The 72,089-nt window shown below is 41.9% G+C and overlaps 3 protein-coding genes across 3 annotated transcripts in view; 1 reads left to right on the top strand and 2 right to left on the bottom strand.

Moving 5' to 3' along the window:
* Positions 1–2,908: 2,908 nt before the first annotated feature.
* Positions 2,909–12,292, bottom strand: LOC123999967 (autism susceptibility gene 2 protein homolog). The gene is made up of 12 exons (XM_046306026.1): positions 12,095–12,292; positions 11,733–11,962; positions 10,819–10,869; positions 10,503–10,598; positions 10,326–10,379; positions 10,208–10,237; positions 10,037–10,108; positions 9,714–9,852; positions 5,523–5,594; positions 4,903–4,986; positions 4,578–4,809; positions 2,909–4,399 (listed from the first exon to the last, which is right to left on the bottom strand). The coding sequence occupies exons 1-12, from the start codon at positions 12,162–12,164 to the stop codon at positions 3,376–3,378; spliced, it is 2,154 nt and encodes a 717-aa protein (XP_046161982.1). The 5' UTR covers positions 12,165–12,292; the 3' UTR covers positions 2,909–3,375.
* Positions 12,293–12,772: 480 nt separating this feature from the next.
* On the bottom strand, positions 12,773–33,086 carry LOC123999968 (fibrosin-1-like protein). The gene is made up of 7 exons (XM_046306027.1): positions 31,872–33,086; positions 19,047–19,253; positions 16,846–16,938; positions 16,691–16,717; positions 15,612–15,641; positions 14,415–14,463; positions 12,773–13,141 (listed from the first exon to the last, which is right to left on the bottom strand). The coding sequence occupies exons 1-7, from the start codon at positions 32,220–32,222 to the stop codon at positions 13,029–13,031; spliced, it is 870 nt and encodes a 289-aa protein (XP_046161983.1). The 5' UTR covers positions 32,223–33,086; the 3' UTR covers positions 12,773–13,028.
* Positions 33,087–54,222: 21,136 nt separating this feature from the next.
* Positions 54,223–72,089, top strand: part of LOC124000800 (polypeptide N-acetylgalactosaminyltransferase 9-like) — a 21,344-nt gene continuing 3,477 nt past the window's right edge. The window contains exons 1-6 of the mRNA XM_046307419.1: positions 54,223–55,019; positions 66,912–67,101; positions 67,201–67,367; positions 67,941–68,115; positions 69,469–69,666; positions 70,220–70,337. Of these exons, the coding sequence (XP_046163375.1) occupies positions 54,779–55,019; positions 66,912–67,101; positions 67,201–67,367; positions 67,941–68,115; positions 69,469–69,666; positions 70,220–70,337 (1,089 nt within the window). The 5' untranslated portion in view covers positions 54,223–54,778. The remainder of the gene's footprint in view (positions 55,020–66,911; positions 67,102–67,200; positions 67,368–67,940; positions 68,116–69,468; positions 69,667–70,219; positions 70,338–72,089) is intronic.

Raw genomic sequence — 72,089 nt, forward strand, 5'->3', positions numbered from 1 at the left:
AACAAGGAATATGTTATTTCCTCAAATATCCAGGGTAGCCTAGAGGTTAGAGCATTGGACTAGTAACCGAAAGGTTGCAAGTTCAAATCCCCGAGCTGACAAGGTACAAAATCTGTCGTTCTGCCCCTGAACAGGCAGTTAACCCACTGTTCCTAGGCCGTCATTGAAAATAAGAATTTGTTCTTAACTGACTTGCCTAGTAAAATAAAAAATAAATCACATTGTAGGATTTTTTATGAATTTATTTGCAAATTATTGTGGAAAATAAGTATTTAGTCAATAACAAAAGTTTATCTCAATACTTTGTTATATACCCTTTGTTGGCAATGACAGAGGTCAAACGTTTTCTGTAATTCCTCACAAGGTTTATACACACTGTTGCTGGCATTTTGGCCCATTCCTCCATGCAGATCTCCTCTAGAGCAGTGATGTTTTTGGGCTGTTGCTGGGCAACACAGACTTTCAACTCCCTCCAAAGATTTTCTATGGGTGTTATGGTTTTCTTCCGTCGAATGAGAGTAGGACCAAAATGCAGCGTGGTGAGTTCGATACATCTTTAATAGTCGAAAAAACACAAACAATACAAAACAACAAACGGAACGTGAAAACCTATACAGCCTATCTGGTGAACACTAACACAGAGACAGGAACAATCACCCACGAAATACTCAAAGAATATGGCTGCCTAAATATGGTTCCCAATCAGAGACAACGATAATCACCTGACTCTGATTGAGAACCGCCTCAGGCAGCCATAGACTATGCTAGACACCCCACAAAAACCCCATGACAAAAACGCACCACAATAACCCATGTCACACCCTGGCCTGACCAAATAAATGAAGACAAACACACATTACTTCGACCCGGGGTCGTGACAATGGGGTTGAGATCTGGAGACTGGCTAGGCCACTCCAGGACCTTGAAATGCTTCTTACGAAGCCACTCCTTCGTTGCCCGGGCGGTGTGTTTGGGATCATTGTCATGCTGAAAGACCCAGCCACGTTTCATCTTCAATGCCCTTGCTGATGGAAGGAGGTTTTCACTCAAAATCTCACAATACATGGCCCCATTCATTATTTCCTTTACACAGATCAGTCATCCTGGTCCCTTTGCAGAAAAACAGTGCCAAAGCAGGATGTTTCCACCCCCATGCTATTTTGGTTTCATCTGACCATATGACATTCTCCCAATCTTCTTCTGGATCATCCAAATGCTCTCTAGCAAACTTCAGACGGGCCTGGACATGTACTGGCTTAAGCAGGGGGACACGTCTGGCACTGCAGGATTTGAGTCCCTGGCAGCGTAGTGCATTACTGATGGTAGGCTTTGTTACTTTGGTCCCAGCTCTCTGCAATTCATTCACTAGGTTCTGGGATTTTTCCTGGGATTTTTGCTCACCGTTCTTGTGATCATTTTGACCCCACGGGGTGAGATCTTGCGTGGAGCCCCAGATCGAGGGAGAGTATCAGTGGTCTTGTATGTCTTCCATTTCCTAATAATTGCTCCCACAGTTGATTTCTTAAAACCAAGCTGCTTACCTATTGCAGATTCAGTCTTCCCATCCTGGTGCAGGTCTACAATTTTGTTTCTGGTGTCCTTTGATGCCATCTCTGCGCTAGGGCTGTCACTGACCCGTCTATCTCAGCTCTTTGGTCTTGGCCATAGTGGAGTTTGGAGTGTGACTGTTTGAGGTTGTGGACAGGTGTCTTTTATACTGATAACAAGTTCAAACAGGTGCCATTAATACAGGTAACGAGTGGAGGACAGAGGAGCCTCTTAAAGAAGAAGTTACAGGTCTGTGAGAGCCAGAACTCTTGCTTGTTTGTAGGTGACCAAATACTTATTTTCCACCATAATTTGCAAATAAATTCATTACAAATCCTACAATGTGATTTTCTGGATTCCTTTCCCTCATTTTGTATGTCATAGTTGAAGTGTACCTATGATGAAAATTACAGGCCTCTCATCTTTTTAAGTGGGAGAACTTGCACAATCGGTGGCTGACTAAATACTTTTTTGCCCCACTGTATATGATTCAACATGGAAAGTTTTGAAAACTTCTACATAAAACATGCTATCAAGAACGACATTTATGGTAGGTGTTGACGGAGTTATTTATATACATTATTGCCAATTTATTTGTAAATTTTATGAAGGTATTGAAGTTAAGGTTGTCAAAGATCCCAAAATATGAAAATTGACAGATGGAAGCAAAATCACAATTTTTGTCTGTGGTGCCTGGCCTTAATTAAAACTACAGATTTTCAAGTTTCAAGCCTGGAGATTGAGATGGCCGTCTACTTGTGCCAAGTTTCAGCCTCCTGGCAGAGGCAACCATGTTTTTGGCTAAAATGTCCTGGTACTGGGTAAAGTTTATGATGCAGTTGACCTTAACAACGACCCCAGGACAGTGGAAGCAAAAATGCCCCATAAAATCAAAGATCCACCACTATGTTTTGCAGTAGGTATGGGGTTCTTTTGTGTTCATGCATTCTCATTTCGGCTCCACTGGAGTGCCTGGCCAAAGAGCTCTATTTTCATGCTGTCCAACAAATGTAAATGCCCGGAGTTTGCTAAACGGCATTGGCACTTGGATTGGAACCCGTGCTTTGGTCAGATGACATGAAAATGGAGCAGTTTGGCCAGGCACACCATTGGTGGGTTTGGTGTAGAAATTAGAATGCATAAGCAGAAAAGAACTCCATACCTACATATCAATTTATATTTATTTTATACAGTCATTTTTGCTCATCTTTATCAAGGGTGTCAATAAATTCGGACCCCAATGTACATTCAAGCTCATGCTATGATAAATTATACTATAATACTAAAAAATAGAACAATTATGATAATTTAAGGAGTACAGCAAATGCAAGTGAAAATAAGACAATGAATTGCCAAGTAATTCCATTTTTGTTTAAATAGACATTCTTTATAGAAACAAATGACAGGTTATGTGAATATTTCCACAAAGTGAAAGTCATTTTCAGGTAAGAAACAAAGTTACATTAACCTAAAAACTATCAATCAAGAGGAGAACATATTTTGTCAGTTTTACCTATTGATAAATAATGTGTAATACATGTGTATTAAACAAAGGTAATGCATTAATTACACAAATGTACAAATTCATAAAATCTATTTCTGTACACAGAGAGGGAATATAAATCTTACAAAATACTCATATATTACTATCAAATAACATTATCAAGCAATAGTTACTCAACTTATTCAACCGTTTCTATGCAGACTCACTACTTAAACTTGTTATTTATTAACATATAATCTACAATATACTATTTTTACATAAAGTCGTCAAGTTGAGTGTGTACTGTATAGAGTCTTGTCTCTTATATCTGAGAGACTTCCATGCTACTGTGCCTCCACCTCTTTAGGATTGTAGGATGGGGTTGGGTCCCCAGAGGGTGGGGCACTGGTGGGTGTGGTCTTTCGAGGAGTGGAAGGTATGCCAGGGGATGTGGTGGAGGTGGGCACCAGAGGAGGTGGGGCACTGAGAGTAGCAGTAGGAGGAGTCCTGTTCAGATGGCCACTGTGTGGAGCTGAGGGGCTGAGCCTGGGGTACATCACCCCACCCAGGGAGGACGTAAAGGAGGGTGTGTGTGCTAGGTGGCCCTCCATGGGAGACCCCTGGAGCTGGTGCAACCTGGCCCTCTCCTCTGCCTGTCGGTGACTGTCCTGTAGGTGCGGCTGTGGGTGGGGGTGTTGCTCCCGCTGTCTGTGGCCTTTCTCAGGGTCATAGGTCGTATGTACCTGCTGGCTCTGCAGGTACAGACCTCTGTAGGGGTCTCGTAGTGGATCCCAGGGGCCCGAGAGGTGAAGGGGCACACAGTGGTCTCGACCTGTGGCTAGTGAACCGACCCCCATGAAGGGCTGGACACGGGCACGCTCCATTGCACTGAGGCTGCTCACTGGGTGCATGGGGCTCATGGAGAGTGGTAGAGAGTGAGGTAGATGGCTGCTCTGAAGCATGCCTGCGACAGGGAAGTGGCTGTGCCTTGATGAGGGGTGTGGAGCCTGAGAGTGGCCTGGTGGGAGTAAGAGGGTCATTTCTAGTGGCCCAGCCATAACCTCTGGCTCATCTCTGTGTTCCTGCTTTATGTTTAAAGGTCCCTTCAGGGTTTGTGTGCTCTCACTGGATTGGTGATTCTTCACTGTGTTATAAGGGTTTGAGGATCCCCTATCCTGCACCTCCAGCGCTGGAGAGGAGCTCTGCTTCACCTGGACTCTCCCCAGCGAGGTGCCGTCCCTCTCAGCCTGACGACGACCCTGATCTGGGCTACTCCTCTTCCTTTCTGGGCTGCTGCTTCTAATCAGATTACTAATCTGAAAGCCTGAGGATGTGTGGGTGGATTGATGGCTTCTTTCCAGAGAATTTCTATGGAGAGGACAGAGGTGCGGAGGTTAACAGCTGGGAAATATGATATCTAGCCTCTATGTGGTTGGAAAAATAGGCAATTCTTTGAATGTTAGATGCTGTTTCAAAATATAAAATCACAACTTTGAAGGCCTTTCAGGTTGGGAAATGCCATCTCTGCGCTAGGGCTGTCACACACCCGTCTCTCTCTGACTCCTCCTTGGTAGCAGAGTGATCCCTTTTCTTAGCTTCCCTTTCCCTCTCAATGCTCTGGACTGTGAGCTTGCGGGCCACATCAGCAGGCCTGGACTGTGCTGGAGGCGTGGGGAAGGAGGGGGGCATTCGTTGCAGGCGGTTCCAGGCTTCCTGAGGGTGGCTGACAAAACCTGGCAACCCATGGCCCTGCCTGTCACCAAACGGGCTGCCTGGGCCTAAAAGATTTATGTAATTTCAATAAAATCAATCAGTTCACCAATTGAGTTGAAACAGTAGGTTGCATTAACTATCTGAGAGCGAAAACCTACCAAGAGATGGGGCACCCAGGCCGCCAAATGCATTAGTTGCCAGTTGTCCAAGGTTTCCATAGTGACTAGCTCGATCAAATGGATCTGAGGAGCATCACAAGAGGAGCACCTCTTAATGGCTGTTGTCTTGTACTTCATACATCATTATTTATTTTTAATTTGATTTATTTTACACCCTTTTCTCCCCAATTCCGTGGTATCCAATTGTTTAGTAGCTACTATCTTGTCTCATCGCTACAACTCCCGTACGGGCTCGGGAGAGACGAAGGTTGAAGGTCATGCGTCCTCCGATACACAACCCAACCAAGCCGCAATGATTCTTAACACAGCACGCATCCAACCCGGAAGCCAGCCGCACCAATGTGTCGGAGGAAACACCGTGCACCTGTCAACCTCGGTTGGCGTGCACTGCGCCCGGCCCGCCACAGGAGTTGCTGGTGCGCGATGAGACAAGGATATCCCTACCGGCCAAGCCCTCCCTAACCCCGACAACGCTAGGCCAATTGTGCGTCGCCTCCATGGACCTCCCGGTCGCAGCCGGTTATGACAGAGCCTGGGCGCGAACCCAGAGTCTCTGCGTTCATTATTTTGACGCTGCACCAGCAGCCTATGGCTCTTACCAGTAAGGTGGCTAGCATGTTGATAGTGGCCGTGATGAGTGGGGGCATTGAATGGTGATGCAGACAAATGACCTGTAGAGGGAGAAGGTACACTAGTGAGCGAATCAACCACACTAACATGGGCATACAGGGACATAAAGGAGCTAAGGAACCAATAAAAGCTGTTGTTCCCATGACCGTAACAATATCACCATAATTGTACAATATCATAACCGTACAATATAACCATAACTGTACAATACCATCATAACCGTACAATATAACCATAACTGTACAATACCATCATAACCGTACAATATAACCATAACTGTACAATACCATCATAACCATACAATAAAACCATAACTGTACAATATAACCATAACTGTACAATACCATCATAACCGTACAATATAACCATAACTGTACAATATAACCATAACTGTACAATACCATCATAACCGTACAATATAACCATAACTGTACAATACCATCATAACCGTACAATATAACCATAACCGTACAATATAACCATAACTGTACAATACCATCATAACCGTACAATATAACCATAACCGTACAATATAACCATAACTGTACAATACCATCATAACCGTACAATATAACCATAACTGTACAATATAACCATAACTGTACAATACCATCATAACCGTACAATATAACCATAACTGTACAATACCATCATAACCGTACAATATAACCATAACCGTACAATATAACCATAACTGTACAATACCATCATAACCGTACAATATAACCATAACCGTACAATATAACCATAACTGTACAATACCATCATAACCGTACAATATAACCATAACTGTACAATATAACCATAACTGTACAATACCATCATAACCGTACAATATAACCATAACTGTACAATACCATCATAACCGTACAATATAACCATAACTGTACAATACCATCATAACCGTACAATATCACCATAACTGTACAATACCATCATAACCGTACAATATAACCATAACTGTACAATATAACCATAACTGTACAATATAACCATAACTGTACAATACCATCATAACCGTACAATATAACCATAACTGTACAATATCATCATAACCGTACAATACCATCATAACTGTACAATACCATCATAACCGTACAATATCACCATAACTGTACAATATAACCATAACTGTACAATACCATCATAACCGTACAATATAACCATAACTGTACAATACCATCATAACCGTACAATATAACCATAACATACAATACACCATAACTATAACCGTACAATATCACCATAACTGTACAATACCATCATAACATTTACATACATATAACATTTAGCAGACGCTCTTATCCAGAGCACAATATAACCATAACTGTACAATATAACCATAACTATAACCATACAATACCATCATAAACCAATACCATCATACAATATAACCATAACTGTACAATATAACCATAACTGTACAATACCATCATAACCGTACAATATAACCATAACTGTACAATATAACCATAACTGTACAATACCATCATAACCATACAATATAACCATAATATAACCATAACTGTACAATATAACCATAACTGTACAATACCATCATAATCATAACCATAACTGTACAATACCATCATAACCATAACTGTACAATATAACCATAACTGTACAATACCATCATAACCGTACAATATAACCATAACTGTACAATATAATCATAACTGTACAATATAACCATCATAACTGTACAATATAACCATAACTGTACAATACCATCATAACATCAATATAACCATAACGTACAATATAACCATAACTGTACAATACCATCATAACCGTACAATATAACCATAACTGTACCATAACTGTACAAATACCATAATCAATATAACCATAACGTACAATATAACCATAACTGTACAATATAACCATAACTGTACAATATAACCATAACTGTACAATACCATCATAACCGTACAATATAACCATAACTGTACAATACCATAACTGTACAAATAACCATAACTGTACAATATCATCATAACCGTACAATATAACCATAACCATCATAACTGTACAATACCATCATAACCGTACAATATCACCATAACTGTACAATATACCATCATAACTGTACAATACCATCATAACCGTACAATATAACCATAACTGTACAATATAACCATAACTGTACAATACCATCATAACCGTACAATATAACCATAACTGTACAATATAACCATAACTGTACAATATAACCATAACCGTACAATATAACCATAACTGTACAATACCATCATAACCGTACAATATAACCATAACCGTACAATATAACCATAACTGTACAATACCATCATAACCGTACAATATCACCATAACTGTACAATACCATCATAACATTTACATACATTTACATTTAAGTCATTTAGCAGACGCTCTTATCCAGAGCACAATATAACCATAACTGTACAATATAACCATAACTGTACAATATAACCATAACTGTACAATACCATCATAACCGTACAATATAACCATAACTGTACAATACCATCATAACCATACAATACCATCATAACCATACAATATAACCATAACTGTACAATACCATCATAACCGTACAATATCACCATAACTGTACAATACCATCATAACCGTACAATATAACCATAACTGTACAATATAACCATAACTGTACAATACCATCATAACCATACAATATAACCATAACCGTACAATATAACCATAACTGTACAATATAACCATAACTGTACAATACCATCATAACCGTACAATATAACCATAACTGTACAATACCATCATAACCGTACAATATAACCATAACTGTACAATATAACCATAACTGTACAATACCATCATAACCGTACAATATAACCATAACTGTACAATACCATCATAACCGTACAATATAACCATAACTGTACAATATAACCATAACTGTACAATACCATCATAACCGTACAATATAACCATAACCGTACAATATAACCATAACTGTACAATACCATCATAACCGTACAATATAACCATAACTGTACAATATAACCATAACCGTACAATATAACCATAACCGTACAATATAACCATAACTGTACAATATAACCATAACTGTACAATATAACCATAACTGTACAATACCATCATAACCGTACAATACCATCATAACCGTACAATATAACCATAACTGTACAATACCATCATAACCGTACAATATCACCATAACTGTACAATACCATCATAACCGTACAATATAACCATAACTGTACAATATAACCATAACTGTACAATACCATCATAACCGTACAATATAACCATAACTGTACAATACCATCATAACCGTACAATACCATCATAACTGTACAATACCATCATAACCGTACAATATCACCATAACTGTACAATATAACCATAACTGTACAATATAACCATAACTGTACAATATAACCATAACCGTACAATATAACCATAACTGTACAATACCATCATAACCGTACAATATAACCATAACCGTACAATATAACCATAACTGTACAATACCATCATAACCGTACAATATCACCATAACTGTACAATACCATCATAACATTTACATACATTTACATTTAAGTCATTTACAATACCATCATATCCAGAGCACAATATAACCATAACTGTACAATATAACCATAACTGTACAATATAACCATAACTGTACAATACCATCATAACCGTACAATATAACCATCACTGTACAATACCATCATAACCGTACAATATAACCATAACTGTACAATATAACCATAACTGTACAATACCATCATAACCATACAATATAACCATAACCGTACAATATCACCTTAACTGTACAATAAAACCATAACTGTACAATACCATCATAACCATACAATACCATCATAACCGTACAATATAACCATAACTGTACAATACCATCATAACCGTACAATATCACCATAACTGTACAATACCATCATAACCGTACAATATAACCATAACTGTACAATATAACCATAACTGTACAATACCATCATAACCATACAATATAACCATAACCGTACAATATCATCTTAACTGTACAATAAAACCATAACTGTACAATATCATCATAACCGTACAATATAATCATAACTGCACATACATCCTCATTTAACATGGTAATGAATAGGACATGGAGTAGGCTGGCTAACCTGAGGAGGACAGGAAAGGTCGGGCCATGTCATGGCCATAGGATAGTCCAGGAGGAAGACCTGGTGCAGCTGGCCGACTAAACAGGTCCAGCTTCACCCTGCTCATATTCAGCTGATGTGGATCAAAGTGCATGTTCTGCTAAAGATAGATAGATAAAGTGGGGAGGAGAGTGATGGACAGAGAGAGGGATTAAAAGCTTAATAGAGATTGAGAGGTGAAGGGGTTGCTGAGATGGGAGGACACAGAAAGCATTACTTCACTGATTACCGTTTTTGGAAAATAATTAATGCATTTTGTAAATTAATGAATGCATCTTGTGCACCTTCATTCTCTGCTGGTGGTGATGAATCTGCCATGCGATCTGGCCATGCATTAGACACCATTTGCCAACCTTCTGCAAGAATAGAAGGACAATCATTTGATTAGTCTTAAACCCAAGGGCTAGAATTCTGTCGACAAGCTTACAGAATGACAGCGAATGGCATATTCTTACCCTAGCTGATGATCTGAATGGATCAGCTATCTGTGAACAGAGGGAGAACAGAGGGTTAATATCTGAGCCTTTACTACAGTGTTTTATTCATAACTTAATGGATAGAGAAGAGGCCTACCCGTGGGTCCTTTGGTAGTAGAGGGACTTCTGGCCGTGTCACTACATCCATAGACTAGGGAGGGATGTTAAGTCACATGATTAGATTATTATGTGGTTAACAAGGCCATAAAGGAGACAGACAGACAGACAGACAGTCAGACAGACACACAGACAGAGGGAGTGATGTGGTATGGACCTTAGGCTGGAAGGCTCCTTGCAGAGAGCTGAAAGGTCCTGGGGGTCCTGAGTGGGGGTGCAGGGCTGGCATCACTGGGGGGTAGGAGGGGTAGAACTGGGCAAGACCACACACAGGTTAAGATGAGAATGAATGAAGTGGAACGTCAGGGGAAACAAAAGATTAAACAAACACTTTGTACGCCCAGAGTAGATCTGTGAGTAAATGGCATATAGCTTCATTTCTTTGAGAACCAGAATATGATACATAATAATGCCTTTGATGGTAATCCAAAGGAACATATTGCCATCTTTTTGAAAACAGTACTTTAACTTACATGTTGATGTCTTAGGTAAGGGTTTTCCAGTTTTGCTGAGTACTTTTCCAACTGAAAGACAATTTTGTGAGAACACGTCAGCAATATGAACAATATTAGACAATAATATAAGCGTACACAAAGAAGAAACAAATGTAAAAATGCTACAAATTATTATAAAAAATATAAAACATTAACCATGACCGTCCTGTTCTACACCTCACATTACACAAAGTGCCAGGAAGCTATGCATGCCAACGACTGCACAGCACGGTGCATTCATCTCAGCTCATTGACTGTTTAACAGATGCATGTACACACTTCAGATGGCTATGTTCAGAGTTTCCATATCTCAGCTGCTTAAGCCTTAACTGAAGCCCTGCCAAGGCCGGCACAAGCATCCATGAGCAATTACCCACGATCAAAAGCACTAATGACCTCATTCCTTCTGCTGCGGCACAGTCATTTGTCCTGACAGCAGGGTTTTGGTGTGTCAAAACAGCCATGAGATCCATTTACACTGTCTTTACCAACTGCCAGTGGAACAGCCAACCATTTCAGGGATCATACATCATTTTTTTCCTATGCTGGAATATTTCAAAATGTTCCCGGGTGGGTGTAAAAAAAACATTTTAGTGGAGTGTAAATGGATCTGAAAGCAAAACTGTATCTCTTGGGGACTGTATCTGATATTTCTGTGTGATATTTGAGATGTGAAACTATCACACACACAGGGTTTTCCCCAGAGTACAGGAGGCAGATGCTGAGCCTGAGGCTACACTATTAAGAAGATGAGTTTGCAAAACAGCAAAAACAAAGCACTCAAAACTCTCTGGTTTCTGGGTGACCTAAAATGTTCTTTACAATGAATGTGGGATTTGATAATAACATGAACTCATATGAAGAGGTTTGTAATGGCCATGTGCTGGACTTACATTTAGGGCAGCTGTGTGACCCATATTTGGGGGTGTAGAGACGATGCCTGGTGGAGGAGGCAACCCGTTGGGGTAGGGTGAGAAGGTGAGCTGGTGTTGGTGCTGATGTTGGTGCTGGTGTGTGTGCTGGTGGAATTCTGCCCTCAGTAGAGGTGGCTCAGAGCCTGCCCCTCTAACTGCAGTCTGTGCCAGGAAATGGTTGTTCAGTTCCTGGCGAAGCAGGTCGTGCTCTGTTGTGGGGGGGGAAAGAGGTGAGGTTAAAGGTCATACTCTATGATGACTACTGTTCTTTTCTCACCCTTTCTCACAACCTACACTTGTTGTACATTACATACATCTCATTTACTGTTCATGCCACTTACCTGAGCAGCCTGCTCGAGTGGACCGTCCTACAATACCGCTGGTTGCTAATCCCGCAGGACTAGTGAACATGGCAGGGTGGCGATGCCCGTGACCTGGCAGGAAGAAGTGGGGTGCGGACAGCTCTGAGATGGACAGGGGGAGGGCTGGCAAGGGAGAAGAATGGCGCCCGAAGTGGGGGGATGGGGGGGAGGGTTCGCTTGTGGGACCCCTCTATACTGCTGTGGAGAGGAAGGAAAAGTTGTAAATAAATATCAACCTCCTCTAGGATATAGTATTATTAAATGGTTTGAACAAGGTCGGTCAATGCCATGTCCTACCTGTTGTGGAGACCAATGTACAAGGGATGACCCTGGTGATGTGACAATGGTTCTCTCTTGACCTGGGATAGGCTTTTCCCTGGCAGAGTTGGCATGGTCGGGTTGTGAGGGGACGTCCTCTCCTTCTTCACACACACAGCAGGAGGTGGGGTGGTGGTGAGAGGGTCTGCAGGGACAGGGCTGGCATCGGGCAGAGCGCCAGGGGCGGGGCTGGCAGCGGGCAGATCGAGGGGCGTGTCGCTGCTCTGCTCTTGGCTGCGTTGTAGACCTGACACTCTGGCAGAGCTGCACACCTTCGCTTCATCCTTCTGGTCAACACCTATGTCTATTAGCAACCAGAGAACATAGGCTATCAACCACAGTTTGACAAAACTTAGTCATTTAATGTTCTTTCCCACTTCAGATAAATACTGATGTTGATGTGTCCATACTTAGCTGAAACAACCTTCAGTCAGAGGTGAATAGCTTCTAATCTCTTCTGTACTAGGCCTACATCTAGAAACAACAATGAGGCAACAACTAGCAGCTTCGTAACAGCCAGTGTGTCTTGGAAAAATTTGCATGTTCATACTACAAAGTGCTTACAATTTGTTAGTCGCACCAATAGATCTTCCATTCACTGCCAGAAAATGATCATTAAATTCAACAAACGGCCTATTTTCCCAGCACCAAACACAACCTTAGTCTCTATTCCCTGCAGTCTTTGAGCTCTGACAAGAGCTGAGGGCCCTGTGGAGAGACGAGTGGTGTGTTTACCATTAATTGTAATCATAACGTTCAATAGGCTGAACTCCAGACGGCTTATTGGGAGATTGAAGAGACCCCCAAAGCAAACAACAAATGCCCTGTCTAAAACCCACCACAAGCAGCTTGGAGGTAGTGAGAGTTAAATGGGGAGCTCCTAATCACGTTCACACAAGACATATTAAACCCCTAGCTCAGCTCTAAAAGGTTCTCACCGCCAGCCAGCCAGTGGGATTAGAGCAGGTTTTATGCTGCCTGACCTTGGATGTGCGTCTCCTCTTGGCTTTTACAGGCCACATGAGTTTTAGTTTGAGAAATGGTGGGTTTTGAAGGGAACACAATCTATCAAGCTGCCCCTATACGGCCAAATACCTCAGTCGGGTAAAGATTGCTGAATGGGAACAATACCATTCAGTCATGTTGGTTTCAGCGCCATTCTTTTGGGTGAAAATTGTATTTCATTGTTGAATTTCAGCACAGGAGGCTGCAGAGGGGAGGCTCATAATAATGGCCGGAACGGAGAAAATGGAATGGCATCAAACACCTAGAAACCTTGTGTTTGATGTATTTGATACCATTCCACTAATTCCAGTCATTAACGCATCCCGTTCTCCCCAATTAAGGTGCCACCAACCTCTTGTGAATTTCAGCTATAGTTAGATCACAATATGGAATTGATGGCGATGGTAAGGATGATAATAGGGAACATTGCAGTAGATTACAAAATTGCTTGAGCCAATAGTCTCATTGAGCATGAAGTGTGACTAACCCGTTCCTAGCCCCAACAAAGCATCTAAGCCACTGGGAGTAGAGGTTCAATCCAATTCATAGCTAAAATGTTTTGTAGAAAACATTTACCAACTATTTCAAATCACTCAACTCAATTGCACAAATATATCTGACAAAACATTGCATCATTATTCGGTTTTACTTTAAATATAATAAATCCCTCTAGAGCAGAGACTTTCCACAGAGTAGAGTAACATTATACCCACATTGTGTAATTAAGAGCAAGTGTGTGAGGATCCTAAAATGACAAAGGTCATAACACTTTGCCAACAACTTGACCACTGTGTGGCTTTAAAGAGGATTATTCCCTTATTCGAGTGAACAGAAATGGAATGCCATAAAAGGCATGTCAAAATCTTGTCACTAAGAGAGACACATATCTATTCTGTAAATAGCAACAGCTAAAGGAGGACAGAGAGTCAAAAGCATACACGCTGAATACCCCAGAATCCAGAGGAAATATTCTTACCAGTAGTTTTCCTTAGTGTGAAGAGTTTATCAGACACAATCCCTGAAACCTGAGTTAGAATGAGAAAAGAAAGGAGATAACAAATATGTTAGCCTAGCTAGAAGCTAAATTAGGATTCTGAAGGTGCCGGTTGTGGAACTGTCCAGAGAATTGGTTGCTTTTCCATCTTTATCAGCTCTCTATCAAAAGGACTGTTCTGTATACTGGCTCTTGTTCCACTCCCAGACTTGATGTGCACTTCGTCACTCAAGGGGGTGTGTTCAAGTTTCCAATGAATGTAAATGAAAACAGAGGGACAAAAGGTGAGACATACATCTTGGTGAACCCAGTCCAATGACACGAGGGAACGTTTCGAAATGAAACTGAATGAGATTCAATCGAAACCATTCTTGAATAATTGTATGTATTACGTGACAGCTCAATGCAAGTATGTTTTTGACAGGATAGTAAAAAGCATCTCAACATAGATTACATATTAAGAGGTAATTCATGTAATCAGTCATATCTTCCCTGTAAGAGCACTCACACACTAGAAATATACAGAAATGTCCATGACATTTACCTTGTGAAAAACTAATTAGAAAGTGGATGAGACAAATTAAGTTAGTGAGTATCTTATTACAATCAATAAATTACATTACCAACCGTATGTTTCTGATTAATAACTGACTAATAACAGGCAGCAAAGGACACACACATACGCGCACACACGCAGACGCGCACACACAAATTAGACTAATCAGCCATGTTTACGCTGCCCTGATGTAAATAAAAAGGTCAGCCAAAAGACCTGACTCCCATCACAACCCTGCCTGGCATTTGGAGGACCCCCTTCCTCTCAGTACAATAAAGCCTGGCCAGCTGACCGTGCAGATGGGAATACATGTGTAACCGGTGTGAAATGGCTAGCTAGTAAGCGGTGCGCGCTAGTAGCGTTTCAATCGGTGACGTCGCTCGCTCTGAGACCTTGAAGTAGTTGTTTCCATTGCTCTACAAGGGACGAGGCTTTTGTGGAGCGATAGGTAACGATGCTTCAGGGTTACTGTTGTCGATGTGCAGAGGATTTCTGGTTGAAGCCCAGGTCGGGGTGAGGAGAGGAACAGAAGCTGTTACACATGGCTGAATGACAGAATAGTAGAGCACTGATACATTATTATCAGTGATATCAGTTGTGAAAAGTGAGAATGTTTATCTTGCCTTGTCATCGATGTCACTCTCACTGTCACACTGCGAGAGAAAGGATGTAAAACACTGCATTAATTCATGAGAATGTATCAACACCTTCATCAATCACAAACACTCAAACTGGAAGTGAGTTGTTCACATTTCTGCTATCTGCCTCCACAGTCATATCAATATTACCCACAGGAACAAAACGTGTTATTATTTGTCTAGAGATTATAAGGATACCTTGATTCAAGGTCATGACCTGTGTTTTGAGTGACACTGCCGTGTTTACTCCTACTCTATTGGCAGGGAGAGAACAGCAGAGGACACCGCAAGACTAGAGGCAGAAGTCATATGAGTGACTGATGGGTGTTTACAGTAAGCATCCACAGCAGTATTTATCTTCATTAACTAAGCTTTCATTACAATATCCTATTCCATGAAAACAAGATTGTGGATTAAGAAACTTGACTCCAATCATTTAATTTAGTATGTTCAATGAAATCTTGATAAATATGTGCTGTATTTACAAATAATGCATAAAGAAACATTGAGATCCATTGAGATCAACTAATAATCCTGGTTAGATTAGGACTAAAAACTGTGGTTATGTCTAGTAGTAATATCACAAAAACAGTGTTTACAAATCAAGAGAGAGAGAGAGGATATTATTATACATTATGTCTGTTACCTCGTTCCTAGTGACAGACATGTGTTTAACTGCTGTGTGAACTGATCTGTCTGCTCTAAGGTATTCATCATGCCAGACGACACAGCAGCACAACTGTGAGCTACTGTATCAGCCAGTCAATTTATACTGAAACCACTGACAACACGTGTCTCTCTGCCTCACTCCCCTAATGACTCAAGCCCTGCTCACTGTCAACATGTCAAGGTTACTCAGATTCACTAATCCATGTTGACATGACACCTGTTTAGCTACATTACTAAATATCAGCCTGTTAGCTTTTGAGAAATTTTGTCACAGACTGTTCTTGTTCTCAAAATGGTAAAGATAATCACTGACCCGGTTTTGCCCTCATACTCTGAGAATGACTATAGGCAGATCCTGGATATTAATTCTGTCAGAAAGAATTGAAGTCACTCACCGAATATCCCCGACCAGAGAATGAACTCTGTGGAAAGGAAGGATAATGTTAATGAGCAAGGGCTTATGATAGATTCTGATAAAGGCCTTCTGTAATCACTCAATAGGATGTTGTTGCACACAAACATGTCTTTATCCAGACAACACTGCTCATACCTCACTATGGTGTCCTTTGGAGTTGCTTCTCTGAGGTGTGCCCTGTGTTTTGGTGACTTCAGCTCTGTCTTGCCTTCCTAGAAGCCCCTTCACCTGAGGGACATGATAGACTAATTATCTTCCGTTCTTTAAGTCCATGGTTATCTATATTACATTGAATTGTTAGACAGTACATTTATCAGCCCAGAATAGAATCTGGACCACCAGAGGGCACTATAGTATTACAGACACCAGTGAGTGATTACACGTCAGTGAGGACATCCATTTCAATGACACAGTTAACCTGATTTAAAACAAGCAGAGTTGATGCCCAGACTCATTGACTGCCCGTGATGGGCAATTAGCACTAGGCCATGCTCTGGCCCATCTGAGAGCCGACGGCAACATGGGTGCAGGTACACAGCGCATGCATAAATGGGCGCACGCACACACACACACACACACACACACACACACACACACACACACACACACACACACACACACACACACACACACACACACACACACACACACACACACACACACACACACACACACACACACACACACACACACACACAAAATTGTGTTGCAATGGAAACCTTAAATGACAGATCCATGAAGCATAATGCATATTCAAACATTTATTCAGGAAAGAACAAATTGTTTCTGGACAAAACAAGACAGAAATGATATTGACTGAAAACTTAGCACGTGGTGATGATGACACAGGAACAGTATAATAATGTGGTATTGAGCTGAGGTTTGATGGTTTAAAGCAGGGCTGCCCAACCCTCTTCCTGGAGATCTACTGTCCTGTAGGTTTTCAGTCCAAACCTAATTTAGAATATCTGATTCAGTTAGTTAAGGTCTTGTTGAGCAGCTAATAAGTAGAACCAGGTGTGTTAAATTAGGGTTGGGCTGAAAACCCACATGACGGTAGATCTCCAGGAAGAGGGTTGGGCAGCCCTGGTTTAAAGCTACTGCTACTGTAGCATTCAGCCCGTTCCTGTAGTGTTCTGCTGGCTGCTACACTTCCCTGCTTTGACAGTCCAGCCCAGGACACTGTCTATTTCTGTGTGTGGGTGTTCGTGTGAAACCGATTTATTTAAATAGCATAGATGATGTTTCACAGTGGTTGCGAATATGTCAAAATAGCATCCTTCAGCAAAAGTCCTGCCTTGATTTGGCACAGCCAGTGTGCTGTGTCAATGTGCAATGAGCTGCAGTAAAATACACTATCTTTCTGGTGATGAGGTAAAACAGAAGAGATGATGTTATCTTAAGTCCCTCTACTTTCTAGAGAACACCTTAGACGTTTCTTCAATGACACAATTGAACTGCTTTTGATTGAATCAAGTGTGCGTAGGTTTCATCCATTTCGTAAAGTAGATTCCATCTACTTACAATGTGCTTAGATAAACAATCAATTCAAGGAACAAAGGACTCTTTGAAACAAACATGATCATAGATCTCTCCTCTATTGCAAAGGAGGCTACTATCCAACATACTGTTTTGCATACTGTTCAGTAGAGGAAACATCCACAAGCCAGGGGCCATCTAGGCGATACCTTACAAGGCGATACCTTACAACAAATAGTATCTGGTCTATACACAGAGATAAGGGTAGGGGAATTGGCTAGGCCAGAGACTGATATGGAAGCGAGCCTAAGTGTGTGTGTGTACCTGGTGTGCTCTCTGTTACAAACACAGACACATCCTGGGCTGAGGAGGAAGCTCTTCACAAAGCACCTTATCTCATCATAGCTCTTTATTGGCCCTCGTTTCCTGTGTGACTCCCTCCTGACTTCATGCACAACAGACAGGCTTGTGCAAGGCTATTACTAGACCAGGATGGGAAGCTTCGGGAATTAACCTGATAGAGTTCATTGACTGGCTGGTGCCAACAATGAACACCTAATAATGAAGACAGTTTGTTTACAACTGATTGAAACAGGATCACCATTAGAAAAATAGAACTGTGGGATTGAAAGTGGATGACTTGCAACAGAAAGAAAGAACTCAAAATAAACAAGCCTAGATTCTAAGCTACACAAACAACCAAAAATAATACCTCAACTGTAAGACCTCATTACTTCACTGGGCAAAACCTTTACACATGTGGACACACACATTACCAGGTAGACAGGTTTTGGTTTGTAGTCGAGCATATTCATTCGAAATATAATGAAGGTTAATACCACAGATCCATAGGCTACCTGCTTGTTCTTCTTTGAGTTGTTTTTCACCTTCCCCTGCTCCTTCTCTCCATACTGGTCATGTTCAAAGTCAGCTCCATTGTCAGTGAATATATTCACATGGATCTCAGCCCTTTCAGGAGCCTTTTGTTTCTTCAGCATCTGGCTCTCCCACTTCTCCTTACCCTCCTGCAACCTCCGGCTCTTTGAGGTCTTCCTCAGAGCCACCTACGAAAGAACAAACACAAAAGAGGCTTAATATCTACAGCACAGAAAGAAAGAGACCTCGGTGTGGTGATGATAATGCTTAGAATGAGTCAATATGACAAGGCGGCAAGGGAATCCTTGCTGAAACCTCTAAGAATTCAATAAAAACCAATCTCAAAGACAAAAAAAATGGAAATAAAACCATACTCATGATGCTTCTGGGCATGGCTCTGTGTATTGAGGTCATATCCAACCTGGTCTCAGAGCATTTCGTATTATGTTGTACGTAAATCCGCAACACTCCATTTAGTATTATATGTTAAGTTTTGTATGGTATGTATTAATTTGTGGATTTCCATTACACATTTTGTATGACATGTTAAGAATTACTATTTGTATTATACATTATGATTTGCAAAATATACAATATGTTACGTATTTGCAAATCATATTATATGTTACGAACTTGCGAAACGTATAATATGTTAATGAATTCTAGCTACAGTAGGTGGCTAGGTGGCTAATGTTAGCCAGCTGGCTAATGTTAGATAGGCTAGGGGTTAGGGTTAGGGTTAAGTTTAGGAGTAAGGTTAAAGGGTTAAGGTTAGGGGAAGGGTTAGCTAGCATGCTAAGTAGTTGCAAAGTAGCTCAAAAGTAGTAGGTAGTTGAAAAGTTAGCTAAAATGATACAGTTGTCGATGATAAAATTCAAACTCGCAACCTTTAGGTTGCTAGACGTACGTGCTATACGCCCACCCTTCCACCCACGACTAACCACCATACTTTTGTTTTTTGCCTTAAAGTAACCATCTGTCTTATGTAACCACACCAAATGTAAGTGTCCCAGATTTATGTTCACTATGTTATGTCTAGTATATGAGAGCAGGCTTTCATATCCTATGAGGCAGGCCTGTGAGACTAGAATGTGGGCGGCCAGCTGCTGCCCATTGTCAGGCTGTGGATGTGGGGTCTGGCAGTCTGAGCTAAATGCCCTGTGCCCGGAATAACACCAGTGACCTGCGGGGGGTTTACCATTGGTGTTGATACACATGTCATCAAGCACAGTGGAGGCATGCAATAAACACAAACAAAAATCAGTTACAGGTAATCTAAGACACAAATGTCTATTATTCTGTATACATCAATGATGTCGCTCTTGCTGTGCGTGATTCTCTGATCCACCTCTACGCAGACAACACCATTCTGTATACTTCTGGCCCTTCTTTGTACACTGTGTTAACAAACCTCCAGACGAGCTTCAATGCCATACAACTCTCCTTCCGTGGTCTCCAACTGCTCTTAAATGCAAGTAAAACTAAATGCATGCTCTTCAACCGATCGCTGCCCGCACTTGCCCGCCCGTCCAGCATCACTACTCTGGACGGTTCTTAGAATATGTGGACAACTACAAATACCTAGGTATCTGGCTAGACTGTAAACTCTCCTTCCAGACTCACATTAAGCATCTCCAATCCAAAATTAAATCTAGAATCGGCTTCCTATTTCGCAACAGAGCATCATTCAACAATGCTCCCTAACATACCCTCGTAAAACTGACTATCCTACCGATCCTTGATTTCTGCGATGTCATTTACAAAATACATCGCAGTCTATCATCCAACACTCTACTCAGCAAATTGGATGCAGTCTATCACAGTGCCATCCGTTTTGTCACCAAAGCCCCATATACTACCCACCACTGCGACCAGTATGGCTGGCCCTCGCTTCATATTTGTCACCAAACCCACTGGCTCCAGGTCATCTATAAGTCTTTGCTAGGTAAAGCCCCGCCTTATCTCAGCTCACTGGTCACCATAGCAGCACCCACCCGTAGCACGCCCTCCAGCAGGAATATTTCACTGGTCACCCCCAAAGCCAATTCCTCCTTTGGCCGCCTCTCCTTCCAGTTCTCTGCTGCAAATGACTGGAACTAATTGCAAAAATCACTGAAGCTGGAGACTCATATCTCCCTCACTATCTTTAAGCACAAGCTGTCAGAGCACCTGTACATAGCCCATCTGTAAATAGCCCATCCAACTACCTCATCCCCATACTGTTGTTTATTTTTTTGCTCCTTTGCACCCCAGTATCTCTACTTGCACATTCATCTTCTGCATATCTATCACTCCAGTGTTTAATTGATACATTGTAATTATTTTGCCACAATTGTCACGCCTTGGTCTTAGTATTTTGTGTTTTCTTTAATTATTTGTTCAGGCCAGGGTGTGACATGGGGTTATTGTATTGTCGTATTGGGGTTTTTGTAGGCATTGGGATTGTGGTTGATTAGGGGTGTGTCTAGTATAGGCTTGGCTGCCTGTGGTGGTTCTCAATCAGAGTCAGGTGAATCTTGTTGTCTCTGATGGGGACCGTATTTAGGTAGCCTGGGTTTCACTTTGTATTTCGTGGGTGATTGTTCCTGTCTCTGTGTAGTTTCACCAGATAGGCTGTAATTAGGTTTCACGTTCCGTTTTGTATCAGTTATTTCATGTATCGCGATTGTTTCATTAAAGACATGAGTAACCACCACGCTGCATTTCGGTCCGACTCTCTTTCGACAAACGAAGAACGCCCGTTACAGAATCACCCACCACACACGGACCGAGTGGCGTGGTAACAGGCAGCAGGAGCTGTGAAGGGAGGACGTTATGGACAGCAGAAACTTGGAGTATACGACGTGGGAAGAAATAGACAGGTGGGCGGTCGACCCAGAGAGAGTGCCAGAGCCCGCCTGGGATTCGCTGGAGCAGTGCGAAAAGGGCTATAAGAGAATGAGCAGAATGCAGAATGCAGAATGCATAGAGCAGCTAGATCCGCCAGTCAGCCATGATCTTCTAGATCTGCCAGTCAACCAGATTCTTCCAGATCTGCCAGTCAACCACTCTCTTCCAGATCTGCCAGTCAACCAGTCTCTTCCAGATCCGCCAGCCAGCCAGGATCTACCGGAGCCGGCTACCTACCTGAGCTTCATCTCAGTACTGGGCTTCCTCTCAGTACTGGGCTTCCTCTCAGTACTGGGCTTTCTCTCAGTACTGGGCTTCCCCTCAGTTCCGGGCTGCCCCTCAGTCACAAGCTGCTCCTCAGTTCAGTGGGGTTCTGGGTGAGGACTATTAGGCCATGGTCGGCGGCGAGGGTGGATTATCCCAGGACGCGAAGGGGAGGAACTAGGACATTAATGGAGTGGGGTCCACGTCCCGAGCCGGAACCGCCACCATGGACAGACGCCACCCGGACCCTCCCTATGGTTTTGAGGTGCGTCCGGGAATCCGCACCTTAGGGGGGGGGGGGGGGGGGGGGTTCTGTCACGCCTTGGTCTTAGTATTTTGTGTTTTCTTTAATTATTTGTTCAGGCCAGGGTGTGACATGGGGTTATTGTATTGTCGTATTGGAGGTTTTGTAGGCATTGGGATTGTGGTTGATTAGGGGTGTGTCTAGTATAGGCTTGGCTGCCTGAGGCGGTTCTAAATCAGAGTCAGGTGATTCTTGTTGTCTCTGATGGGGAACCGTATTTAGGTAGCCTGGGTTTCACTTTGTATTTCGTGGGTGATTGTTCCTGTCTCTGTGTAGTTCCACCAGATAGGCTGTAATTAGGTTTCACGTTCCGTTTTGTTGTTTTGTATTTGTATCAGTTATTTCATGTATCGCGATTGTTTCATTAAAGACATGAGTAACCACCACGCTGCATTTCGGTCCGACTCTTTTTCGACAAACGAAGAGCGCCGTTACAACAATGGCCTATTTATTGCCTTACCTCCCTTATCTTACCTCATTTGCACACACTGTATATAGACTTTTCTATTGTGTTATTGTGTTATTGACTGTATGTTTGTTTATTCCATGATTTGCTTTATCTTGGCCGGGTCACAGTTGTAAATGACAACTTGTTCTCAACTTACCTACCTGGTTAAATAAAGGTTAAATATATATATATTTTTTTTGTATGGAGCAATGCAATAAATTAACCCCTAAAATTAACCCCTACGCTGGTGGCTTTTTAGGTATTATTGTTCAATGGAAATGAACTAATCATCAAGTGTGAACTGTGAGCATTCCCCGCTGAGCGTCCCCCCTGTCTGCAGCTTCAGCTATCCATGAAAACAACTGATCTAATGGTACAAGTGTAAAGTCCTACCTTGAGCTAATCTCCAGAACCATTGCCATAGTGATATTAATATTCATTCTGCTGAAAGACTAACGGCGTGAGGTAAATGATGTCTTATTCTGTTTCTCCAGCTCCCTGGACTGTTACCAAGACTCTGATAAAAACAATCACTGTTAGCTTGACTCTGAATTAGCATCAGGTGTACACATCTGTGGAGAGGCAGGGGGATAGGGGGAGAAAGGAGGGAGAGCGAAATATCCAAAAACCAAATACCAAACAAGGGGAGGATGAGAGAGTGTGGGTGAAAATAATCTGGGGTAGATACGTTTTGCCAGCTACACTGAATACAATAGGGTGAATCCAGCTAAATGCAGGTTAGGGTTTGGGGTGTGAATGGCTTTGAGAAAGAACACTGGATCTAAATCCCAGGTAAAGTCCAGTGGCTTACAAAGGATTCAGTGGATGGAAGGCTCTCATCTAGTTCCACTATCACAGCTGTACCTCCATCCATTCCCTCTCACCATCTATGAAGCCACCAGTGAATATAGCAGTAAGATGTTATAACACAGTCTATCCTCAATTAACAGAGTTCATGAGAATCAAGCTATTAACAGCTCATGTTCCACAGCCTCTGCAGTCAGACGTTACATATGAGCTCTCACTAGGCACCTGAACATGCCCTGGGTATGGCCTGCAAATGTTCCACAAAGGACATGACATACAAGAGGCCAGAGAAACAAGGGGGGATGGTAAGCTATTCAAATCCAATTTGTGTCTGCGGGAAGACAGTGCAAAGGGCATACAATCAGCTAATGGCACAATAAGTGCTGCTTCAGCCTCCATTAACTGCTCTGCAAAGGTGCAACACATGCAGGGTTACAACATAGAGTCAGTCAGTTAATTGTATAAAGTCAATAGCATTGGCTAACATGCCTTTATTAGAGTAATAGATCGGTTATAGTGAATTCTATTCCTTCCTATGTTCATGTATTAAAGCACTACAGTGTATGAATGTGGACCCATCAGATCTGATGTTCATGTATTAAAGCACTACAGTGTATGAATGTGGACCCATCAGATCTGATGTTCATGTATTAAAGCACTACAGTGTATGAATGTGGACCCATCAGATCTGATGTTCATGTATTAAAGCACTACAGTGTATGAATGTGGACCCATCAGATCTGATGTTCATGTATTAAAGCACTACAGTGTATGAATGTGGACCCATCAGATCTGATGTTCATGTATTAAAGCACTACAGTGTATGAATGTGAGCTCTGATGTTCATGTATTAAAGCACTACAGTGTATGAATGTGGACCCATCAGATCTGATGTTCATGTATTAAAGCACTACAGTGTATGAATGTGGACCCATCAGATCTGATGTTCATGGGCGTTGCTCCATTAGATACAGTACATGATGGATTCCTAAGCTGTGTGTAAAGCTACAGGTCAGATAACACAGGTGCTGCTTAGCTGTTAAACAGCGTAAGTCCTATAGAGGCACGAGGAGATACAATCATGGCTGTAGATAATCTGAATTGATATGCATGATTATTTATGTCTTTATCCTCCTGACCACGACAGAGATAATACTGCAAACAGCCTATCCATAGATCAAGCACTCCATCCATGCCCAGCTAGACCTCTTTCTGTCATTCTGAACTGTTCGATCACAAGCAACTATAGGCCACCATCTTCTGGTACATGATTAACTTTAAATGGCCCTGACTTCTGTAGAGAGGTTGCAGATACAATAGGTTCATAATGACTGGATTATTTGAATGCTGAAATGGAGTTGGCGTGTCATTTCCCACAATGTGTGTGACACACAAATAAGTGGTAGAGGTAATTAGACACTTAACACTCTATTCCCACGACAGGTTCTGCCTGTCCAACAGCCTGAGGTCACAGCAGGTCCTGCCACTGAATTATGGGAGTCGGGCAATCTATTTACCAGTAATGGACTTAAGTCATGAATAAATTCACACTGCCATGGCTCTGCTGTACAAGTCTAAATGTGTACTTTGTCACATAAATGTCAAACATATTTAAAGGAGGTACTGGTGGCCAAAAATATAAACATTATGAAATTGTAATAGAACATAAATGTCACTTTTCTTGTCTCAACCTACAGTAATGATAAAGACGAGGGGGCTGAAATGGATCCAGTTTATTATCACCTAGATTCATTTGTAAACACTACAGTACATTCTGTCCACATAGCACAGTATCTAGACTATCTACAGTCCCTGGACAGCTGCTGTGTTCCATTCTCAGAGGAAGAAATTCCCCACATACTTGTGTGAAGCGATTAGTGATTTTATCGTGGAGCTTCTCTTTCTCTGTGTAGTACAGCACAGCTACAACTCTTCATCCTAGTATAGACCCATTCAAGGACACTCACTGATTTTATAGACTGATGTTGCCATTCATAAGAGTGAGGTACGCTAAATCGGTCAATATCATTCGTTATCAGAATCCTGTCTGACTTACTGTTCATCAACTCAATATGTTATTTACACTGGCAGCCCAGGAAAATGAGATGGAGACAGTCTGACAAGTGATTATGATCAGAAGCTTGACTAGATGTTCAGCTGACAAAAGCTGATCTAGGCAACGACATAACATCAGGAATTCTTGTGAGCCTCATTACACTCACTCTTCAGACAAGATTATTGAGAAAAATGTGTTTTCATATCTTACCTCAAAGTACTTATCACATGCTACTGTGGTAGAGGGTAAATCTGGGCAACAACATACACAGAGTGTACAAAACATTAGGAACAGCTCTTTCCATGACATAATGTAGATTGACCAGGTGAATCCAGGTGAAAGCTATGATCCCTACTGATGTCACAAATCCACTTCAATCAGTGTAGATGAAGGGGAGGAGACGGGTTAAAGAAGGACTTTTAAGCCTTGAGACAACTGAGACATGGATTGTGTATGTGTGCCATTCAGAGGGTGAGTGGGCAAGACAAAATATCTAAGTGCCTTTGAACAGGGCATAGTAGTAGGTGCAAGGGGGACTGGTACGAGTGTGCCAAGAACTGTAAGGCTGACACCTTGCAGTCCATCCCCCGACACACTGAGGCTGTTCTTAGGGCAAAAGGGGCGAAACTCAAAATTAGGAAGGTGTTCCTAATGTTTTGTACACTCAGTGTATATTTGGGTAAAAAGGACATGTAATAAAACATGCTATCCTTGACAGCTGTATATAGTAGCTTGACTAATGGTCCTTCTGTAGCTCAGTTGGTAGAGCAGCTTAGCTTCCCCGGGACCCTAATGCACACATGACTCTGCTCTAAATGGCATATATATATATATATATATATAATGCCTCTGCTCTCTTCGCCTGCCAGGTACTAAGACAATTAGATTACACACCATCAGTAACTAATCAGGCCTTTTCCTCAGAGAGCCTATTCACAGTGGCCTCCAGACATTATACTGGGATAATCTCCTCAGCTATGGGCATTGTAGTGGAACCCTAACCTAACGACAAAGCAGTAGAGCTCAACATCCAACAGACACAAAGGGGAGGCCAAAAACAGAAGGACAGAGATAGAAAGACAGTGTAAAACAAAAGAGTGTTGTTTGCAATGCCCCTGAATTGGAACTAAACTACATTTGGAACTGTACCATATTCAGCAGATAGCCCTACTTATCAGGGCTAAATAGTATCTATCCACAAAATGGGGCCAACAGTCATTATTTAGCCAGTGGATTGAGGTCATGCAGTAAGTAGCAGCAAAGTCTACATCAGGGCCGGACCTAGCCTTTTGGGGCCCCTTAGTGAGATTTGGTTCGGGAGCCCCCCACCTTGCGGCAAAACATTTTAGTGGCCTCCCTTTTGACGGCGGTGCGAAAATGTTTCATTTAATTTCCTGCAATTCTACACATTTTGCCATGGGGTGGAGAGAAAATGTAAAAACTGTATAACAAATTTCATACAATTCGACTCATTTTGCCATTTGGTGGAGAGACATTTTGCTGTTTTAAAGCTAATTTCCTGCACTTCTACATATTGTGCCATGGGGCATAGAGAAAATGCTGCAGGTTTTTTAATGGAAGTTTTTGTCAATTCTACACATTTTAATATAATAATAATAATATAATATATGCCATTTAGCAGACGCTTTTATCCAAAGCGACTTACAGTCATGTGTGCATACATTCTACATATGGCCATGAGGCGGAGAGAAGATGTAGCAATATACAACAAACAATTCTACAAAGTTTGCCGTTACTTATACCATGTTAATATAATATCTGAGTGAGAATGACTAACAAAAACAATGGGGGCTCCCGGGAGGTCAGGGCCCCTGGGCACGTGCGCTATGTGCCAGGGTTGGTATTCGGCCATGATTACTATAAGTTTAGCTGAATCAAAACATTGGTAGTTGACATGTCTAATTGAGTGACTGTCAGTGACTGACATAACAACAGAAAAACTGCTGATTTCAAAATTGCACTTGGTGTATACTATTATTAAACTCAACCGTAAGTTGAGATCCCGATTGAGTTCCTATTTTTTATATATATAAAAAAGATATGCCTGGGGCCAGCCCTGTTCTACATATTCACTTTCTAAATAAAACTTGCTGCCTCTCTGTCTGTCAGCACACTGCAACAGACAGACACTATGTTGTTCCATGTCATTTCCAGGCTGTTTAGGGCGACTGGTGGTTTATTTACAGCAGAAGCGGACAAGCAGCAGAACAAAGGCTAGGAAAGAGGTTTTATGGCAGGAAGAGTCTGAGTCCGAGCCAGCCTGTTTTCTGTCTTACGCACACGCATTCACTTTTACAACTGTGAGTTTTCCCATTATGTGGAACTGCAGTGAACAGGGGTAAAACATGAAACGTTCAGCTGGCTGAATGAAGTCATTGTGCTACCACCATGCTTAAGAGAGGAGAAGGTAATCCTTGGACATAAGAGGCTAGCTGTTGTGGAGACTAGGGGGATGGCAGGCCAGATAACATAGAGGGTATGTCAATGAGTGCACATTCAGGCACACTGAATATGGCCAAAGAGAGGTCATTTCAGTGTTCCTAGAACTAGAACATTGAACATTGATTCTACTTGAAAAAAGGGATGAAAGCAAAAGCACAGCCTGTTATCAGCTCCAAGTGAACACTTTCACATACACAGACAAGTGACACCTACTTGTTTAAAAAGCCTTGTCGGGCCCCTGAAAGCTAATCACTTCCTCAATCTTGTCCACACAAGCTTTTAAAGAGTGTTATCCAAACAGACCGACAAACACCACAAAGAGACAAGGAGCTGTCGAGCAGCAGCCTTTCTCCCTCCTTGACTGCCTGAAGAGCTGGGCCGGAGGACTGGGAGGCTGGCGCACATTAACTATGCAGCAGGGCCATGGCTGTCATAAAGAAGCACTTACCTATCAACAGCTGTAACATTTCAATTATATGCTTCTTGAGAAAATTAGACCACTGTGCCACTGCCTGTACAAGTTGAGCCGTAATCTTGAATACAGCAAAATCAACATTTTTTTAAATGAACTTAGAGCTATGGGCGTAGAATGCTCTGTGACAGTGTTTCTCACCTGTTGCAGCCTATTAAATGAACCTTTAGCCTTTGACACACTGGTAGTGCTTATCAAACAGCTACTTAAGAGGACATCACCTCTGGGGTGTACAGTAAAGTACACACCTGACCAGACGGACGGACTCTGAGAGAACATCAAACATATCTTTCTATTTACGCAAATAGGGTGTCAAAATGTCTACGTGGGGCTTTAATGCAGTAGGATATTAAAAACTTGTAACAGTCTGACAGCTCACACTATAAATGACTAATCCTAGATTTAGTATTAATGAAATTCTATCTGGTGGAAATCCTAGAAGCTCAATCATCATAAAAGTGGGTGAGTGGGGAGAGAGTCGCTCTATTAGCAGAGCTAGAGAAGAGAAGCATGCCTTATTAAAGGGAACAGACTGTGTGACAAAGAAACGTTTTACAGTTTAAAGGGTAGAGCTTCTGCAGGCGTCACCCATTCATACATAAAGCTAGACTAATGACAAGCCAGACACGCTGGTTACAGAGCTAATGAAGTCAAACAAACATACAGTGGGCCAGCACATCCAAGAATCCCTCCCTGGTGAGTTACACTGTCTAGGTTTACAGCACTCACTCACTGCAACAATCATTATACAATTATGTAAGCCACCTCTATTACAATCCAGGTCAGGGTCATTTTGAGCTGGAGTCATAAGTCTACAGTCATCCTCATCCAGAATGTTGTGGGAATCATGTTGGCAATATGCAACAGCTGTATGCAGCAGCTGTTTCTACAGTGATTCATGTATGGTAAGCTGGTCCATCATGGCTACAGTGACTACACTACAGTGTGAGTGTAATAGCAATGGCATCTGTTTGTACGCACTAACTCTGCCATGGCTCGTTTGCCACCACAGGGAAATGAATGAGGTTGTTTTATAGGTAGATATGTATAGGGATAAGGGGGCTAGGCAACAGTGCAAATACTGAAATAAAAGGTCAATAAAGATACAAGGTAAACTCGGTCCGTGTAGCTATTTTGTTCGCTATTTATCAGTCGTATTGCTTGGGGTTAGAAGGTGTTCAAGAGCTGGTTGGTGTCAGACTTGATGCACCGGTACTTCTTGCTGTGCGCCGCACAGAAAATAGTCTATGGCTTGGGTGGTTGGGGTCTTTGATGATTTTTGGGCCTTCTTTTCACACCGCCTGATATAGAGGTCCTGGATGGCAGGTGGCTCGGTCCCAGTGATGTACTGGGCTGTCCGCACAACCCTCTGTAGCGCCATGCGATCAAGGGCGGTGCTATTGCCATACCAAGCAGTGATACAACCAGTCAATATGCTCTCAGTGGTACAGCTGTAGAACCTTTTCAGGATTTGAGGGCCCATGCCAAACCTTTTCAACCTCCCGAGGGAGAATAAACACTGTCGCGCCTTCTTCACGACTGTGTGTGTGTGTTTGGACCATTTGAAGTGTTTAGTGATTTGGACACAGAGGAACAAGCACATAGAGCACATAAAGCCTTCATCATTCATAAAGGTACTTTTAACTGATTGATATTATCTCATAAAACAAAATGTATAAGACCTAAACTTCTTTTAACCTCAGACCTAATTTCCGGCATCTATACCAAACTCCATTCTTTCTACATTCATTTCCTCTACTGGCACGCTCTAGTGTAGTCACGTAGCAAAGCAAATCCTTGAGTATACAACTCCGAGAAGCAAGGGCTGACGGTAATAGATAATGATCGTCATCACCATCAATGAGAGCTGATTGTATTGTGTTATGTTTTGTTTTTTTTCGCCCCGTGACATTTGGTATAACAATAGGTTTCTCTTTCTAGGATGTGAATGTCATAACAGGATTCAGACAGTATCATAATGATAATGAGTCTTCTGTCTGGTACATATGCACCATTTACTTTGAGTCAGCTCTGACTTTTTACTGCCAGTTTGACTTTTACACAGTGTCACTTAAGTACCATTAATCATGTTTACTGGTAGTCACCATCTGGCGGAAAGCACTGAGAGAAAAGGTCATTTTCAATCATTCCACACACTTGGTTTGCTTGAACATAGAAGCCTCTGATGCTTTTATTATTGCTTCTTTTGCATCTATTTTCAAAACACATGTCCCTGTGTGTGGACATGCCGTGAGGCAGGAGGGAGCACACTAAAACTAAAACCAGCTGATGAATACTGCACCTGGGAGCTTTTAAGAGCAAGAGAGCAGCTTCCTTTATAATGGGTCAAGCGTAGGCCTAGAGTTTTTTGGTTTTCCATGTGTGTACAACCAGCAAATCAGAACATATTCAAAATCAACTGGTTTTTCTCTGAAAAACACTAGCAATTATCATGACATTGACCAAACCAGCCAGTGTACATCCATAATGATCTGTATTCCAGAAACACATCTGCTGGAATGAAAGTGAGTCTGAGTTATAGAAACACATGGACTGAGTGACACCTCATAGCATCATAATGGTTGAAGTTGGGATAAATCAACAGTAACCTAACAGCATATCATCAGCTGTCACCCTCACAGCATATTGACCTTGCAAACCAGTATGTTTACAGCAATATCCAAGTTCCCTAAAACCTTGTTACATAGGCAGGTAGGTAATTACAGTGTAGATAGCCAACACATTGTTACAATGGTTATTATTCATCTTTACACAAGAATTGCAAATTAACTCACAATGGAGAAAACTGGGTAAACTGCACATGACCCTGTCAGAGACCATGAGCCATGAGGCCCACACATGGTGATTTAAGAGACTTATTTACTTATGAATCATGTCCAAATAAACAAACATGTGTCAATATATATATATATATATACACACACACACACACACATAAATACACACACACACACACACACACACACACACACACACACACACACACACACACACACACACACACACACACACACACACACACACACACACACACACACACACACACACACACACACACACACACATAGCCCTACGTTCTTACCTCTAAAGATTCCAGATTGATAAAGCTGGCTATGGCAAAGCCATCAATAATGTCTTCCTCCTGAGACACTGACCTCCGTCTCTTTCTCCGAGAGGGACGCGGGGGTCGGACATAATGCAAGTTGGTCATTTTTCCATAATTACACAGGGCCTTTTTTCTGAACGGACTTTGCCCCCGGTCGGTGCCAGATGATGGACTCCGGTTTTGATCATTCCTGTCAATCGCATCCCTTCTCCGCACGCGGTCTCGTTGAGATCTGGACCTCCGGCTGCGCTTTATTTTCCCGTCCATTTTATAACTCCGAGACGAGGCGAATACCACAAGACAGTGAGAAATGTGTTCTATGTCCATGGAAAGTAACAGTGCGCAGAAGAGCCCTTGCTTTGTTTTACAAATCAAATAAACAATTCAGACAACGATCTGAGAGAATCATCTATCCAACAATAACAAAAACAGACAAGAACATTTTCGAAGGATGGTTTCGATTAGAATGCGAACAGCGGCTGCCCTTCTAATGGCATCACCAAGACAATAATATTGACTTGTTCTGCAACTTTGTTACAATTGTTGTCTGGCTGCTACAGCGCTAGCTGCCAGACAAAGCTATGACGCTGTATCATATCCTACGGTTCTTCTACTTCCATCACCGCCCAATCCATGGTCAATCCACTGCCATAACCTCCCCCCAAAACGGTTGTGCTTGGCTAGACGGATCCAGTTAATCCAATTAAAATATAAATAGCCCAAATAACTCCTCTTTTTAATGTTGATTGCCCGATTGATTGTTACTTATGGGGTTTGAAATGCAAACGAGATCCCACATTAATAATCCACACAACGCAATCAATTCCGTGAAGTGAATAATTGTCCATCCATTGACAGATAAAACCATCCATGCGCAGGCTATTTGTTTAAAGCTTGTCAATCTTCACGCCAAAGTGACCAAACCTCAGCCAGAAAACGATTCGCCTTTATCCTGGTTCGGTCTTCATAATAGATCCAGCCTCGAATTCTTCTTTCAGTGGTTCCTTAGTTGATATGATTGGTTCCTTGGTTCGAATGTCCCGTTGAGCTTGAGTAAATCGTTGGGTAAATGGTGTTAAAGAGACACGTTAGATTTAAAGCCCACTCCCCACTTCGCTCTACATTGCATTTTCGTTTGTAGTCTAGAGTAAATCCCAATACCCTGAACAATTGACGTATTTCCGCCACCTCTGCACGGAAGTGTCTGAAATGATCATCGACTTGACACTGACGGGAGGAGATGAGTAATGGAATTCTACTTCTACCATATTAACTGCTTAAAAAAAGTTTGTTCTGTTCTTGATACAGTATTACATAGAAGTTATCATGACTACCAGGTTATTACAACTGAGTATAGCCTATGCTGAGAATAGCATACAGATTGATTCTTGGAAAAATTAGTTCATGATGGTGGAACAATGGGTTTTGAGGAAATGTGAATCATATATTTCATAATTCGTTACGAATAAATGCAAACAAAACTGTTTTTCTATATGCATTATTGATGTTGCATAATATCCTATTGCTAATAGGAAAAATTGAGCCTAAGGTGTGTGTTAAAAGGCAGTGTTAAATTAATATTCTTTATATGATGTAGACTTAATCCTAATACACAAGCATGCTTGGTATTCCTGTGCCAAGAAAACAAATCAACCCCCCATAGCTGTAGGACCTACAGTACAATATTCACTGGAAAGTAGTGTTCAAAGTGTCCTGCTACAATTGCCTTAGGAATAGGAAATAGTAGAAAAGCTTCCCCAGGTCGCCATTATCAGTAACATCCAGCCTTTATTGTGGTTTGCATCACTCCCATAGGAACGTTAGCAGAATGCTAAAGATGCATGAAGCATGGATATGCTCTCATCATCCTCTTGGTTGTCCTCTTTCTGAACAAAGTTGATCAGATAACAGCTTTATGATTGCAGTTCTACACGATGCTCTATTATCACATAACGTCCTTCAAACTCTGAGTGTAAGTAAACCTTTTTGATTTCCAATATTTGTATAGTGATATATATTTGTATTTGTATAGTATAGTGCAATAGTTACTACATTCCCAAGTGACTTAGGTCTCTAGTACATTTAACATTTACATTTAAGTCATTTAGCAGACGCTCTTATCCAGAGCGACTTACAAATTGGTGCATTCACCTTATGACATCCAGTGGAACAGTCACTTTACAATAGTGCATCTAAATCTTAAAGGGGGGGTGAGAGGGATTACTTATCCTATCCTAGGTATTCCTTAAAGAGGTGGGGTTTCAGGTGTCTCCGGAAGGTGGTGATTGACTCCGCTGTCCTGGCGTCGTGAGGGAGTTTGTTCCACCATTGGGGGGCCAGAGCAGCGAACAGTTTTGACTGGGCTGAGCGGGAGCTGTACTTCCTCAGTGGTAGGGAGGAGAGCAGGCCAGAGGTGGATGAACGCAGTGCCCTTGTTTGGGTGTAGGGCCTGATCAGAGCCTGGAGGTACTGAGGTGCCGTTCCCCTCACAGCTCCATAGGCAAGCACCATGGTCTTGTAGCGGATGCGAGCTTCAACTGGAAGCCAGTGGAGAGAGCGGAGGAGCGGGGTGACGTGAGAGAACTTGGGAAGGTTGAACACCAGACGGGCTGCGGCGTTCTGGATGAGTTGTAGGGGTTTAATGGCACAGGCAGGGAGCCCAGCCAACAGCGAGTTGCAGTAATCCAGACGGGAGATGACAAGTGCCTGGATTAGGACCTGCGCCGCTTCCTGTGTGAGGCAGGGTCGTACTCTGCGGATGTTGTAGAGCATGAACCTACAGGAACGGGCCACCGCCTTGATGTTAGTTGAGAACGACAGGGTGTTGTCCAGGATCACGCCAAGGTTCCTAGCGCTCTGGGAGGAGGACACAATGGAGTTGTCAACCGTGATGGCGAGATCATGGAACGGGCAGTCCTTCCCCGGGAGGAAGAGCAGCTCCGTCTTGCCGAGGTTCAGCTTGAGGTGGTGATCCGTCATCCACACTGATATGTCTGCCAGACATGCAGAGATGCGATTCGCCACCTGGTCATCAGAAGGGGGAAAGGAGAAGATTAATTGTGTATCGTCTGCATAGCAATGATAGGAGAGACCATGTGAGGTTATGACAGAGCCAAGTGACTTGGTGTATAGCGAGAATAGGAGAGGGCCTAGAACAGAGCCCTGGGGGACACCAGTGGTGAGAGCGCGTGGTGAGGAGACAGATTCTCGCCGCGCCACCTGGTAGGAGCGACCTGTCAGGTAGGACGCAATCCAAGCGTGGGCCGCGCCGGAGATGCCCAACTCGGAGAGGGTGGAGAGGAGGATCTGATGGTTCACGGTATCGAAGGCAGCCGATAGATCTAGAAGGATGAGAGCAGAGGAGAGAGAGTTAGCTTTAGCAGTGCGGAGCGCCTCCGTGATACAGAGGAGAGCAGTCTCAGTTGAATGACTAGTCTTGAAACCTGACTGATTTGGATCAAGAAGGTCATTCAGAGAGAGATAGCGGGAGAGCTGGCCAAGGACGGCACGTTCAAGAGTTTTGGAGAGAAAAGAAAGAAGGGATACTGGTCTGTAGTTTTTGACATCGGAGGGATCGAGTGTAGGTTTTTTCAGAAGGGGTGCAACTCTCGCTCTCTTGAAGACGGAAAGGGACGTAGCCAGCAGTCAGGGATAAGTTGATGAGCTAGGTGAGGTAAGGGAGAAGGTCTCCGGAAATGGTCTGGAGAAGAGCGGAGGGGATAGGGTCAAGCGGGCAGGTTGTTGGGCGGCCGGCCGTCACAAGACGCGAGATTTCATCTGGAGAGAGAGGGGAGAAAGAGGTCAGAGCACAGGGTAGGGCAGTGTGAGCAGAACCAGCGGTGTCGTTTGACTTAGCAAACGAGGATCGGATGTCGTCGACCTTCTTTTCAAAATGGTTGACGAAGTCATCTGCAGAGAGGGAGGAGGGGGGGAGGGGGAGGAGGATTCAGGAGGGAGGAGAAGGTGGCAAAGAGCTTCCTAGGGTTAGAGGCAGATGCTTGGAATTTAGAGTGGTAGAAAGTGGCTTTAGCAGCAGAGACAGAGGAGGAAAATGTAGAGAGGAGGGAGTGAAAGGATGCCAGGTCCGCAGGGAGGCGAGTTTTCCTCCATTTCCGCTCGGCTGCCCGGAGCCCTGCATTGACAGATTCTGTGGGTTTTCCCTGATGAAGTGCTCCATTTAGAAAGGTCCTGTAAGTTGAGTGCACCACTAGGCTGCTCGAGAGCATTGATAAATGAGACATGTATGTTCTGGAACAGTAGGTTCTAACGTCCCCAGGGCACCAGGAGTCCATTCAATACCTATTAAGGGCCCAATGCAGCTATTTTGATCTAAATATCAAATCATTTCTGGGAAACCGTTAAGTACCTTACTGTGATTATTTTCAATTAAAATGGTCAGAAAAAAAAACAAAAATAGCTTCTTAGCAAAGAGCCATTTCTCAAGCAAGAGTTTTGCTAGGACTGTCTGGGAGTGGTCTGAGCGGGGAAAACTGAAAACTAGCTGTAATTGGCAGAGGTTTGTAACTCTCTTTCTTATTGGCCTATTAACTAATTTACTGCCTGGTGATGTCACCAGTCAGGCCAAAACTCGATCTCACCAAAACAGGCAGAATTGTCAGGCTGTCTTTTCAAACAGCTCTTACACTAAAAGGGCATTATCCTCATTTTCACAATTACACATTATTATTCCAAAACCCATAGTGTGGAAATATACAGTATCAGTGAAACATTTGGACACCTACTCATTCCAGGATTGTTCTTTATTTTTAAAATGTTCTACATTGTAGAACAATAGTGAAGACATCAAACTATGAAATAACACATATGGAATCATGTAGTAAGATTCTTCAATGTAGCCACCCTTTGCCTTGACGACAACTTTACACTCTCTTGGCATTCTCTCAACCAGCTTCATGAGGTAGTCACCTAGAATGCATTTCAATGTACAGGTGTGCCTTGGTAAAAGTTCATTTGCAGAATTTCTTTCCTTCTTAGTGCATTTGAGTCAATTCTACAAGGTAGGGGTGGTATACAGAAGATAGCCCTATTTGGTAAAAGGCCAAGTACATATTATGGGAAGTACACCTCAAATAAGAAAAGAGAAATGACATTCCATCATTACTTTAAGACATGACGGTCAGTCAATCCAGAAAATGTCAAGAACGTTCAAATTTCTTCATGTGCAGTCGCAAAAACCATCCCGCGCTATGATGAAACTGGCTTTAATGATGACCGCCACAGGAAAGGAAGACCCATAGTTACATCTGCTGCAGAGGACAAGTTCATTATAGTTAACTGCACCTTAGATTACAGCTCAAATAAATGCTTCACAGAGTTCAAGTAAAAGACACATCTTAACATCAACTGTTCAGAGGTGACAGCGTGAATCAGACCTTCATGGTTGAGTTGCTGCAAAGAAACCACTACTAAAGGACACCAATAATAAGAAGAGACTTGCTTGGGCCAAGAAATAGAGCAATGGACATTAGACTGGTGGAAATCTGTCCTTTGGTGTGATGAGTCCAAATTTGAGATTTTTGGTTCCAACCGGCGTGTCTTTGTGAGACGCAGAGTAGTGGAACGGATGACCTCCGCATGTGTGGTTCCCAGCGTGAAGCATGAAGGAGGAGGTGTGATGGTGTGGGGGTGCTTTGCTGGTGACACTGTCAGTGATTTATTTAGAATTCAATGCACACTTAACCAGCATGGTCCCCACAGCATTATGCAGTGATACGCATATATTAGTTGGACTGGGACTATCATTTGTTTTTCAACAGGTCAATGACCCAACACACCTCCAGGCTGAGTAAGGGCTATTTGACCATGAAGGAGAGTGATGGAGTGCTGCATCATATGACCTGGCCTCCACAATCACCCAACCTAAATACAATTGAGATGGTTTGGGATGAGTTGGACCGCAGAGTTAAGGAAAAGCAGCCAACAAGTGCTCAGCATATGTGGGAACTCCTGTTGGAAAAGCATTCTAGGTGAAGCTGGTTGAGAGAATGTCAAGGGTGTGCAAAGCTGTCATCAAGGCAAAGGATGGCTACTTTAAAGAATCTAAAATCTAAAATATATTTTGATTTGTTTAAGTTCTGGCCTGGTTTAGATCTTTTCTGTCGGAAAGATATCAGTTGGTCTCTGTGGATGGTTTATCTTCTGACAAATATAACCACTATTGTTTTCACTATATACTCTTGGTGATGTCATTCAGAAACATAATGTTAACTTTCACTGCTATGTGGACGATACACAGCTGTACATTTCGATGAAACATGGTGAATCCCCAAAATTGCTCTCCCTGGAAGCCTGCGTTTCAGACAGAAGGACGTGGATGGCAGATTTTTTAAAACTTTTAAACTCGGACAAAAGAGAGATGCTAGTTCTAGGTCCCAAGAAACAAAGAGATCTTCTGTTGAATCTGACAATTAATCTTGATGGTTGTACATTCATCTCAAATAAAACTGTGAAGGATCTTGTCGTTACTCTGGAGCCTGATCTCTCTTTTGACCAACATATCAAGAATGTTTCAAGGACAGTTTTTTTCCATCTTCATAACATTGGAAAAATCAGAAACTTGGAAAAATGATGCAGAAAAATATATCCATGCTTTTGTCACTTCTAGATTAGACTACTGCAATGCTACCAGATTGCACTAAATGAACTTCAGTTAGTACAGAAACACAGCTGCTAGAAAAAATGTGATCATATTACTCCAGTGCTAGCCTCTCTACACTGGCTTCCTGTTAAGGCTAGGGCTGATTTCAACGTTTTACTGCTGACCTACAAAGCATTACATGGGCTTTCTCCTATCCATCTTTCTGATTTGGTCCTGCTCTACATACCTACACGTACACTATGGTCACAAGATGCAGGCCACCTTACTGTCCCTAGAATTTCTAAGCAAACAGTTGGCAGTAGGGCTTTCTACTATAGCGCTCCATTTTTATGGAATGGTCTGCCCATCCATGTGAGAGACGCAGACTCGGTCTCAAACTTTAAGTCTTTATTGAAGACTCATCACTTCAGTAGGTCCTATGATTGAGTGTAGCCTGGCACAGGGGTGTGAAGGAGAACGGAAAGGCTCTGTAGCGACGAACCGCCCTTGCTGTCTCTGCCTTGCCGGTTCCCTTGTCTCCACTGGGATTTTATGCCTCAAACCCTATTACAGGGGCTGAGTCACTGGCTTACTGGTGCTCTTCCATGGAGGGGTGCGTCACTTGAGTGGGTTGAGTCACTGACGTGGTCTTCCTGTCAAGATTGGTGCCTCCCTGGGGTTTGTGCCGTGGGGGAGATCTTCATGGGCTATACTCGGCTGGTGTCAGGGTAGTAGGTTGGTGGTTGAAGATATCCCTCTAGTGGTGTGGGGGCTGTGCTTTGGCAAAGTGGGTGGGGTTATAATCCTGCCTGTTTGGCCCTGTCACAGGGGTATTGTCGGACAGGGCCACAGTGTCTCGAGACCCTTCCTGTCTCAGCCTCCAGTTTTTATGCTGCAGTAGTTTATGTGTCGGAGGGATAGGTTCAGTCTGTTATATCTGGAGTATTTCTCCTGTCTCATCCGGTGTCATGTGTGAATTTTAGTATGCTCCCTCTCTTTCTCTCTTCCTCTCAGAGGACCTATGCCCTAGGACCATGCCTCAGGACTACCTGGCCTGATGACTCCTTGTTGTCCCCAGTCCACCTGGTCATGCTGCTGCTCCAGTTTCAACTGTTCTGCCTGCGGCTATGGAACCCTGACCTGTTCACTGGACGTGCTACCTTGTCCCGGACCTGCTGTTTTGGACTCTCTCTCTACCGCACCTGCTGTCTCTAACTCTGAGTGATTGGCTATGGAAAAGCCAACTGACATTTACTCCTGAGGTGCTGACCTGTTGCACCCTCTACAACCACTGTGATTATTATTATCTGACCTTGCAGGTCATTTATGAACATTTGAGCATCTTGGCCATGTTCTGTTATAATCTCCACCCGGCACGGCCAGAAGAGGACTGGCCACCCCTCAGAGCCTGGTTCCTGTCTAGGTTTCTTCCTAGGTTATGGCCATTCTAGGGAGTGTTTCCTAGCCAACGTGCATCTAGATCTACATTGCTTGTTTGGGGTTTTAGGCTGGGTTTCTATACAGCACTTTGTGACATCGGCTGATGTAAAACGGGCTTTATAAATACATTTGATTGATTTATTGATTGAACTTTTTTGGTTACTACATGATTCCATATGTCTTCACTATTATTTTACAATGCAGAAAATCACTTTTTTTGACTGCACTGGGCTTTTAATGTCAATTTGCTCCCTTGTACTCTTATTTCCATCCTTCTATTGAATTTGATGCAATGGTGATGCTAACTGTTTATGGTCTTTTACATATACGTTTTTTTAAATCAACCGATGGTCTCCTTTTCTTGTTGTCATTCCCAGATGCCAATGCAATGTGAAAGCAATAAAAGCACACTCCAGTAATAAAATCACACTCCAGTAATAAAATCACACTCCAGTAATAAAATCACACTCCAGTAATAAAATCACACTCCAGTAATAAAATCACACTCCAGTAATAAAAGCACACTCCAGTAATAAAATCACACTCCAGTAATAAAATCACACTCCAGTAATACAATCACACTCCAGTAATAAAAGCACACACCAGTAATAAAAGCACACTCCAGTAATAAAATCACACTCCAGTAATAAAAGCACTCTCCAGTAATAAAAGCACTCTCCAGTAATAAAAACACACTCCAGTAATCAAAGCACACTCCAGTAATAAAAGCACACTCCAGTAATAAAAGCACACTCCAGTAATGAAAACACACTCCAGTAATAAAAGCACACTTCAGTAATACAAGCACACTCCAGTAATAAAAGCACACTTCAGTAATAAAAGCACACTCCTGTAATAAAAGCACACTCCTGTAATAAAAGCACACTCCAGTAATAAAAGCACACTCCAGTAATAAAAGCACACTCCTGTAATAAAAGCACACTCCTGTAATAAAAGCACACTCCTGTAATAAAAGCACACTCCTGTAATAAAAGCACACTCCTGTAATAAAAGCACACTCCTGTAATACAAGCACACTCCTGTAATAAAAGCACACTCCAGTAATAAAAGCACACTTCAGTAATAAAAGCACACTCCAGTAATAAAAGCACACTCCAGTAATAAAAGCACACTCCAGTAATAAAAGCACACTCCAGTAATGAAAACACACTCCTGTAATAAAAGCACACTCCAGTAATAAAAGCACACTCCAGTAATAAAAACACACTCCAGTAATAAAAGCACACTCCAGTAATAAAAACACACTCCAGTAATAAAAGCACACTCCAGATTAACCTTTGTGATGAGATCAATTGTCTACTTTCTAATCCAATCTGACTGATGATTTGCAGTGAAATGATATGAAACACAGAACAAACAAGGGACAGAGCTGGAACCACCTTTTGTGAGAAACAGCAAGGAACATTGGAGTGGGCCTTGTTTTCTATGTCGTACTTCACACCTGAGGGATCACAGGGCACATTTGTGCAACTCTATTGTTCAACGTTATCCATTACTAAGAGCGTCCAGTCACCACACCCATTTCATTTTGTGTTACACTGTCCTCTGCTGGTGTAATAGCTGGCTCTTTGAAAACCCTTTGAGTAACCAGAAACATGCCTATCAGTAGAGGGCAGCACAGGTCTATCCCATGTCACTTATTGTGCTGTTGGATCAAGTTGTCCAACCTTTAAATTGTACATTTAACTTTGGGATGGATGGTTTAACCACAGCCTCCACGCTATCCTGTATAAACCTTTGTTTGTGCGCACATTGCACAACATTGATCAGAAATACCCGACAGAAACGCTTTCATCTAAATAATACTGTCATCTTTAGTTACAGGTCCAATGCAGACGTTTTTATCTCAATATCTAATCATTTCTGGGTAACAATTAAGTACCTTACTGTGATTGTTGTAACCCTTGTGTGATGTTCATGTTTTTGTTATTCACGCAACGTTCGCGGGTCTGATGGACCCACAACAGTATTGGGTTTTTAAAACATTACGGCCATAGCAATTTATATAAACATTCTTGATACTTAGATGTTGACTTATATCAGTTACAAGCAATATAGACAGCATACATGGTTAATACAGACAGCATACATGGTTAATATTTGCCATTTACCTCTGCTAGATCATGTTGTCCAATAAAACCGCTATTCGTTTTTTTAAATAATGTGATTTTTGTAAACAAAAATGGGTGCAATAAATCATGTTTATCTTGAACAAATATGAATGAAACAAGGTTTTCATCACTATTGATGTTTTTTGGTTTGAACTGAACAAATTGGAATGACAAATTTTATATACAGTATTTTATGGAAATTATAAATGAGCCACATAGAACACAAATTAAGGCCGGTTTACACACCACATGAGGGACAGAGTTTTACTCTGTGTGTTGCAAATGTATATCTTGCACTTGATGTGTGTACTGCGTCTTCCTGTCCTTCTTGGGTCCACACACATCACAGCGCTTCTTCTTGTTGCTACTGGCTACAATCTAGAATGATCAAAACAATTAGTTCAGGAATTTTACCAACATCTCACTCACTCACATAAATTGTTACAGCCAGCCCAGGTAGGAGAGTAAAGACACACACATGCAACGACATCACACACTTTCTTCCATTACTGGAGTTGTTGGTTCTGTGGGTCGGGCAGATGGGCGGATGGAGAACCAGCATCCTCCTCCTGAATCATCCTCATGATGTCTGCAGAAGCTGGGGTCATTGGGATATGTTGCCTTCTCTGGATTTGAGGTCTCACCAATGCCTTGCCCAGCTCCTCAAGAAAGAGCCGTCTCCTCTGGAGCTTCCCTCTGTTCCAATCAGGGTTCACCGCCATCCAGATGACAAATGTGTTGTACGCCGAGATGTCCAAGATGTTGAAGAATATCACAAGTGGGTGGCATAGGGTTCTTATTTTGCAGCTGTAGCTGTAAATTGTCCACCCCTCCTTTTGTGGCATTGTAATCCATTATGATTTCTGTTTTTCATGTTCCTGGCCACAGATTATCCCATCCCTATGCAGCGTACTCATGTGTACCACAGTTTTGCCTTTCTTTTGCACATAGGATACTAGGGACGTGTCAGCCGTGAACACAAACTTAGAGGAATTGATTGGCCTGTTCCGTGTATTCAACAGCTGAGGTGGGAACTCTGGCTTGTTTTTTCGTACTGTTCCTACCATCGTCAGCTTCCTCTTGAGAAGCTCCTGTCCCAGCTTATACAAAGTAAAAAAGTTATGACGTGACGGAGTCCCTGTGTCACGTCCAGGACAACCCCCACCCTTGGTTCTTCTCATGGGCTCCTCCATCTGGCTTCTCCATCTACACTTGCAAGTTCCATGCATATGAACAAGCAGCCCAGATCTTGATTCCATATTTTGTGGGTTTATACGGTATGTACTGCCTGAAGGGGCAGCGGCCCCTAAATGGCATAAGCTAAGCTGCTCATCAACAGTAACGGTAGCCCAGGGTTGTAAAACAGGGGAAGGCTGTCTACCCACTTGTCCCACACTGACCTGATTGCAGCTAGCTTGTCTCTCTGCTGCCGAGCTGGTCTGGTGTCTCGGTTATCGAAGCGGATAATCCTGGAAATAATGTGGAGGTTTTCCAGAGACATTGTTGCATGGAAAGGTTCTCTGTCAGTTTCTGCATCCCACAGGGATTCTGTGGGTTCCCCACTTGATCTGAAAACACCAGCAAGGATAAGAACTCCAAAGTATGCATGAAAGTGAGTTTGGTCCATCTCCTTCCATCTCTCTCCAAAAACACACTTTCTCCATATTAGTGCAGTCCAGAATGATTTTCTGGATGGTGTCTGGGATGAACAGTTCAAAAATAGACTTTATGTCCTCCTCGTGAGTAACCAACATCCATGTCGGCCCTGGTTGCATCCTTATCACATTGGCAGCCATGCGGGGTGGCTCATTCCTTGGGCAAGAAGACCATTCAATCTCACAATTTTTTGACATCCATATTTCTCCTCCTGCAGGCTGCTGATGAGCTGGTTGCTGATGGGCTGGTCCTGGGGCTGGCTGAGAGTCAGACTCCGAATTGACAGAGACAAGATCCTCAAATTCAGAAAATTCTTCATCTTCCAAAGTGGAAGACGTTCTTTCCACACTAGCTTCTCTCTCTACAAAGATTATTTCTCAGATCCTCTGAGCAGAGATTATTTTTGCCATACTGATTGACTGTGGTAAGGAGCCACACATGCAAAGCTATTTATTTGTTGTGTCCCTCCCCAAATGTGTACATCGCTGGGGTAGAGTGTGGGAAAATACAGAATTTTCTTATAATGTATTGAAATAATGTATTATAATAACACTGTGCAGGTTCTGTGGGAGCAAGCTGTACATATAGGGACAAACATAATACTGTACCACAAGAGGAAGATACACTTAGAGTGCATTTGCCATTCTGGTAAAATGCATTGTCTATTGTATAGGACAGGAAACCAAAGTAAGGCCATGAGAGCATAGGACAGCTGGACATACCAAGGTCAGAGGGACACACAAAGGAGGGGGTCAGCCAAATGACCAACGGATGGACTATAGACATAGGGCACACACACATTTTTCCACACTTTTATTACCCTCGGTTACATTGGACCCGAACACCACTGTCATGCCCTGATCCTTATTTATTCTCTATGTTATGTCAGAGTGTGACTCGGGTGAGAAAATCTATGTTTTCTATTTCTTTGTTTTTTTGGAGTGTGGTTCCCAATCAGAGGCAGCTGTCTATCATTGTCTCTGATTGGGGATCATATATAAGTTGTGATTTTCCATTTGTGTCACGCCCTGGCCATAGAGAGGATTTTATTCTCTATTTTGCTTAGGCCAGGGTGTGACTAGGGTGGGCATTCTATGTTCAGTTTCTATGTTTTGTATGTCTTTGTTTGGCCGGGTGTGGTTCTCAATCAGAGGGCAGCTGTCTATCGTTGTCTCTGATTGAGAACCATACTTAGGTAGCTTTTTCCCAAATGGGTTTTACATTTACATTTAAGTCATTTAGCAGACGCTCTTATCCAGAGCGACTTACAAATTGGTGCATTCACCTTATGACATCCAGTGGAACAACCACTTTACAATAGTGCATCTAAGTATTTTAAGGGGGGGTGAGAAGGATTACTTTATCCTATCCTAGGTATTCCTTAAAGAGGTGGGGTTTCAGGTGTCTCCGGAAGGTGGTGATTGACTCCGCTGTCCTGGCGTCGTGAGGAGTTTGTTCCACCATTGGGGAGCCAGAGCAGCGAACAGTTTTGACTGAGCTGAGCGGGAACTGTACTTCCTCAGTGGTAGGGAGGCGAGCAGGCCAGAGGTGGATGAACGCAGTGCCCTTATTTGGGTGTAGGGCCTGATCAGAGCCTGGAGGTACTGAGGTGCCGTTCCCCTCACAGCTCCGTAGGCAAGCACCATGGTCTTGTAGCGGATGCGAGCTTCAACTGGAAGCCAGTGGAGAGAGCGGAGGAGCGGGGTGACGTGAGAGAACTTGGGAAGGTTGAACACTAGATGGGCTGCGGCGTTCTGGATGAGTTGTAGGGGTTTAATGGCACAGGCAGGGAGCCCAGCCAACAGCGAGTTGCAGTAATCCAGACGGGAGATGACAAGTGCCTGGATTAGGACCTGCGCCGCTTCCTGTGTGAGGCAGGGTCGTACTCTGCGGATGTTGTAGAGCATGAACCTACAGGAACGGGCCACCGCCTTGATGTTAGTTGAGAACGACAGTTTGTTGTCCAGGATCACGCCAAGGTTCTTAGCGCTCTGGGAGGAGGACACAATGGAGTTGTCAACCGTGATGGCGAGATCATGGAACGGGCAGTCCTTCCCCGGGAGGAAGAGCAGCTCCGTCTTGCCGAAGTTCAGCTTGAGGTGGTGATCCGTCATCCACACTGATATGTCTGCCAGACATGCAGAGATGCGATTCGCCACCTGGTCATCAGAAGGGGGAAAGGAGAAGATTAATTGTGTGTCGTCTTGTTTTTGTGGGTAGTTTTCTGTTTTGTGTCTGCACCAGACAGAACTGGTTCGGTTTTGTTCGTTCTCTTTGTATTTTCGTTAATCAGTGTTCAGTACCATTAATAAAAGTATGAACATGTACAACGCTGCGCTTTGGTCCTCTCCTTCCAACAGCCGTTACAGTTTGGGTTTTGTGGGGTGTTATTTTCTGTTTAGTGTCTGTGCCTGACGGAACTGTTCGCTTTTGTTTTTTGGGGGGATTTGTTATTTTTTGAGTGTTTCTTGTAACTAAATATCATGAACACTTTGTGCTTTGGTCCACTCTTCCTTCCACCGACGAGAGCCGTTATAACCACATATGTACTATAAATGTGTAGGGGGGTGCACAGAGTGTGCACTCAATGAAAATGTTATTTTAAATTTTCTTTATGGCTAATGAGACTGGTTGAAAAAAGTATTAATTGTATCACTTTTCTTTTAGTAAACATTGAAAATGGGTCCCAAAGACCACCACACAAGGGTTAAATTAAAACAGTAAAAAATAAACAAAAATGTCATCTTAATAAAGAGCAATTTCTCAAGCAAGAAATTTGCTGTCGGAGTGGGGAAAACTAGCTGTTAATAGTAGAACAGTTTGGAACTCTCTTATTAGCCTATTAACTCATTTATTGCCAGTCAGGCCAAAACTCCATTTCACCCAAAACAGGCTGAATTTGCAGGCCTCATTTGAACAAATTCACACTATTATTTGAACCTCAAAGTGTGGAAATCAAATCAAATCAAATCAAAATTATTTATATAGCCCTTCGTACATCAGCTGATATCTCAAAGTGCTGTACAGAAACCTAGCCTAGAAAGAGAGAATTAGAGAGAGCATATGTGGGGTGGCCCGTCCTCTTCTGGCTGTGCCGGGTGGAGATTATAACAGAACATGGCCAAGATGTTCAAATGTTCATAAATGACCAGCATGGTCGAATAATAGTAAGGCAGAACAGTTGAAACTGGAGCAGCAGCATGGCCAGGTGGACTGGGGACAGCAAGGAGTCATCATGTCAGGTAGTCCTGGGGCATGGTCCTAGGGCTCAGGTCCTCCGAGAGAGAGAAAGAAAGAAGGAGAGAATTAGAGAACGCACACTTAGATTCACACAGGACACCGAATAGGACAGGAGAAGTACTCCAGATATAACAAACTGACCCTAGCCCCCCGACACAAACTACTGCAGCATAAATACTGGAGGCTGAGACAGGAGGGGACAGGAGACACTGTGGCCCCATCCGAGGACACCCCCCGGACAGGGCCAAACAGGAAGGATATAACCCCACCCACTTTGCCAAAGCACAGCCCCCACACCACTAGAGGGATATCTTCAACCACCAACTTACCATCCTGAGACAAGGCTGAGTATAGCCCACAAAGATCTCCGCCACGGCGCAGCCCAAGTGTGGGAGGGGGGGGGGGGCGCCAACCCAGACAGGATGACCACAACAGTGAATCAACCCACTCAGGTGACGCACCCCCTGCAGGGATGGCATGAGAGAGCCCCAGTAAGCCAGTGACTCAGCCCCTGTAATAGGGTTAGAGGCAGAGAATCCCAGTGGAAAGAGGGAAACCGGCCAGGCAGAGACAGCAAGGGCGGTTCGTTGCTCCAGAGCCTTTCCGTTCACCTTCCCACTCCTGGGCCAGACTACACTCAATCATATGACCCACTGAAGAGATGAGTCTTCAGTAAAGACTTAAAGGTTGAGACCGAGTTTGCTTCTCTGACATGGGTAGGCAGACCGTTCCATAAAAATGGAGCTCTATAGGAAATGTATGTAAAACACAGTAAAATCATTTTTAAAAATTTATTTTTTAATTTTATTTCACCTTTATTTAACCAGGTAGGCTAGTTGAGAACAGGTTCTCATTTGCAACTGCGACCTGGCCAAGATAAAGCATAGCAGTGTGAACAGACAACACAGAGTTACACATGGAGTAAACAATTAACAAGTCAATAACACAGAGAAAAAAGGGGAGTCTATATACAATGTGTGCAAAAGGCATGAGGAGGTAGGCGAATAATTACAATATTACAGATTAAAACTGGAGTGATAAATGATCATGTACAGGTAGAGATATTGGTGTGCAAAAGAGCAGAAAAGTAAATAAATAAAAACTGTGGGGATGAGGTAGGTGAAAATGGGTGTGCTATTTACCAATAGATTATGTACAGCTGCAGCGATCGGTTAGCTGCTCAGCTAGCTGATGTTTGAAGTTGGTGAGGGAGATAAAAGTCTCCAACTTCAGCGATTTTTGCAATTCGTTCCTGATAGAGGAATTCTAAAGGCCTTTATGTTTTAATTGCCAAAAACAATTTCGCACTCGTTTCTAATTCATTAATGAGGTGTAAGTTCATTAATTATGCATGAAGTAGATGGAGACCAGTCTTAAAAGCCAGGTAAGAGCGTTTAATTCCAGAGAGTACTCAATGCTTACACACATTTCCACAGGTTATAAACTGAACATGACATCATCAGTTCCCACCCTCTCTCCGATTCTCACAAGAACCCATTGTTTTAGGAATGGAACCTTTCCCAGACATTTCTTATCTGTCTGAAAAGCCATATAGCATCACTCCCCTTTTGACCTCCCAAGACACAGACAATTAATTTGTTCTGCTTACATTTTCAGTAACAGCTTAATCAATAACTTTTACTTTTCATACCATAACATAATAGTATTAGAATAAATGGTTCTAATCAATAATGTATACATAATTAATCATCTTAACTACAATTTCCTCTAACAGTTCCAGTCAGAGGCAGCAGAGTACTGGAACGAAAGGCGGCCGAATGAGGTGTTGGCTTTAGGGATGATCAATGAGATACACCTGCTGGAGCGCGTGCTACGGATGGGTGTTGCCATCGTGACCAGTGAGCTGAGATAAGGCGGAGCTTTGCCTAGCATGGCCTTGTAGATGACCTGAAGCCAGTGGGTCTGGCGACGAATATGTAGCGAGGGCCAGCCGACTAGAGCATACAAGTCGCAGTGGTGGGTAGTATAAGGTGCTTTAGTGACAAAACGGATGGCACTGTGATAAACTGCATCCAGTTTGCTGAGTAGAGTGTTGGAAGCAATTTTGTAGATGACGTCGCCGACGTTGCCTGCACTGGGCCTTTAATAAGGACGATATGGAATGTTACCATATGGTAGAAATATTTTCTAAGCAAAAAAACTAGACATTTATTACAAAACTCTGATCAAGGAAAAGAAAGAACTTCAGATTGTCTTTATCAATTGTCTCCCACCCCCTTCTCAGAGTTCAAAGAAAAAAATGTAATTGAAACATGTTAGGCAGACTTTCTAAACAATGTTTGCCTATTGTAATGAGGCAAGGACCTGTTTTATTGTTATTCACACCATCTTTCTCCTGCCTGTGCTGTATAATGTGCTGTATGACCACAGCAGCTGCAGCCTGATGGCTCTCATGAAGCTGTTAATCTGGCTAAGAGAGCATGTCTGGCACTCAGGCTGCCACTGGCTCTGAATAGGATGTGATGGTTTTGGACATTTCCTAATACAGAGGCAGGATTGCCTGGGAAATGTGTTTGGAAGGATTCAGTGGGAAGGCCAATGAGAGAGAGAGCATCCATACCCAGTGTCACCTCCGCTGTGTCTTTTTAAGATATACTCAGGGTGGTGTTGTGAGTTTTCATGGGGTATTCTTCAGCAATGAAGTGTAGTTTTGGTTTACAGAATAGCTCCTAAATGGAAAGGCCAGGATATTGCTCTTGAATGGTTTAAGATAGAAATGCCAAACCAACTTTAAAATGTGCAGACAGGCTGCCTTTTGCTAGTGTGAAATATATCTCAAGGGACAATTTATGTTGCTAAAGGTCAGTGTATTATATATTTAATTTTACAACAACAAGTTTAATGGAAGATTCTTTGCCTTAGCCTATTGTCCTGTGCCCTTCATCGCATGATTCTGTAAGAAAATATCAACAGTTGGCATTTCTGTTCTGTGCAGACATTTTCATTCATCACTTTGCTTAAAATAAATACTGCTTTGGTCCCAAATCAACTTTTGTTAGAAACATTAAGCTGCCCTCAGCAGTTTTTACCCAACATGTAAAAGATCGTATGAAGTCAGATTTATGCTGCTGGTTGTTAAGCTATACATGAATCTTTATGGACAATTTTGGTTTGTTTGCATTTCCATGTGGTCAATTTCACCAAGCAAAGGAATAACAGTTTTACTAATGTCATTAGATGCAAATAAGATTTGCCAGATCCACCTATCAGATTGTAAAGATTACATGAATGTACTCCATGACATGAATGTACTCAGACCATGACAGTTCTTGGATAATTCTGGTCAAGTAAATAGAAGTATTGCCATGTCTCTATTTAAATTTTTTATTCTAGCTTCTTCGATGCATAATGCTACTGTAGCATTATTTAACAGGACATGGCTTCAGTCCTTCATTACTGCACTGTCATTTACTTCTAGCTGACATATTTTATAATGTAAAGAATTATGCAATTTTACACATGGGGATATTTATCTTCCCTCCTTGGATGTTTGTTATTATCTTTGGATATCCTGGGACAAGATGTATTTATTCTATATGATTTGAGGCCCCACATACCCCCTGTCTAGACTATTGACTGTTGCCCCGAGGAACAGTTTGGGCCTCTGGGTGGATTGTGTAATTATAGCAACGCACATTCAGCACCCGCCTGCTTTATGTGGGGTGCCCTGGGAAATTAGTATAAAACAAAAAACAACAGCAGCAAAACTACACAGATTTTACTTTTATTTATCTTGGCATGTCAGTTAAGAACAAATTCTTATTTACAATGATGGCCTACCAGGGAACATTGGGTTAACTGCCTTGTTCAGGGCCAGAACGACAGATTGTTTATATATTTTTTTAACCTTGTCAAGCTCAGGGATTCGATCCAGCAACCTCTAACCACTAGGTTACCTGCAGCCCCAGAAGGACATTGTGTACCTTCCTGGCTTTATTCTAGGTGTTTCCTAGAAATAATTGTCAGTATTAAATAGTCCGAACTGCAAAATTACAAATTGCAACAGATTACAGTTTTTCTCAATTGCTAAAACACTAAAACCCATTGGTTGAACAGTTCTCAGTTGGCTGGACCCATTTAGCTAATTATGCAGTCTGTTGTCAATACCTTACCATTTCACATGATAAAACACAATTTGCAGATCTCACTTAGACTTTTCAGCAAAACTCTAAACACATTCTCATTCACAAAACACATTCTGCACTCTAATGCACATGTCATCCATACTGGTAAACACAAGTGGCAACAAACAAATACAAATAGAGAAGACATGTCATTGATTGAACACATCCACTCAAAATTGATTTAACCTGTTTCAAGTGATGCGACCCAACCAATATAAGCCAGTTCAGAGAGCAAACAGGTTGTTGAAGGTGGGAAGGAGAAAGTCTGAGAATGGATAGAAGAAACAATGTGAGAGGATGAGGACGAGTGCGTATGCATGCGAGGTGAGGAAGAGGGCAAGAAAGAGGAAGAGGAGGACGAAGAGGAAGAGGAAGAGTGGAAATATCTGATGAAATTTGAGCAACAGTTATAGACCATGTTCTTGTCTATGGACTGACAATGAGGGAAGCAGGACTTAGAGTGCAACCCAATTTGAGCCGATTTTCTGTGTCCACCATAGTAAGGACATTCAGAGAAGAGAACAGGTACAGTATACTACTGTATTTTTTGTAATTGCAAATTTACTGTACTACACTATATGCAGCTGTTTCAATAGACATTTGTTAAGTTAATCACTGTATGTATTATACTGCATGAATATGTTTTGTAACGGCACAACTACTTTTAAATTTTTAAATTTTTATTTTATTTATTTTACCCCGTTTTTCTCCCCAATTTCGTGGTATCCTATTGTTAGTAGCTACTATCTTGTCTCATCGCTACAACTCCCATACGGCCTCGGAGGTTGAAAGTCATGCGTCCTCCGATACACAACCCAACCAAGCCGCACTGCTTCTTAACACAGCGCGCATCCAACCCGGAAGCCAGCCGCACCAATGTGTTGGAGGAAACACTGTGCACCTGGAAACTTTGGTTAGCGTGCACTGCGCTCGGCTTCCCACAGGAGTGGCTGGTGCGCGACGAGACAAGGATATCCCTACCGGCCAACCCCTCCCTAACCCGGGCGACGCTAGGCCAATTGTGCGTCACCCCACGGACCTCCCGGTCGCGGCCGGTTACGAGCACAACTACTTTTTCTAGAATTGCAAGGCTGCCACATGCAGGTGGAAGGACAGCTATATTCACTCGGGAGCAAGAGACCGTTATAGTTGGCATGGTCCTTCAAGATAATGCAATAAGACTCAGAGAAATCCAGGAACGAGTGATACAAGACAACACACACTTCCAGGGAATCGACAGTGTGAGCATTTACATTACATACATTTACATTTCCACAATTGACCGTGTCCTCCGTCGCAACAGGAAGCGAATGAAACAGGTATACAGAGCACCTTTTGAGCGCAACTCACCAAGGGCGAAAGAACTGCGAGCTCAGTATGTGCAAGTAAGTGTACATTCAGAAACATTTACTGTAATCCAGATTGTCTACAGTACTAACACATACTATGTGAATGACATTACTCTTCAGTACATACAATGTATGTGAATTAGAAGCCTAATTGTACTCTACAGTATAGCACTGTATCTGTACGACTTACAAAATCCTACATACAGTATATTGTATTTCTACACAGACAATATTTGACTTGGAATCCTTGGACAGACCCCATGAGTTCATCTTTGTCTATGAAGCAGGCTTCAATCTAACAAAGAGAAGAAGGAGAGGCCGAAACATGATTGGACAGCGGGCCATTGTTGAAGTCCCTGGTCAACGAGGTGGCAATGTCACAATATGTGCTGCTATCAGCAACCATGGTGTTCTACATCACCATGTTACACTCGGGCCATATAACACCCAGCACCTTCTAAGATGTATTGCCAATCTAAGAGATATTTTATTTGAGCAGCAGGTTCAAGAGCAGCAGGGTCAAGAGTTAAACTAGAATCCCCTTCTCACCTATGTGATAGTGTGGGACCGAGCTGCTCCGGTAAGGGAATGGTTTAACATCAATGGGCAGTTTATAAACTTGTACCTCCCTCCATACTTGCCTTTCCTGAATCTGATTGAGGAGTTGTTCTCCTCTTGGTAATGGAAAGTGTATGATAGACAACCTTACACCAGAGTAAATCTGCTGCAAGCCATGGATTTAGCCTGTGGTGATCCTGTATAGGTAAGAAATCATGTCAGGGCTGGATACGGCACACAAGAGGCTTCTTCCCTCAGGAGGGACAATATTGCTTGTGATGTCGGCGAAGTGCTCTGGCCTGACCAAGCCCAAAGACAAGAAGAAGCACATTGATCACATGTTTACTCCTTTGATTTTTGTCCCTTTTAGTATTGTATACTGTATGTAGTACAGTGAATTGTAGGCTGTATACTGTACAATGGACAAATTGTATGGCCCTGAACATTGTGCTTTCCATTTATTAACAGTACTGACTGCTCAATAGATTTTGACTGGTTGCAGGCTCATATCAACAAAGAACAAGAATTACAGTATCACAGTGACAAAGGACAAGTTTGTGAGATACAGGGTACAGTACTGTAAAAATAGGGGTAGAAGAAGGAAGAAGAACAAAAAACAAAATTGCAAAGAGCAAAGCAGAGTAGTAATTTCTGATCAATTTTGAGCTACTATGATAGAACATGCTTTCGTTCATCAGAAGACAATGAAGGAAAAATATGAATATTTTTTTAGATGAAAATTTGACTTCTCCCTGAGAATTGTATGTTTTAACAATGTGTTTTCTATTTGTCGGTGTATTGTTTACTGACTGCTTGAGAGTGTATATTATTTTGATCACTTTGTTTATGATTTGAGAGCAGTGTTTGATTTGGAGAAAAAAACTGTTTTGAGGCTAATGTTTCATTTTCAGAGGTTATGTAAATAGTGCTGAATGTTTTCAGGAAATGGAGCAAGGTTTCAGAAATTGTGTTTTAGCAATTGAGAGAGAGAGAGAGAGAGAGAGAGAGAGAGAGAGAGAGAGAGAGAGAGAGAGAGAGAGAGAGAGAGAGAGAGAGAGAGAGAGAGAGAGAGAGAGAACTGTAACAAGGATGCTTTCCATCTCTCTGTACAGAAACAGAGTGTATCGGGGCGATATCAGACATATCTTGGTTACTGGTAGCCTATGTCAGTCCTTTTATCTTTGCGTAACAGTCTTCATCAAGCGAGCAAGGTAACATGCGATTAAGGATTACATTCACTTCTCATTAGTAACGCCTTGGTGTTTTGTTCATGATTTTATGAAATGATCTCAAGTGGGGTGACTGAGGAGACCCAGATGGGGTATTAGCCTAGACTACACTAGCTTCTTTTGTCGTCGATTGTACTACTGGCATCTGGAAACAAGCCCCGCGTTTAGCGCACTGGAGCGAGATTTACTGCCATGCTGTTAGAAGTAAGCAATCAGTCGCCGAGTAAGCAATCAGTTGGGGGGCAGGAGTTCGCCCGACAATATCTTCTCTCTTGAACCAATTTGGAGAGGATGCCCTGGGCAATAGAATGGAAATGTGATTCTACGTTGGCTTATTGTTTTTGACATCCTTCTTGCCCACTCTTATCGCTGCGGCGAGGATGGTGCTGAATGGACAGCTCCTTTGATGCGCGGGAGCACTGAGGTGGCTATGACGAGACTACGTGCCAATACACATACACAAAGATTGGCCACTAAACTTGGAGTGCACGTGTTATTCTTTCATGGGTAGATGCTGACGGATTCCTCTCGGTTTCATGGCTGGGGCACGGCGGATAAAAACTTTGTTCACTTTAAATATCTGCGTTTTTGTGGGCATTATACTGTTCTCGATTTACTGCAGAATTCAGGATCGCTCAGAGGAATTCATGAAAAACGGCAAGACTACTGAGCAAAGATCTAACCGTAGAAATGGAAAAATCACTAACTTTGTGGACAAGCAGGCAATTCTTCAAAGGCTCGAACATCTTGAGGACGTGGTCTACCATCAATTAAACGGTAAATGATTGATTGATGTGATCATGAACATCAAGAGTCAGCTTGGTGTAACTTTATTTCACCCCATGTCAGGGCTTTATTCATGAATTGTATAGTGCTTCAAGTAAATCATGCATTTGACAGTGTTTCATGGATTTGCCACATCTCAGGTGCATCTCAGGTGCCATACAACCCAATGGGTATCGTACTTTTCTTCTCTTGGAATAACTGATTAACCTGGCCTGCATCTACCTCATCCATATTTACAGTGCCATTCCCAGCATCACTTTCAGCCCACATGTCTACCCTGCTTTTCAATCATCCAAAAATAACCTAGACAAAGGGCGGTTTTCCTTCCAAAATACTAGGATTATACAAGTCTAATCCACATGGAGAGTTATAGTTTGTTTTATATAACAATTAATTGTGGATCATTAAAACTACTACAGTTACACTGTGTGATTTATTTTTGATTAGATCAGGAGTGGCAATGCTTACTGGAAGATACTAATAAGGTCATCAGCAGCTTGATTAGCTGAATCAGATGTGTGTTAGAGGACTGTCTGGAAACAAAAGCCTGCACATCCAGTAACTCTCCATAGTTAATGTCCATGGTCCCTCTTTTTAGCACCGAAAATATTTAATAACATTCTCTTTGAGGAGTATAATTAAAATCCATTACAAAGCAGTTTAGAAGAATGGATGGTGTGTCAGCTTTAATAGATGGGTCTCAATCTTACTCCAAACAATTGTAAAGGACAATATCACCTCTTCTTTTACTGCACAAGGACCAAGGACTAAAATGAACGAATAACAAAGTCACCCAAGAAGAAATCTCTATACCCCACTGTCCTGAGGTTATATAATACTAAATAAATAATAATACATTTAATTTGTTTACTGCTTTTCATTAGTGTTATCTCAAAGCTCTACATAGGCAAAAATACAAACAATGAATACTATTTTTTTAAAGATATAAACATCACACATTTAGAATCAAAGCAGGAAATAGCAATTCTGAATCCTAAAAGGACTTTCCAGATTAGGACTATAAAATAGAAAGTCAGTAGAAATATGTTGTTTTTAAGCAGGGGTGCAACTTTCATTGGGGACGGGGGGACATGTCCCCCCCACATTCTGAAATTGCATTTTTGTCCCGCCCAGTTGTATCATTGGAATGTGATACAAAATGAAGCAACGGTGTACTTTAGGACCATGTGGACTCCTCAGAGCGCTCGAGGTAAGCTGTTAGGAATGTTTATCCGGCTGGATAAAAAACAATAATAATAATGTATGTCCCCCCACTTCTAAAACCAAAATGTGCTCCTGATTTTAAGTCCCGTTTTAAAAGATCCAATTGATGAAGCAGCTCTCAGATGGTCATGGAAAGCATTCCATAGGCAAGGAGCAAGGGAGCAGAAGGCTCTGTCCCCCATAATATGGAGACGTGTCTTGGGGACTTGAAGAAGTAGGGAGTTGCTGGAGCGAAGAGGGCGAGGTGGCTAATTTATAGAAATGAGGTCGCTGATAAAGGTGGGAGTCAATCCATTCAAGGATTTAAACACTAGGAGGAGGATTTTAAAGTCAATCCTGTAGTTAACCGGTAGCCAGTAGAGTTCAGCAAGGATGGGGGTGATGTGGGCTGACTTCTTGGTCCTGGTCAGCACTCTGGCAGCACTATTCTGGAAAGTTGTAGCCTCTGAAATGATTTAGCTGGAAAACCTTGATCAGAGCGTTGCCATGGTCGATCCAGGAGACGATGAAGGTGTGGATGAGTTTCTCTGCATCTGGCTGGGAGAGCGATGGTTTAAACCATGCAATGTTTCTTAGATGGACAAGTTATGTTTTGACTGCCAAGTTACAGTGGGGAGAACAAGTATTTGATACACTGCCGATTTTTCAGGTTTTCCTACTTACAAAGCATGTAGAGGTCTGTCATTTTTATCATAGGTACACTTCAACTGTGAGAGACGGAATCTAAAACACACATCCAGAAAATCACATTATATGTTTTTTAAGTAATTCATTAGCATTTTATTGCATGACATAAGTATTTGATCACCTACCAACCAGTAAGAATTCCATCTCTCACAGACCTGTTTGTTTTTCTTTAAGAAGCCCTCCTGTTCTCCACTCATTACCTGTATTAACTGCACCTGTTTGAACTCGTTACCTGTATAAAAGACACCTGTCCACACACTCAATCAAACAGACTCCAACCTCTCCACAATGGCCAAGACCAGAGAGCTGTGTAAGGACATCAGGGATAAAACTGTAGACCTGCACAAGGCTGTGATGGGCTACAGGACAATAGGCAAGCGGCTTGGTGAGAAGGCAACAACTGTTGGTGCAATTATTAGAAAATGGAAGAAGTTCAAGATGATGGTCAATCACCCTCGGTCTGGGACTCCATGCAAGATCTCACCTCGTGGAGCATCAATGATCATGAGGAAGGTGAGGGATCAGCCCAGAACTACACGGCAGGACCTGGTCAATGAACTGAAGAGAGCTGGGACCACAGTCTCAAAGAAAACCATTAGTAACACACAGTTGAAGTGTACCTGTGATAAAAATGACAGACCTCTACATGCTTTGTAAATAGGAAAACCTGCAAAATCGGCATCAGTTGGTAGAGCATGGCGCTTGTAACGCCAGGGTAGTGGGTTCGATCCCCGGGACCACCCATACGTAGAATGTATGCACACATGACTGTAAGTCGCTTTGGATAAAAGCGTCTGCTAAATGGCATATATTATTATTATTATATTATTATATATAATTTATTGAATTTGTTCTGGATTTGTGGACTGTGAAAAGACCCCAGGTAGCATGTCTGGTGGGGTAAGTGTGTGTGTCAGAGCTGTGTGTAAATTGACTATGCAAACAATTTTGTATTTTCAACACATTAATGTTTCTTATAAAAATAAGAAGTGATGCAGTCAGTCTCTCAGTCTCTGGCATGCATAGTATTTATAACAGCCCTCTGATTACAATGTCAAAACTGTTAGTTGATTAGGAGCTGAAAAATTGTGTGGTTGAGAGGGATGAGGCAAAAGGAATGGCAAATAAGTCTGGCTGCCCAACCTTATTGAAAATTGAGAAATCATGTGACTAAACTAAATAAAAAGAAGAAGAAACTACATTATGAAATCAAGATAAATGATATAAAGAATGATAGTAAAACGCTTTGGAGTACCTTAAATGAAATTCTGGATGAAAGGGCAAACTCAGCTTCATCATTCATTGAAACAGATTGCTCATTCATCACAAAAACAACTGATTTTGCCAACTACTTTAAATAATTTTTTGAATTGGCAAGATTAGCAAACTTTTGCTAGCAGCAAATGCTAACACTACACATCCAAGTATATCTGACCAAATGATGAAAGACAAGCATTGTAATTTTAAATTCCGTAAAGATACTGGCTCAAATAGCCGACCAATCAGCCTGTTACCAACCCTTAGTAAACTTTTGGAAAAAATTGAGTTTGACCAGATATAATGCAGTAAACTAATTGACAACAAACCTTCAGCATGCTTATAGAGAAAGACATTCAACAAGCACAGCACTTACACAAATGACTGATGATTGGCTGAGAGAAATTGATGATACAAATATTGTGGGGGTTGTTTTGTTCGACTTCAGTCTAACATGTGTTAAACTAACATGTGTTTCTCAAACTAGACACAGATGTACTTGTCCTCTTGCTCAGTTGTGCACCGGGGCCTCCCACTCCTCTTTCTATTCTGGTTAGAGCCAGTTTGCTGTGTTCTATGAAGAGAGTAGTACACAGCGTTGTACGAGATCTTCAATTTCTTGGCAATTTCTCACATGGAATAGCCTTAATTTCTCAGAACAAGAGTAGACTGATGAGTTTCAGAAGAAAGTTATTTGTTTCTGGCCATTTTGAGCCTGTAACGGAACCCACAAATGCTGATGCTACAGATACTCAACTAGTCTAAAGAATGACAGTTGTATTGCTTCTTTAATCAGGACAACAGTTTTCAGCTGTGCTAACATAATTGCAAAAGGGTTTTCTTGTAATGCTTGTCATTGGGAGATAGAGAGGAGGACCAAGGTGCAGCGGGGTAAGTATTCATATTCTCTTTTAATGAAAACGAATACTCGAACAAAAACAACAAAACACGAGAATGAAATGAAAACAGTCCTGAACGGTGAAATACAAACACAGAACAGAAAATAATCACCCAAGAAACACAATAGAAAACAGGCTACCTAAATATGGTTCTCAATCAGGGACAACGATTGACAGCTGCCTCTGATTGAGAACCATACCAGGCCAAACACAGAAATAGCAAATCCTAGAAAAATTACATAGACAACCCACCCAACTCACGCCCTGACCGTACTAAAACAAAGACATAACAAAAGAACTAAGGTCAGAACGTGACATTTCTAATGATCAAGTAGCCTTTTAAAATGAAAAACTTGGATTAGCTAACAAAACATGCCATTGGAACACAGGTGTGATGGTTGCTGATAATGGGCCTCTGTACGCCTATGTAGATATTCCATTAAAAATCTGTTGTTTCCAGCTACAATAGTCATTTACAACATTAACAATGTCTACACTGTATTTCTGATCAATTTGATGTTATTTTAATGGACAAAAAAATAGATTTTCTTTCAAAAACAAGGGCATTTCTAAGTGACCCCAAACTTTCAAATGGTAGTGTATGTGTTATGGCATTTCAACCTCTGCCATATCGTGGATTCAGAGCTATCTATCTATCTAATATAACTCAAAGGGTTTTCTTTAATGGAAGCTTTTTTAATGTCAAACATGTAATGTGTGGTGTACCGCAGGGCAGCTTTCTAGGCCCTCTACTCTTTTCTATTTTACCAATGACCTACAACTGGCATTAAACAAAGCATTGGTGTCCAAATATGCTGATGATTCAACTATATATGCATCAGCAAACACAGCTAATGAAGTCACTCAAACCCTTAACAAAGAGTTGCCGACTGTTTATGAATGGGTGGCCAGTAATAAACTGGTCCGGAACATCTCTAAAACGAAGAGCATTATATTTGGTACAAATCATTCCCTGAGTTATAGACCTCAGCTGAATCTGGGAATGAATGGCGTGGCTGTGGAAGAAGTCGAGGAGACTACATTACTTGGCGTTACCTTAGATTGTAAACTGGCCTGGTCAAAACATATAGATTCAATGGTTGTAAAGATGGGGAGAGGTCTGTCTGTAATAAAGATATGCTCTGCTTTTTTGACACCACACTCCAAAAAGCAAGTTCTGTTTATTCCAACAATTTGCTAAGAGCTGGCAGAAAAATGATAGGTCTGCTGTTTGAACCAGTGAAGGCCGCTTTACCAGTCTTGGGTAGTGGAATTACTTTGGATTCCCTCCAGGCCTGAGGACAAAGACTTTCTTCTATGTTCAGATTTAAAATGTGGCTATAAGGGGAAAAGGATAACATTTTAAGGATGGGTTCCTCGAATGCAGTCCTTGAGAAGATCACAAAGTTGAAATATGAATACAATACCATCCTTCCGAAATGGGTGGGCTCTTTACTTGCTAGAACGCAACAAAGTTATTTTGAACTGGGTGACAAACCACATAAATTATTAGCAAGACAGGTAAGGCATGTACAGGCATCTAGAGCTATTCACAAAATAAAAGACAAGAAGGGTAAAATAGTAACATATTTGCAGGATATTAATAAATGCTTTGTGCAGTTTTACTCAGAGCTATATCAATCAAAATGCGAGGCTACTGATCCACAAACTATGGAACGCTTTCTCAATGAATGTGAACTTCCTAAACTAGACAGGGGGGCAGCTAATGTACTCGATGCTGGGATAACTTTCGAGGAAATTAACACATCGATTGCACAATTTCCAAACAGCAAGGCCGCTGGGCCCATGGATATGTAATAGAATTCTATAAGAAGTGCTGCGCCAGTCTAGCTCTCTACTTATGTTGCGAATGTTTAAACAATCCAAAGAAAATGCCAAAACTCCCGCAAACACTGTATGAGGCTACAATAGCACTGATCTTGAAAAAAGATAGAGATTCCATGGAGATGTCGTCTTATCGCCCCGTGTCTTTACTCCCCATAGAAAACAAGGTGTTGACAAAGATATTGGCAAACCGATTAAAAAAAATATATTTCTGACATCATACACCCTGACCAGACAGGTTTTATCCCGGGCCGACATATATACTACAATTTGAGATGCCTTTTCAATGTAATGTATCATGATCATAAAGTTGAGGCAATGGTAATTGCTCTTGACTCAGTGAAGGCGTTTGATTAGATTGAGTGGAAGTATATGATGACGGTTCTAGAGCATTTCGGGTTTGGAAAGGAATTTAATTCATTGGATAAGAATTATTTATGCATATCCAATGGTGTCCGTGGTAACCACCCAGGAAATGTCGCAGTCATTCCTCTTGTTCAAGGGCTGCCGACAGGGGTGCCCTATTTCGCCTGCTCTCTTCGCTATAGCCATGGAACCCCTTGCTACAACGCATTCGTGCATGTGCCGATATAGCTCCAGTTAAAATAAAAGACAAGCAGCACAAAATGTCCCTATATGCAGACAATATTATTTTGTTTTTATCCAAGCCTAAAACTTATATTCCCCTCTTAACTTGATAAATACATTTGGCTCTTTCTCTGACTACAAGATAAACAGGAAAAAAAGCGAATTGATGCCGATATCCCGGCCTGTGGATGCAACTTCTGCAATCTACCCCATTTACAACATTGATGGACAAGTTCACAAGCCTTGGCATTGTAGTGACAAGAGACCTTGTTCAGCTATTGAAAGTGAATTGGGAAATTAAAATGTATCAGCTTAAACAAAATACAGATTTTTGGAAAACTCTGCCTATCTCCTTGGTTGGTCGTATAAACACTATTAAAATGATTGTCCTACCCAGGTTTCTTTACCTCTTCCAATGTCTACCCAAATTCATACCACAAAGCTATTTTAAGACACTGGATTCAATAGTAATTCCATTTTTATGGGATAACAAGGCAGCCAGAAATTCAAAGAAGCATTTATGCAAGTACAAGATAGAGGGGTGCTTTGGCCTTCCTCACTTCAAACTGTATTTTGGGCTGCTAATCTGAACATTGTGTCTTTCTGGAGGGAAAGTTTACCTGCGATGAGACAGAAGGATATGCCTGCATGGCATTTGATTGAGCAGGCCTCCTGTCAACGTTCCTCACTTCCTGCACTCGTTAATAGTCCATCATATGTGAAAAAGCCACTTATGACTCTAATCCAGTCATTTGTCGTACGCTTAGGATCTGGAAACAGATTAAGTATTTTCTTAACATACCCACTGTATACATTGACAGCCCGATTTGCCTGAATCACGCTTTCTACCCTGCATTGGATGAGGGAGAAGGGGTGGAGGGAGAAGGGGTGGAGGGAGAAGGGGTGGAGGGAGAAGGGGTGGAGGGAGAAGGGGCTCACAACAATTGGTAACTTATGCATCGATGGTCAGCTTCATTTCAACAACTTACAGGGTAAGTTTAACATACCAACAACACATTTTTTCAGATACCTCCAAAATCAGGAATTTCTTCAGGACACATATCCCACAGTATGGCATTAAGCCAAATAGTCCTACATTAGATAGCTTGATCCTTGTCAAACCCCATTCAAAAGGGTTGGCCTCTAGACTGTATGATGTGCTACAGGCCCACATAGAGGTATCCAAAGACACTATTAAAAGGGCTTGGGAACAAGAACTTGGTTCAGAAATCTCAGATGAGGACTGGGTAGAAGCTCTCAGGAATATAAACCACAGTTCAGTGAATACCAGACACAACCTTGTACAGTTTAAGGTGATACACATTTTACATTACTCAAAAGTAAAAGCGCATAAAATATTCCCGGACACCTCACCACTGTGGGAGAGGTGCAAGCAGGATGAGGGGACGTTGACCCACTTATTTTGGACATGTCCTAAATTACATGCTTACTGGGCTCTCATTTTTGATTACTTATCTTCAATAGAGTTATAGACCCAGACCCATTGATTGCTCTGTTTGGTACAGTTGATGGGATTAACCAGGAGGGAAAGGCTGTCTCTTTTTGTACTCTACAAACCAAAAGGCTCATATTGCAATGTTGGAAATTGGAGAATGTACCTACCTTTGAAATGTGGTTACAGGATTTAGGGAATGTAATACATATGGAAAAGATTTGATACAATACCTCCAATAGAAGTCCAATGTTTTACAAAATATGGCAGCTGATACTGGATACATTTTTTATCTGTTATTTTACCAGGTAAGTTGACTGAGAACACATTCTCATTGACAGGAACAACCTGGGGAATAGTTACAGGGGAGAGGAGGGGGATGAACAAGCCAATTGTAAAATGGGGATTATTAGGTGACCATGATGGTATTAGGGCCAGATTGGAAATTTAGCCAGGACACCAGGGTTAACACCTCTACTCTTATAATAAGTGCCATGGGATCTTTAATGACCTCAGGGAGTCAGGACACCCTTAAACGTGCCATCCAAAAACAGCACCCTACACAGGGCAATGTTCCCAATCACTGCCCTGGGGAATAGGGATATTATTTTAGATCAGAGGAATGGGTGCCTCCTACTGGCCCTCAAACACCACTTTCAGCAGCATCTGGTCTCCCATCCAGGGACAGACCAGGACCAACCCCGCTTAGCTTCAGAAGCACACCAGCAGTGGTATGCAGCGTGGTATGGTCTAATTGGGTTGATGATCTGCTGTACTCCACACAATATTTTTTGGGGGGCTTAACTACACTGCTTGAAATGACTATATGCTGTCTTCTTATACCTGTACCACCTAATAGGATTTTGTTTTATTTTATGTGTGAGTTAAGTTTTGTTTTGTCCTCTAAATTAGCCATCCCATTAAACAGTACAATGAATGTAAATGTCTGTATTGCTGTCTTTTTAAAATTATTTTATTTTATTGGAAAATAATAAACATATTATTTAAAAAAAATGTGGCTATAGAGTCAGCTACCATCCTCAGTAGCTTTCCATCTAAGTTGTCAATGCCAGGAGGTTTGTCATTATTGATCGATAACAATTTTTCCAACTATCCCACACTAACGTTGCAAATTCCACCTTGCAATGCTTTTCTTTAATTTTTTATTTTATTTTTATGCATGAATACAATGGCTTGCAGTTCGATACTGACATTTCCTGCCTAAGTTTGCCCACTTTGCCAATTAAGAAATCCTTAAAATAATTGGCAACATCAAATGGTTTTGTGATGAATAATCCATCTGATTCAATGAAAGTTGGAGTTGAATTTGTCTTTCCGACAATGTTGGAAATTGGAGAATGTACCTACCTTTGAAATGTGGTTACAGGCATTTAGGAATGTAATACATATGGAAAAAGATTTGATACAATACCTCCAATAGAAGAATGTTTTACAAAATATGGCCATACTGATACATTTTTTTTTGTCTATTTTAAAATCCTGGAACACATTCTCATTGATTCATTTCATTTAAAGTACTCACGTTTTTATATCATTGATCGTGGCTTCATAATACAGTTTCTTCTTCTTTTTGTTGAGTTTCGTCACATCATTTCTCAATTTGCAGTAAATCAGCCAGTCAGACGTGCAGCCAGACTTATTAGCCACTCCTTTTGCCCCATCTCTTTCAACCATACAGTTTAACATCCCTCATCAATCCATGGAGCCTTAACAGTTTTAACAATCAGTTTTTTAACAGGTGCATGTTTATCAATAATTGAAAGAAGCAATTTCATAAATTCGAGTGCAGAGTTTGGATGCTCCTCATTAATTACATCAGACCAACACATATTTGTAACATCATCCACATACTGTAAGAGTCACAGCTAAATCTTTTGCATGATCTCTTATACACTATTTTAGCACCAGCTGTTGGAAGTTTGGCTTCCCTGGATATAGCCACTATATTGTGATCACTGCATCCAATGGGTATGGACACACCTTAGAACAGTGTTCTACAGTATTAGTAATAATGTGATCGATACATGTGGATGATCTTGTTCCTGTAGTGTTTGTAAACAACCTGGTAGATTGATTAATAACCTGAACCAGATAACAGGATCTGGTGACAGTAAGAAGCTTTCTCTTGAATGGACAGCTTGATGAAAACCAGTCAATATTCAGGTCCTCAAGAAAGTAGACCTCTCTGTTTAAATCACATACACTATCAAGCATTTCACACATATTATTTAGATACTGATTGTTCACACTTGGTGGCCTATAGCAACACCCCAAAAGAAAATCCTTTAGATGGGCCAAGTGAACCTGCAACCACATCACTTCAATAGTACTTGACATAAGATCTTCTCTAAGCATTACAGTGATATGTCTCTATATACAGCAACACCTCCCCCATAAGCATTTCTGTCTCTTCTGTAGATGTTATATCATTGTATTGCTACTGCTGTATCATCAAATTAATTTTCTAAGTGAGTCTCAGAAATGGATAATATATGAATGTTATCTTATGTTAGCATATAATACTGAAAAGAGCAAACAAAGTAAGAAAAAAATATGTACATTCAGCTGTCCATTAATCAATTAATTTATATTTTTTGTCACCTTCACCTGTGATTTTTGTCACTTTCACCTGTGACAGAGAGACACCACTGACCTCAACGGTACTTCAGCCGGCTTTGGTCTTTGTCATGGTAGCTAGCAAGGTAGATTATGCTGTTACTCCTCACAGTTCCAGACAGGGCAGGTCACAGGGAAGATTGAGAACAACAAACAGTAGGGATCTAGGCAGCCACAAAACCCGGGCTTTCCACGATCACAGCCACAATGGCTAACCGCGTCGCGGGCTGTGTTCAAGCCCTCAAGAAAACCCAGATAGCTTGATATGCAACTAGCTAGCTGCAACACATAGTTGCAATGCCAAATAGCTCATCAGACCGGTCCTTGGCAGGATCACTGAGACTAGCAGTCCCAGCAACTGATGCTAACTGCGTCGTGGGATCCAAAGGGTTTGACTATTAAGGATGTAGGATCATAATTTGATCACTCTTTTGTAGCTGAGAATTTTCCTGAATTGCAGGATATGCAGATGAGCTTCGGGATTTACATAAATTCTCTGAAAACCCGCAGTAACACACAGTTATATTAACAGTATTGCACTGTTCATGTAGCCTACTTTTGGCCAGCTAATGGCCTATCCACCGGTCAAGCAACATTATGGAATAAATGTTCAAATCCTGTTGCTGCAGGATTATTTTACTGTGACAATATAGGTCAAATTAAGATCCTACATTTGTATACCACATTTACAGATTCATCTTCAGTATCCAATGTGGTGTCTGATCCATTTGCTTTCTAAAAATCCACCTCAAGGGACAAGCTAATTTAATCAATTAATTAATTCAATAATTAAGATTTGACTATGTCACTTTGGCACTTATTATCAGTGTTTAAATGCATAATCAGTTCAGAAATTGGATGAGCAAGATGCCAGGTCCTGCTGTACTACTGACAGTATAAGACATTCTACTCACATTACAAGTCAATCATCCTGTCCCCTTGTTGTGTATTCCTCTCCACTAGTAGAGTCTAGATAAAGAATAATAATAACAACCTTGAGCTTCCTTCTACCTGGCTCTCCTGCTTGTCAGTCAGACTGGGAGTTTCTGAAGATGATTTTAAGTATTATTTCATCCAACGGCATCCTATCTTTAACAGGGAAGGTGCTGGAGTCAGTCAGTAGACATGTCAATTATTTCCCCTGTCTACACTTCTATTGCCAACTCTCCAATTCATCTAGATGCTCACATTTGGTTTAGTTTCTCAACGGAAAAGAGACGGCTCAAATGATTGATGAATTGAGATGAAAGGTGTAACAGCTTGAGTCTAACATTTTCCTCTGAATTTCCACAGGGCTGGGAAAGCCGGTTGGATTGCTGGAGGGACAAATGGGTCTGAGACAGGGGCAGGCCAGGAACCCTGCAACCCTGAGAAACCCTGTCCGTGACCCAGATGGGGGAAAGTACAAAGATTATGGCTACAATGCACAGCTGAGCAATCAAATCCCTCTGGATAGATCCATTCCCGACTACAGGCCGAAAAAGTAGGTCCTAAACCCTGCCCTCACATCTTGAAAACAAAGAAGATAACATTTGAGTTTAGGGAACTGATGTGACAGCTTCTCACTAAATTGTGTTGACAGGTGCAAGCTGATGACTTACCCAGATGACCTCCCTCAGATGACGGTGGTATTCATCTTTGTAAACGAGGCCTTGTCTGTGATCCTACGGTCAGTCAACAGCCTGGTCAATCACACACCTGCATACGTCCTCAAGGAGATCATCCTGGTGGACGACAACAGTGACAGTGGTAACTCAAGGGCTTTTCCAGTGCGCGTGTGTGTATATGTGTGTGGACGTGTTTAACTATACTTGTGGGGACCACAAGAATTGTAAACTAATAAAAATTGGACCATCTGGGGAGATTTTGGTAGTCCCCACAAAGTCAAATGCTATTTCTAAGGGGTTTAGGGTTAAGGTTAGAATTAGTGTTATAATTAGGTTTAGGGTTAGGAGCTAGGGTGTTTGGGTTAAGGTTAGGTTTTGGTGTTAAGGTTAGGGTTTGGGTTATGGTAATGTTTAGGGTTAGGGGTTAGTGGGTTGTGGGTTGTCCCCACAAGGTTAGTTATACAAGACTGTGTGTGTGTGTGTGTGTGTGTGTGTGTGTGTGTGTGTGTGTGTGTGTGTGTGTGTGTGTGTGTGTGTGTGTGTGTGTGTGTGTGTGTGTGTGTGTGTGTGTGTGTGTGTGTGTGTGTGTGTGTGTGTAAGCGTGAGGGTGAGGGTGAGGGTGAGGGTGAGGGTGAGGGTGAGTGAGAGAGACCTACCTGAAATTATTGTTTTCTAGTTTTTGCTCCAACACTTGATTGTTTGTTTGATTTTTCAGTGGACCTAAAGCTGAACCTGGATCAGTATGTGAATAAGAACTATCCAGGCCTAGTGAAGATTGTCAGAAATAGCAGACGAGAGGGACTTATACGGGCCAGAATCCTTGGATGGAAAGCAGCCACTGCACCAGTTGTTGGCTTCTTTGACGCACATGTTGAGTTCAATACAGCATGGTGAGAAAGAGATTCTTATTTTCCCACAGATTGAAAAGGAGTTTAAAATAATCTCATGCATTATCAATCAATCAGATGCAGATTCTTCCCAACATTGCGGTGCAACACTCATGTGTCCTCCAATATGTAGCAACATACTGTACTATTATAAGCCTGGAATTCATTACACTGAGACCTGCTGATAGAATCTGTGCGTCTGAGTCTTAAGACAGTCTGACAGAACAAGAGCTCTCTTATTTGCATATCAGAGGTATTCCTTTCCTTCAGTAATGGAAAGACAAGGAGGTACAGTAGTCACTGCAATCCATCTTCACCACGCCACTTTGGAAAGAGCAATTAATTCAGGAAAGGTTACACTAACTCTCAGAGGTTATCCCTATTTGTTCTAAAATGATATTGCAGCTGTGAAATGTTATGACCGCATTGGAAAATTCTCTCTGAATGCATCAGTAAATTAGTTTGACACTTAAAAAGCAGAACCATGTGTCCCATGTGAGGCCATCAGCCTGAGCGTTTCACTACAGCCGTAATACAGAGAACTGCTAGCTACATACATTAATATTAATTTGGTTTTGATCTCTGGAACAGGCGTGAAATGGGAAAGGAGGTGTCAAGTGTAAGGAAAGATGAGAAGTGCACCTCCCTCTGCTAGCAGTGAGACGTCAGGATCTTTTGATGACGATGACATATTTGAACAGACTGCGGTGGTCCCGTTTTCCATCTGGGAACAGATGAGATGACAGAAACATGATTTACTGTCATGAAACCCCCAGTTTTAAAATGTTGCAGATTTAAAGCTAATTTCCTGCAATTCATACATATTTTGCGTGATCGGTATCTTGTGTGTTGACATGACTGCTGACTCAGCAAAATCAATGGGGGATAAGAGCGTCTGCTAAATGACTTAAATGTAAATGTAATGTAAATGTCCCCTGACAAGGCTCCTGGGCAATTAATTTGGCCAATGTGGCTATGATACATAGCCTACAAGATGAAGATAAGTTAGGCCTACATGAGCTAGTTGATTAAATGGACATTTCTGACAGGCTATAAATAGCTCTCTAAGGTCTGTCAGAGAATGACATAACAAGAGGAAAACTGCCCATTCCTACCACATTGTGAAATTGCACCCTGTTCATGGTACTCTTAAAACGCTCAACAGCAGTAAGTTGAAAGCCCGACTGAGTTCCTAAAAACATCCGTATTGACCCTGTTCTGGGTCTGGATCCGGACTACTTGTTGAGTATGGTTGATATTGTACAGTTACCAGTAAACATCTCACACTCCTGATATTACAACATTTATAGAGGTACAACATGTAACTAAAATGTGTCTCCTTTCCTCCTTTGATAGGGCAGAGCCAATCCTAACAAGAATCAGGGAGGATCGAACACGTATTATTCTGCCGTCGATCGACAACATCAAGCACAACACGTTTGAGGTGCAGCAGTATGCTAACGCAGCCCATGGCTACAACTGGGGCCTGTGGTGTATGTACATCATACCCCCTCAGGCCTGGCTGGACAGAGGAGATCAGACGGCCCCCATCAGGTATGGGGAAAAATATATATCTTAGATATTATTGGGGGCTATAAGGGCACAAGGCAAGACCCAGATGCAGACACGGGAGGCAGATGGTTTGAGTCTTTGATATTTATTATGATCCAAAAGGGTAGGCAAGAGAATGGTCGTGGACAGGCAAAAGGTCAAAACCAGTTCAGAGCCCAGGAGGTACAGAGTGGCAGGCAGGTTCGAGGTCAAGGCGGGCAGAATGGTCAGGCAGGTGGGTACAGAGTCCAAAAACAGGTAGGGGACAAAACCAGGAGGACTAGAAAAAAGAGAATAGAAAAAGCAGGAACATACAAGACAAACTGGCACAGAGAGACAGGAAACACAGGGATAAATACACCGGGGAAAATAAGCAACACCTGGAGGAAGTGGAGACGATCACAAGGACAGGTGAAACAGATCAGGGCGTGACAGGGGGCAGGTATGTTGTTTTACTGTAAATGAGGGCTTGAAAAACATGTTCTTAAAATATACAATATTTTACAACTTGCTTTTGTACTGGGCAGTTATACAAGATGTGATTTCTCCTGTTCAGGACCCCTGCCATGATTGGTTGTTCCTTTGTGGTGAACAGAGAATACTTTAGAGAGATTGGCCTTCTAGACCCAGGCATGGAGGTGTATGGAGGAGAGAACATTGAGTTGGGCATGAGGGTAAGTTTCTAAGTGGTACATGCTTAAACTAAGAACTGAGGAAAATGTTGTGTAAAGTAATCCATTAGTTTAAGCTTGGTAAAATGCAAACCCTGTGATCCATAATGTGTTAGCCTAGTACAAATATATGATAGAGCGAGAAAATCATTAGGTCTTTGTGACTGTAGAATTTTAAGTGTTTGTGTGCTGGAAGTCATGAATGAAGTTCAATCAAGCTCCGTCACAGTAAAAAGGATGTGGGTGTGATTTAATTTGAACGTAAACTACAGCAAATTATTCTATTGATTTTGGCCTCATTTTCATTTGAGTGATCCAAATAGATTTCAAAATCTTTTTAAACGGGATCAGCTGACATTATCTGAAGTATGATTCAAAACAAGTTCAGTTTTACTAGCGAGCACAATGGAAAAATCCATCCTATCATTGACCTGAGGAGGTCCAAAAATAACTTAATTCTGATTGTTTCCGGTGATTTGACATCAATGTCTTGTTATTGAAACATATGGGCTGTTCTGACTAATTTCTCTCCCTTCATGTTGCAATCATGTTTTCTGTGTGGTTCTGCTGAGATCATTAAGTAGTCATTAGGCTCTAAGCATACAGGGAGACCAGTTGGCATGAATATGGATGAAAGTTATCCTGCACCGTGGCACTTGGTATTCTGCTGAATAACAAAAACATGCCCTTGTAGTGCACCAAAAACGTTTGTCCAGTGATTTGTGAATTCTTTATTTCACAAAAGGCCTGTACCCATTTGGATTCCTTTACTCTGCAATAATATTACTGAGATAGTTTAATGTTTTTTTTTTGGGGGGGGACTATTTTGGTTTTGTAGACAGTCAAAAAGTCTGCAGTGACATTGGTGTGGAAGTTGTGTCCCAGTGTGAGAATTTAATGTGATCCAGAACTCTGCAGTCACCTATCAGTGTCCCACTGGCACACAGGCTGGTTCGTTGGCATATTTTACACTTCATTGCCCCAGACATGATCGTTGTGACGTGAGAGGCATTGTGTGGGAAACGAGAGGACACACAGGAGACAGCAGGAGAGAGATGGATGTGGAGAGAGGGAGGGGTACGGAGAGGAGGAGAAGAGACCATGTTTGCACCTATTACTGTCAGCTGGGAATAAAATTCAAAAAATGTGGTCCAGGTAGAAGAGACAGTGGGAGTGGAAGAGGGAGACAGCACAACAATAAATGAGAGAGAGTTGATTGTATCAAAAGAGATTTAACCCATATAATACTATTTTGAGGTACCTCTCAGTGCTGTGCTCACAGCGCTGGAGTATGGAGAGGTACTCTAAAAAACAACTCTGTGATGTGCTCACAGCTTCTGGAGTATGGAGAGGTACTCTAAAAAACAACTCTGTGATGTGCTCACAGCGCTGGAGAATGGAGAGGTACTCTAAAAAACAACTCTCTGTGATGTGCTCACAGCGCTGGAGAATGGAGAGGTACTCTAAAAAACAACTCTCTGTGGTGTGCTCACAGCGTTGGAGAATGGAGAGGTACTCTAAAAAACAACTCTCTGTGATGTGCTCACAGCGCTGGAGAATGGAGAGGTACTCTAAAAAACAACTCTCTGTGATGTGCTCACAGTGCTGGAGTATGGAGAGGTACTCTAAAAAACAACTCTCTGGCAACACCACCAGCACAGTATAATAATACACACAATAAAGTGACCCTTTGTCTGAAAAATGTCCAAGCAATTGTGGGCAGTTGCCTCTGCAACTCTCTCAACAAGATCCATT

The sequence above is a fragment of the Oncorhynchus gorbuscha genome, linkage group LG16 (assembly GCF_021184085.1).
Source record: "Oncorhynchus gorbuscha isolate QuinsamMale2020 ecotype Even-year linkage group LG16, OgorEven_v1.0, whole genome shotgun sequence".
In the NCBI taxonomy this organism is placed as follows: domain Eukaryota; kingdom Metazoa; phylum Chordata; class Actinopteri; order Salmoniformes; family Salmonidae; genus Oncorhynchus; species Oncorhynchus gorbuscha.

Coding starts and splice junctions, on each gene's coding strand:
- LOC123999967 (XM_046306026.1), bottom strand. CDS start 12,164: ATGTTCACTAGTCCTGCGGGATTAGCAACCAGCGGTATTGTAGGACGG. Junction 5,595..9,713: donor ACCTTTCCTGTCCTCCTCAG/GTTAGCCAGCCT, acceptor CTCCCTCTACAG/GTCATTTGTCTGCATCACCA. Junction 4,987..5,522: donor ACATGCTAGCCACCTTACTG/GTAAGAGCCATA, acceptor GATGCTCCTCAG/ATCCATTTGATCGAGCTAGT.
- LOC123999968 (XM_046306027.1), bottom strand. CDS start 32,222: ATGGACATAGAACACATTTCTCACTGTCTTGTGGTATTCGCCTCGTCT. Junction 14,464..15,611: donor AGAGTGACATCGATGACAAG/GCAAGATAAACA, acceptor ATTCTAACTCAG/GTTTCAGGGATTGTGTCTGA. Junction 13,142..14,414: donor CACACTAAGGAAAACTACTG/GTAAGAATATTT, acceptor GTCTCTCCACAG/GGCCCTCAGCTCTTGTCAGA.